Consider the following 72089-nt stretch of genomic DNA (forward strand, 5'->3'; position numbering starts at 1 on the left):
TAAAATTTGTATAGTATATATTTTTTAAATTAACGACCTGCAAAAGATATTTTTAAATAAGTTTGGCCCGCTTTTTAAAAAACTTCCAATTCTAAATCTTTTAGTGAAACTAAATATAAATAATTAAAAGATACTTATAATGTAAAATTCAATAACCAAGTTTTTAATTAATCATAAATGCTAAACACAACAAGATGTATTGATAAAATAATATTAACTTTTAGACAAAGTAAAATTTATTTTCTCAGCTTTTTCGTCATGCTATACGGATTTATTTCACCTAAACGAGAAATCAAATTAAGAAGTTTTTAATATAAACATATTTGAGTTATATACGTTTGTACTCGAAGAACTATAACCAGACACAGAAAACATCTTAACCCTCATTTTCAAGTACATTTATAAATATTGTAATTCTAAGCTATGAAAAATATTATTAGTCTGCTCGAACAGTTATTGAAAAAAAAAACAACTTTCAAAAACCTGAAAAATTAGAAAGACAGTGCCTAGTAACTTTTTTCACAAACAATAAAAAATTCACACTTTTTCTATTAGCCCTACATAATCAAAAATCACTACTAAACTACATAAGAATTAAAAAAAAGACTAGTTTACGTATAAATCAATCAAGGAGAGATTTATTTTTCAGGAACTTGCTGATTAGAAAAGATTTATCTAGATGTTTTCAAACCGAAAATTACCACTACAAAAATCGAAGGTGCTAAAAACTCAACTATTAAAATTTGATGCTCCGTTTTTATTCAATATTCGTTTAATTGTTATTATTTCCATTATTAAAACTTCTAAATTAATTTATCTAAAACATGGGTCGGCTAACTTCGGCCTGCATATATTATTTCAAAAATTTTTTAATTGGTTTATCTATTTTAACATTGAAAACAAACGCGTAAGTACTTTTAGTAGACCATCAAGTTTTAACTAGTAATTTAGTTTGCAGGGTTGCCACTTTTTGAGTCAATCCTGAGTTTTTTCAAATCCGTTAATTTATTTAAAAAACTTTAAAATCGATAAAAAACAAGCTTTTTAACAAAATTGGTAATAATAGAATAAAATATTGAAAATAAATTTTTAAAATAAAGAAAAAAACTGGCATGAGATTTTCAGAAATCTTAAAATATTTTGAGTGTGTGGCAACCCTGAGTTTGAATTATATTTTAGCAGTTAGCAAAGATTAAGCCTACAATACTTAGACCAGGGTTTTCCAAAGTGGGCAATACAGCCTCATTTAAAGGAGATTTTGGCTATCAGGGAACAACAATTAGTAAACCGACGAAAAAGAAAATAGGTAATTAAGTAGTAGATTTCTGATAAATAGAGGATTTTTTTTAAATTTCTGCTAAGGGGGCGTCTATGAAAATGAGTTTAGAAAACCCTGACCTAAGCATATGTCATGTAGCAATGTATAAAAATGCAAATATTGAGGTAAAATTTTCAGTTTAATAATAATATACGTGTAAAATTTTCTAAAAGGAGAATAATGTAGCACAATTAAAAAAAAGTCAAGCTTGAACTTTGCATAAAAAGAAGAAGTAAAATTATCTAAAATAAATTAAAAGTACTTTTAAAGAAAAATGTAATATACGATAGAAAAGAATGCAACAACATTTATATAACCTAATTGTTTTACATAAAAAATATAATTAACTATTAAACAAGAACAAAATTTTATTATTATTGAAGAAATTCACTAAATAATAATTATAATCTAATGCGTTTCTATAGTGGTGTTAAAATTTTATTTTTTTTAAGTAAATTTATTTAATTATTATTGGTTTTAAAAGTTAAATTTACTTATTTACTCAGTAAATTCAATTTAATTTAACTATTTATTAAAATTCAATGATAAGATTGAAAGTACATTTATAAAAGTTACAGATACTAAGATTCATAAAAATACTTTGAAAACTAAAATCTTATTGATTTAATCTAAACACTTGACAATAAATTAGATGTTGTGACAAGTTTGTTATACTATATATGTATATCACTAACCCTAAAAAATGTTTTTGTAAAACAAATTAAAACAAAAAACAAATGCACTGTTAATGGTTAAGACTACTGCTTCATTAGTTTTTCAGAGTCATAAATATATCGTTTGAAAAGCATTTTGACAGTAATAATATCATTACTTTGAGGCGTATCGCTGCTTTGATTTTTTGCATTCTTTTTCTTTCTCGATATTAAAACTTCTTTAGTGTTGGATTTAATACCGTCTGCAAAAAAAACATTAAGTAGTAGAATTTGATTGGCAGATATTAAAACAACATTGTCTCTTTAATTAGTTATATAAAACTACATCGAAATAAGATAAATTACCTGGAATCCTGACTTTGGTTTTACCACTTTGTCCAAATGTTCCATCTATGAATCCATGTTCTCCTGTAGATAAAACAACTTTCATGTTGTTGAATATTTCAAAATTACTTTGCTTTTTCATCAAGTTTTTGCAAATTACAGTATAATCATCATGAATCTGCATAAAGTAAATTTTTTCAAAACGTCTACTTGTATTTTAAAACTTAAAAAAAAGGGTTTTGAACACATATAAGATATTAAATTAAATATTTAAAAAATAATGCATTTTAATTCATTTAAGTTTTGTAATAAAAATTGTTTTTACTAAAATTTAGATTTAAAATAAACTAAATTAAATGAAAAATTTAGCACAGAACAAAAGCTGTTTGTAATTTACATTTTCATTTACTTTTTTATCAATTTACAAACTTAATTTTTCAAGTTAAATAAAAACTTTACAAGGTAGCCTACAAAAAAAAATTACATAGAATTTAAAACTATTAAAGTTTGAAAGTAAACAACTAATTTACCTAACTTTTTTTGTATTATAATTTATCAAAGTTAAATAGTTTAGTTCAACTAATTAATACAATCAAGTTATAAAACTGTTTTAACCATAACTTAAAATTAACAAAGATTTTCTAAAAAAAAAATTGTTTAAAAGTATTAAACTTGAATATCTAACAACGTAACGATTATTTTTATATAATGTAAAAAAAAAAATCGGTCAGATTTGTGATAAAAAAAAAACGGGAATTATTGATTTATCTGTTTCAATTTACGTTGCAATAGAACTGTACTTATAATTTTATTTGTCGGAAAAAAGATTGTTTATGTATTAATAACTTCATTAATTAGATTTTAATTTATTACTGTACGTTAGCTAGCTATAAAACATATGCCTTTCATAAAGAACTTTTAAAACCTCATTTTAAATTAAGTTCTTATTGGATATATTATCAGGGTGGCCACTGGTTTTTGAGAAATTTCTTCCAGGTTTTTTAAATAGACGTTTTTGGGTCTATTTTTAGTTTAAAGTTAAGTTTAAGGTTAAAAAATGTGTTAAGTAGTATAACAACATTGAAAAGATACAGTAAAGCTCTCTCTAGTTTTACATTTGTTTTTTTATGATTTTTTTTTGATGATTAAGATTTCTTATCTATATGATATATTTTTTTAAATCAAAATTTTACTACTTAACATGTAAAAATTGTTTAAAATTCTAGATTTTTAATTTTTGAAAATTTCTTAAATTTTAAGTTTTGTAGCCACCCTGTATTGTATAAACACTATGCTTGTTTGTCGAGAAATTTATAGGCACCTAGAAAAACTATAAATTCTAAATTGGCTTACATATAAATATTTCCTATAACTTATGAAAAATTAGTTACACTTAATTTGTTAAAAAAAGCTTATGGTAAAACTGAAAAAAACATACAAGTAACATGATTGTATTTCTATATTTATGCATTGTATCAATATATTTCTATATTTAATAATCTTTGTAAAAATAACATACGACTAGCTTTAAATTTGTTAGTAAATGTTTTACAACTAAATTTTTGGTATACTTGCTATATAGCATATCATACTTTTAGATTAAAGTTAATTATATATAAACCTTTAAAAAATTAATCTTACCCTTTCAACCAATCCTTCACGACTTTTTTTCTTATAGATTAATAACTTTGTTAAAAAATTAGTTTTATACTCTCGGTCTTTTATTCCAAACAGGGTCTTCGCTTTGAAGGCAAGTCTGAAAAAAAAGTAAATATATTTCAGTACTACTAATTTGAACACTACATTTATCTATAAACTTATATAGTTACAGGGTTGCCAAAGATATTTTGAAAAATTTCCAGGGTTTTTAATGTACAAGTTTTTTAGTCCATTTTTAGTATAAAACTATAATTTAGAGGTATAGTATAATAAATGGTATAGTGTAAAAAATATTGAACAGATACTGTGATGCTATTTTAAATGTGTTTTACAATACAAAAGCTTCTAAATAACACAATATTTTTTGTAAATGACAGTTTTTTGGTATTTTATCAAGATTTCACTATTTACATGTAAATTTTTTTAAATTCCTGGTATATTTTTTAAACTTCCTAAATACCAGATTTTCCAAGTTTTTTTTTTGCCTAAACTGTCAAGTTCTAGGTATTTCCAGGTTTTTTGGCAAGCCTGATAGTTCAAAAAAACTATGTTTTACGAACGTTTGAAGTTTAAAATCAAAATGTTTTTCAGAAACAATTATTTTATTTATTTATTTATTAAGTCAGATATGGCCCGAATGTTTGCTGAGTCTAATCCGGAGATTGTCTTACAGCCATTGTTTTTTTAAAATAAATATAACAAAAAACTGAAATACAGCAAAAAACAGCAAAAGCAAGCTTAAACTTTGTAAGGTTAAGTTTTGGTTTGTAAAATTGATTACTTTTCAGGTTAAATTTAGTTAATTTAAATTCGTCAACATTTTTATAAAAAATCTGTTACACAATCTGATAAACTAAACTTACTTTAAGTAATAATGTCTAATGAGCACTAAATTAATTAAGATAGTGAAAACTCTAGGCGTGTTTGTGAAAAAAACATGCTACATTAATAAAAGTGAAAAAATAAGACTTATTTGCCAGAAATATTTAGTTTAATTCTTTGCCGAATATTTTTAATCCAAGTTTAAAAAAAAAGGCTATAGAAGAATACACAGGAAAAGAATCAGCAAACTATTTCTCATTACTAGGTTTACAATCAGTAAGAATATTTTAGTTTTAAGTGTCTCAAATCTTCCCTTGGTTGTGTGATGTTCTTTGTGATTTTTTTGTCTTTATCGATAGTTTTAAATAAAAAAATTATTTTTATTTAACAAAAAAATCTACAAATTTATTAGTAAACGTTATATTGCCTAAAGTACTTTCAAAATCTTCTTCAGTAGACAATTAGAACTGATTAATTCAAAATTTTTCTTGCATATAAAAGTTTAAAAAAGGATATTATTACGTAACTATAAATCAAGTTTTAAGGTAAACTTTGTTTTAAAAGTCTGTCTTTTAAAAGTTTTTCAAATAGTAAATCTTATTAGTATCTCTAGTTTAAACTCGCAAAAACTAAATGAAATAAAATAAAAAATAAAAAAATATATGAAATAAAATCAAATCAAAGGACTAAAAGAAATTAAATTGTTAAACTTTGATGTGTTTGATTTAATGTTTTATAATACTTTAGAATGTAAAATCATAATAAATAAATAAAAATAGAAATAAAAATAAGTAATTTCTTTTAGTCCTTTGTCTTTGATTTTATTTTATTTCATATATTTTTATACTTTTTATTTTATTTCATTTAGTTTTTGCGAGTTTAAACTAGAGATACTAATAAGATTTACTATTTGAAAAACTTTTAAAAGACAGACTTTTAAAACAAAGTTTACCTTAAAACTTGATTTATAGTTACGTAATAATATCCTTTTTTAAACTTTTATATGCAAGAAAATTTTGAATTAATCAGTTCTAATTGTCTACTGAAGAAGATTTTGAAAGTACTTTAGGCAATATAACGTTTACTAATAAATTTGTAGATTTTTTTGTTAAATAAAAATAACTTTTTTATTTAAAAAAATAGGTTTACAATCTTAAGATTGAATCTTCTAGGGTCGTCTCTGTAAAATAATAAAAATACACTACTGGACCGTCTATTATTAGCAGTCATTTATATCATTTGCTAGATATTTATTCAGCGGAATCTGTTATTTGATATTGTTTAGTAGTGTGATTAGATGATATATTTTTATAACATAAGTAGATGCAAACATAAAAAAAGATTACCAAGACGAGTAATATCATAAATAATTTTTTATTTGTTTGTATTTTAAAATAAATAAATAAATATATTTTAACTCATTAGTTGAGGATGAAAAATCAAATAGTGCTTTTTATTGTGTTAACTGATAGTTGTTAAAAATAAACTATAAAGTATTTAATAAACAAAAAATCAAATCATAATTTTTAAATGTAAAACTTTCACAGCATAAACTTAACTTACCTGCACTTGCTTGTGTTAACATCTGCATCTAGTCTAGAACCTATCATTAGACTTTCTTCCATGCACATAACTCCTTTATCAAATTCTATCAAGGCAAACTGGTTAGTTGCATTTCTGTTTACATAAAAAAAAAAAACAGGTATTAGGAAAAAATTTAAGTATAGTGAAAAGCTTGGTTATTAAAATTTCTTAAAAACTATACAAACTCATTTAATTATAATAACTATTGTAAAACTACATAAAACTATTCAAAAAATTAAACTTATTACGTAAAAAAACAGCCAAGTTCAAACAAATTATTGAAACAATATTAAGGTAAAAAAAAAAAAAAATCATATACTTGAAAACTATTTGTTAAAATTAAAAAAAAAGAATAAGTAATTTACCTATGAAAAATAGTTAATTGGCTAATAATGAAAACAATGGAGTTACTTTTATTAAAACTTTAGAAGGTACGATTTGATCATATTAAAAGTTAAAATAATAAAATATACCCAATTTTAAAAGTAAAAGATCATCAAAAACAGCTTAAACATTATTATTTTACAAATAAACATTTCCAATAATTTCTTAAACTATTTCTAAAAGCAAGTTAAATCTACTACATAGTACTTTATGGAATTTTATGTTTTGGATAAAATAAAAAAAAAAAAATTAGATTTAAGTACTTTTAATAAAATAAAATAAATTATAATAAAAAAAACGTATTATAATCAAGTACACTAATTTAAAATATTTTTTTTTTAACTTTTTTGGTGGAACCACGTTTTTTAGATTTGTAAAACCGGTATAATAAATATATATGGCAATTTTTTCATTAGATGTAATCTTTAATTTAGTACTGTGTTATAGTGACGACTAAACACATAATATTTTCAAGTTTTATAACAACAAGCTTATCTTTTTGGTATTTAGTTTCCTTAAGTTTTGGAATAATTTCTTTTTATTAATTAATTTTTTTTGTTTGTTTGTTTGTCAAATTTATATTCTTGGAAGAATAAGCATATGTTAGTCTGATTTATGCAGACTTAAGTCTGAATCTTTGCATGTTTTTACTTTTTTCAAAAGGTATTTGATCAAACACGTGTAATAAATTGTTGGTTAATGCAGCGTAATTAAAAACTCTTTTTTGTTCAACGACTTGTTTTTATAACTAACTTTTGACTAGATAAGGGCTTCTCAAACTTTTTTCCAAATGGCCCCCTTTAAAGAAATAAAAATAGCTATGGCCAAGATTACTCAAAAAACTACCATTAAAGTACCTAAGACTTTTTTTTTGCTCTTCATCAACAACTCCAGAATATTTGGTGTTCATGGCTCCTTAATTCCAAAATTTATACAGGTTGAAACAACAGTTTTTTAATGAATTCAATCATCAAACTTCCATTAGACCACTTGAACTATCTGTATATGATTGATGTATTTGCAATAAACAGCTCTATCAGCAAAATACTTCTATTTTCTAACTTGATACAGTTCTAGTTTGTATGCATACATATAACCTTTAACTCTTCTTCTGGATGTAATAGTCTCTCATTTCATGCTGCTTTCAAGCAGAGCTTTGTTAACACTAAACCCCAGCTCGACCTCAGCCTGGTCATTATGCAACACAAGTTATGGTTGCAACAACTTTCCGAGAAAAGATTTGGCAGGAAATTTTAATGTTTCAAAACAGAATTGGCCCAAACAATCTTTCTTTTGCTTGAAGCTCTTGAACTTTAATGCATTCATTGGACAACTTACCAAAGTTCTAAATTGTTCAATCCTAGTATCACCTTCAGAGCTCAAGCACATTTTTTACTTTATTAAGGAGTGCACAATGTTAGCCAAACGCTTAATAACAATTGTGACTTCTAATTTTTCAAGGCTATGCGGATTTAGGCATGACATATTTTTTTACGAATGTACTTCCAATAGCAATTCTGCTTCGGATATTTTCAACCGATTTTATAACAAATACTCTACATTCTTTGTTGAAATTTTTGACCTTTTATTCCTAAACTAGGTCTTTTTTCCTCAAATTTGCAAGCAAATTGGTTGCAGCACAACCAAGATCAAGGGCATGTTTTAGGGAAGCTTGATCATTGAATAACTGATTGAGGCTAAGGTTCGTAACTATCACGTCTTTCATAATGATGCATAGCAATTTAATTACCAAGCACGAAATGTCCTCATGCATAAAGGCAACAACAGGCTGGGTACCCTGTTAAAATGTCAAAAAAGGCTGCATAAGAGTTATCACATAACTAAAGAAATGCAAGAAAAATTGTGTGTATATATCATAGTTTAATTATGGATGTGTCCCTGCCACAGATCATCAATACTAAAGAGCATAAAAAAACTGCTTGTTCAAGTAGGGTAGTTGTTCAATATGTTAATAGAAAAATGTTTCAGTTTTATAAAGGATATATTATTTATTTATACCAGATGAAGGCATGGGAAATTAAATAATTTTGTACATTTCTAGGAAAATTTTGCAATTTTATTCTGACTATGAAGAATTTTTAATTAATTTTTTATCATTTGAAGGCTTTGGAAAATAAGGAATTTTGTAAATTTAATCTGGCAAAATCTTACTTTGTTTTTAATTTTGTCAAACTTCATGACTTTTTTTCGAAAACCCTTAACTTTTCCTGACTTTTGTATTTTTTCTTTTAGTTTTTAGCTTTTTTAGTTTAAACTTTTCCTGATTTCCTGACCGTGTGGCAACCCTGTTAAAATTAAATAACTTTAGCCTGAATTAGTCAAGTTTAGAAAGATTTTACCAAAATTTTGAATTAGCCAACCCTGCAAGTAGCACAATATTTTAGTAAACACAAACTTTTAGTGTTAGTCTTTAAAATATCTTGATTTTTCAACTTTTGTCAAACATCCTTATTACATATATAAGTTAATAAGTTTCAAGAAAAAAAACAATGGTTAAAATAAAAAAAAAAGATGTTGAAATAGAATAAAATCAAATAAATTTAAAGTAAAAACAATGTTAGAATAAATATGAATTCTTTTGTTAACTCCATCATGATCAAACTAAAAAAAAAACAACTAACACATCTAATTCATCAACAAACTCATATGAGCGTTCAATATCGAAACCTTCATCACTCGAGTCTGGCCTGAACAAAGTGATTTTTCCCATCACAGTAGAGTGTCCAATAGTCACATGATACTTATTCTTTGTTTTTATTGGCTGCTGGAAGTAAGATATCTTGCTTATACTAACAACTGCGGCATAGATTGTAGATAAAGCACCAGAACTGCATACAAGACCTCTTTCTAGTTTTTTAGGGTCAAACTGAGTTACACACATGCCACCTCGATCACCTTGATGCATCTTTTCGACAGACCTTCCGAATATTTGGATAGATTTGACTTTTTTTGTTGTCTGTTAAAAATAACTTTTGCTACGTAACTTTTAACAATTTTAAAGTTGAGCATTATATTATTTTAGTAACGAAAAATTTCTTAATCATTACTGTAACAACGATTAAAATTTAATACGAGTAAATTAAATGTAGTGTGCTAGTAAAAAAAAATTAAACAAAATCGCTGTTTTGTGACAGCAGCTTTAATCATATGTAAAGTTATGTAGCTATATATATTGTATTCTTAACTAAAATTATCTTTACAGTACGAAAAGGCCATAGGGGGTTAACTTTTTTTTACAAAAATTAACTATGGCTTTTATATGAAAGCTTTAATAACAAACTGTAAGCCAGTTTTTATAGAATTCAAAAATATAATTTAAATTTTGAAATATTTAACTTTTTGTAAAAAGTTTCCGATACAAATGTATGGACCACAAATGTATGGGGTCAATTTTCTCCGAAATTTTAAAAATCACTAAAAATCTATCTCCTCCTTCATTTTTCAAGCAATCTTCTTCAAATTTTCAGGAAATGTTCCTTACATTAAAAGAAAATAACGTTACTTATGAATATATAACAAAAATTAAAAAAAGTCTTTTTTTTCAAAAAAAAAAAAATTTTACTTGAATTTTTTTAAATTCACAAATAACGCATTTTTGTTATTGTATAAAGATTAGACTGTGAAATTTTGAAGAAGATTGCTTGAAAAATGAAGGAGGAGATAGATTTTAAACAAAATAGTCTTTTTTCGATGTTTTAGTTTTTCCTTCCCATAAGGAACCTATTATGCTGCCCGACTTTGATTGGTTATATCTCAAAAAACAATTCAAATTTTTTAAAACCATAAAAAGCATCTTAAAGCTTAGAAAAAATTCTATAAAATAGAATCAACTTGAAGAAAACATGGCTTACCCCCCTATGGCCTTAAATTATCAAAACTAAACAAACTAAATAACGAGTTATTCTTCATCATATATTTAGTAACTTTTTAATTTATTTAGTACTGTTTAACAGAAAAGTAAACTGACAAGCTGTTTAGCTTATATAGCTGTGTAAACTTGTCCTAAAAAATATTAAGATGAACTTATTATATTGATAACAATTTCAGTACATTTTATTATCCCAGTTGTTATTCTTCATTTGAAATTATTTTAACGAAAACAAATATTGAAACAATAAAAACAGGAATAGAAAAATGTCTAGTATAATAAAAGTTACTCTATACCAACACCAAATAATGCTTAAAGTAACTTAAATAAGACAGTTTAAAGTTGTTATTGTACGGTAAAAAAAAAAAAAAAAAATTAACTATTTCCAGTTGACAAAAAACCTGCTACCCATCATAAACAATGTTATAAACAATTTTGCGTGTGCATGTGACAGCTTTAGCACATATATTCGCAAGATCAGAAACATAACACTTAATAGTATCAATCAATATCTACAACAAACTCTTTCAAGTAAGACTGCAATTGCAAATAAAAACTAAATCTTTAACATGACATTATTTGATTGAATATTCTAATTAATGACTAAAATAGTTTTTTATCATATCAAATTGTAAAAACTATTATTGATAAAACATTAAAAGCAGTATAAATTTTAAGCTGAAAACTTGAGTTCAGTAGATAGAAAAAATTCGTTTAAAAGACAATTTTGTTTTCAACACTGAATTTATGAAAATTTATTTTATGAATTATTGTTAATAGTAATTACTTTGTTTTTATTGTTATTAATTCGAGAAGTTATTTTTTTAAATGAAATTCCTATTTATGTCAGTTTGATATTTCTTGTTTATATAACTGTTTGCTTAATTTGTTTATTTTTAATCGTTTTCCATATTTTGTATGTATAGATAACTGTCATATCTTTTTTGGTGTTTTAGTTTATAAACATAAAAATGATTGAGTACCTGTTAGTAAAACAGGGTTTCCATATGTTTTTGAAAGTTTTTTAAATTCATTCAAGGTTTTTGAAAGAACAAGTGTTTTGTCCAATTTTAGCATATAAACAAAATTAAGGTACAAAACTGTCTTAAATATAAAAATATTTAAAAGATACTGTAATGCTACTATAAATGTGCTTTATAAGAAATATACAAAATCAATATATTTGTTAAGTACATAATCTAAGTATATTTTAATCAGTGGTCTACGGAATTAGGTCTTTCTTGTTAAAGTAGTAGTTTAAAAAAAATTATTAAATATTTAATATATCAGTAGAACTTAAATATATACATATTAAAATTAAAAGTCATAAAACTTAATAGTTATTTGCAATAAAAAAAACGATTATAATAAAAAAAGATTCGATTCAAGTGGATTACTTGAATGAATTGAGACCTTGAAATTAGCTAAATAAAATAATCTACACAGAGGAAATACCTTATTATTGTTAAAGTAAAGTAATAGAGTTAATAATTTTTTTTTTGTACAATTAAAAAAGTACAAAACCTAAGTCTAGTTCTTCTGTATGATGCGGTGTAAAACTAAACTGATATATGGTTCTTAAAAAGTAATTTTTAGTACTCTTATAAAAGTCTAACTTAAATTCGTTTTCTGATCAAAGAATTTGTTTGTTACGAACAATTTTTATGATTAGACTTTACAATATATATAAACAATTTGTTTAACAGATTAAAATATTTATAAACCTTTAAATTAGCTATTTCAACAGTATCATTGATACCAACAGAGCCTTGCAAAACTGTACCAGTCAATACTGTACCTTGTCCAGCGATTGGAAAACAATGGTCAACACTGAAAATAAAATTTCCATCGCTGCTTCGTTTCGGTTTGTAAACTTGATCAGATAGTACCTGGATTAAAAATTCTAGAATTAACTAGTTAAAATTCTAAAAAATAACATCTGGATTGATAAAAATTACTTATTTGATGTTTTACCATGCAGTCTTTTAATTTTAATATAAATATAATAACACTTATAGCAAAATACTGAAAAAATATATATTTATTTGGCTTTGATGACTTACACAAACAATAATTACACAAAAAAAACATTTCCATAAAAAACAAATATGATAAATATATCAAGTTTTATTCAAAAAATAAACCTTTTAAAAAAATTTAAATGGATCTATAAATATGGTCAGACATGAAATTGAAATTTTATTAATTTTAGCTATTAAACAATTATTATATTGAACAGCTATTTAATAATAAAAAATAACTTAGTTTAAGTAGTAAAATTACATTAAATATTAAGTAAATAGACTTGTTAATTTAGTAAAATGACAGTAATTTTTTTTCAAATTAAAAGACAAAAACTGATTCCTTAGGTTTACAACTATACATATTTAAAATATCTTAGTTTTTTGTAACAATGTTTTCATAATAAAAGTTAGCAATTAAATGTGTTATAAAACCCCTTTTTTATAAAAATAAAAAATACTTCAAAAAAATCCTTTAAGTTTACAATTATGTAAAAACTTAACAACTAACTACATTAGTAATTTTTAAGATAAAAAAGTGAAAACTGCAAAATAATTTAATATTTAAGTCAAATTAACAAAGCATTAATAGGTGTATTATGTTTGAACTATAAATAATCAGAGTACCAACTCAAACGTAAAAATTTAGCTTTCTAAACACTTTAATTTTTAATAAATTTATCATTTATCTCTATAAATCAGCAAAATTCAATAGAGGTATTTAAATCAAGAAATTCTTTATTTATTTTTTGCTACACTATAATATAAATTCTACTTAAAAGCAACATATACTTATCCACATTTTACCTTAAATTTACGGTTATAATTTCAAGAGACTTAATCAAGCAGATTTCAGTTTTAAACTGTTAAAACGATCTTAAAAAGTAGGTGCTAGCTATAAAAATACCTGAATTAAGTTTTCAATTCCTTCATGTTTGCAAGTTTCATTTTCTAAAGCTGGGTTAGCTGAAACAGCAACGACTTTAACAGAATTCTTGAATTTAGTTTTTTCTAATGTTTTTAATATTTTTTTTGTCATTTTTTCAATAGCTGCCTGTTAGAAAAGTGGTAAAATAAGACCAGCAGGAAACTATAAATTAAATATCAGAAAAATTTTGTATAAAAATTTGTTTTTAAATTTTACAATATTTCAAAAATAACTTAACTTATTTAATAAATAGTTATACATGAGATAGTTTTTACAAAATATAATATTCTATTACACTTGAAATTTATAATACCACAAAACCACTATTTAAAATTTCTTTTTTTTTATATTAAAACATCAGGAAAACTACTAAAAAGATAATTGCTATTTATATGAAAAGTAATACAAATAAAGAAATGAAGCTATAGCATTTTAAATTGAACAAATAAAACAAGTTTCTTTAGAATATTTAGTCATCAAAACTCAAAAAAAAGGGATTACTGATATGACACTATGTTTAAAACATGCTCACTTACATTTGTTTTTGTTTATAACTTTAAGAATACTAAAATTAAAACTTTTCTTGCTCAGTTTTTAAAACTTATATATTTTCTCATAATGGAACAATCGTCCACAAAATAGTATAATGAACGTACTGTCCTTTATAAATTTTGCACAGAAGATTTACATGTATTAAATTTTAACTTTTTTAGCTCATTTTTGGTCTATTGTTTTAATGCAAGGCATCATTTAAAACTGTAATTTAATAACAAAACATACTCAATAAACATAATAAACACAATTTAGTTGTATGTATATAAAGTTCTAAATTCACAGTCTGCAACTGGAAAAAGCTAAAAAAAAAGGAACTTCTTTTTGAAAATTTGTTAATGGAAAGCAAAGACTTTAGCGCATTTAACCCATTAAACTAAACAATTCTATTTATAACAAAAGTTATGCCAGTTGACGCGAAGCGATTTGTAGAGTTTTTGTTTAGTTCAGATTTTGATGTCTTTAAAAACTAAAACTATTATAACATACAAGTATTTTATTGCTTATATAGTCTAATAAACGTATTTTAAAGATTTGATTTGTTTAATATATTAAATTAGTATATTTATCAAAATTTGTTCAATTTTTTGTAAAAAAACAAAAATAAAAATATGTATTTTTTGAATGTTTTTTTATCGACACTCTACTGAATTTTCTAAAATTAAGATACTTTGAGCACGTGGCTTTCAAAAATATGTATATAATTTAATTTTTTGTAAGTTCTCAGATTTTGTACATTTAAAAAAATAACAAAACATTTGCCCCTTTTCATATAATATACTTTTTGAAAACATTGAAGCTAAATTTATTAGAAAGAGTTCTTATTATTATTAAAATTATATATTTATTATATACTAAACATCTATAAGCCATTGCAAAACGAAAATAGTTAAAATATGAGTTTGATTTGCCTTATTTTTAATTTTAAAATAAGCAGGGTTGCTACTGGTTTTTGGCAAATTTTCTCCAGGTTTTCAAAAATTCCTTTAGGCTTTTTAAGTACACGTTTTTGGGTCTATTTTTAATTTAAAATTAAGTTTAAGGTAAAAATGTTATAAATAGTATAACAACATTGAAGAGATACTGTAAAGCTACTTTAAATGTGATTTTAAACAAATAAAAACTTTTGATGATGACAAAAATTTTGATCTATATGATAGATTTTTTGTGTCAAATCAAAACTTTACTACATAACATGTAAAAATTGTTCAAAATTCTAGGTGTTTTGATTTTTTCAAAACTTCTCAAATTCCAGGTTTTTCCTGGATTCCAGGTATTGTGGCCACCCTGTATAATATAAACACTAAGCTTGTTTGTCGAGAATTAAATTACATTAAAGTTAAATAAAAAACACAGTTTAGAAAAATATTAATGCTAAAAGACTTTCAAAATAAAAACTGTTAAATTATAGGCTAGAAACACAAACAATTGAACTACACTATATAGCGAGGTATTGAAATATAATTAATTTAAAAAAGAAAACTTTACAAAGTTATAAATTATAGAGTTGGAAATTTATATTAAACACATTGTTCCTATGCTTAAATTATAATGTAATAATGTTTAAAAGAAAGAAAGGGGAGTAAACACTGAAAAAAAACTTTGAAAGCATTATTGTTGTTCTTACCACAGTCATTTTATAATTAGAAAAAGGGTTGGAATTAGAAGGGTAAATTTAATTTATGTAATTTTTATATATAGAAAAATGAAAAAAAAAATTAGCTAAGATATAACCATATAGAATATAATCCACTAATATTCTAACTTTATTACAAAAAAAAAGAAGAAACTTATAATAACTTAAAACTGAAAATGGGTTCATTATAATGCATGCGAAATTTATTAAACATTTTAATTTATTTATTTTATATAAATATATAATCTATCAAAAGTCTAACTTGATAAAAACATCACAATGATTTAAAACTGCAATGGGTGTTCTAATATGCATGCAAAAACTATATAATTTCTTAAATTTTTTTTTTAGTTATCTAAATTATAACCTATAAATATTATATTCAAGTAATGCAGGCATTGGGTTATCAGTTCGTTTCTCTTGTTTAAGGTTTTTCTTTTGTCTGCTAGGGCTATATGAAGCCAACCCATACAGTTGTTTTTACATTATACCATTAAAATTAAACTAAACCCCAAAATAGCCATGTGAAAATATTTAGTGTGAGATGATTTATGTTGTTAATTGTTTAAATAAGGCTATGCAATTTCATCAATTTTTTTTAGTAAACATAAAATATGATAAACAAGTAAAAACGATTTAAAAACTTTGAAAAGTAGGTACATAGAAAAAATATATAAGTGTACTTTAAACACAAACATAATTATCTTTTTTATAATATTGAAACTCGGAGAATTTTGTCTCAATACCTGTCGAAATTAGTACTAACCAATTATTATTCCTACAAGTGCTTTAAGATAACAACTATTTTGAACAAATGTAAAAAAAAATTTTCTATACTAGTCATGTAAAAACTTTTAGAATACAAAAATATATGACAAATTAATGAAGGAGAGTGGATAGAAATTATATATAAATGTACTAACTTAAAAAAAGACATCCTAAAATTTATGCGTTGCTAAAAATTCATTAATCATTGATAATTAGTTCAAAAAATAGGCTAATTCAGAAAATTCTATAGTCGAAGTAATACTAAATTTCTAAATTCCTTTAACCAATAATTTCAAAGAGCAATAAAGAGGCTAGACAAAAGCAGAGAAAAAAACAACAACAAAACATTTTCTAAATGTAGAAAAAATTAGAATGTTTAGTCTTTCAAATGAGTTTTAATCGTCTATCAGGTAAGTACAAGGTTAAACTACAACAACAATTTTGTGAAAATTTTTAGATAAATAGGCTAACCACTAAAAAGTATATACAATAATGGAAAAAAATAAACACAAATATTTTAAAAACTAAATAAAGCTTATATATTTGTATTTAGAAACATTTATATAAAAAATCCTAGGTACTTAGTCTATTGGTAAACAGTAATAATAATAAAATGCTATTATGAGTTCTAATTTATTAATCTTCCAAAACTTATGAGTAAAAAAAACAAACTTTTAATTTTTTAGTAAACTCATTTTTACAGAACTGTATAAAAAAACATTAAGAAAAAGTTATACTAAGTAATAAGCTTATAATACTATATTCAACTAATTTAAAGTATAAAAAACATGCTAATAAACAATAAAACTTACTAACTTGCTTTTTTTGTTTTGATAATAAGTCAATCTTGTTAATAACCACAAGAATTTTTGGGCAAATTATTTCTCCAATTACTAAACATTCAGCAGTTTGTGTTTGTATGCCTTTCATAACATCAACAACTAGAATCATCAAATCAATTATTTGTGCACCTTTAAAAAATTTGAACTAACTAATTAACATGATTTTAATTAACTTTATGAAATTAATGTATGTTACATTTTATTGTTTAAACATTTAAAGTTTCCAAGATTAATTAAACATTCAGTATTTTTTTGTACATGAAATTAAATTTTTGAATGTGCTTAATAGCACAAAATTAACCTTTTTGTTTTATACTAGCCTTAGGAGTTATTAAAAAAACATTCAATTAATATTAAAAAATTAAAATAAAAGTTTTAAATAGAGTTTGTGGTAAAAATCCTCTTGATATAATTTTGAATACTATAGTATTGCTATTTGAATATTACAATACAAGAGTATAAGAACTATGTACTTTTTTTGCAAAAACATATAATTATTTTTATATGATACCCTAAAGCAGTAGTCTTCAAACTTTTCAAAAGCTGTACCTACTAAATTACTTATAACAATTTATGTGGAATGTATGTTTTGAGTGTCTTAATACATAAATAATGTTTTAAGTACTGTTAAATTATGATATAAATAATTTTATAAATAGAAAAAGAGAAAACATATGTCATTTAATTTTTTTTTTCATTTTAATAAATTTAATGCATATGTGCATACTGTGAAGACCACTAGCTTTAAGTATTAATTATAGATTATTTTTACTGAAGATAAAACTGAGAACTATTATAATCCTTAAATACATGAAAGATATTAAAAAATCTAAAAAAATTCTAATAACTACAGTGAACCGCATTACCATACACATAAGTTTTTGCAACCGATTTCATTTATATTATAACTCATCAGGTAGACATAATAGGCAGAAATTGATGAAATAAATGGATGAAACTGATGCATTAATTTATGGATAAACTTAAAAAATGTTTACAACTATGTTAAATTCTTAAATTAAACTTTGTAGTTTTACCTCCAATAATTGTTTTTATAAGAGATGCATGTCCAGGACAATCAACTAAAGTGTATTGAACTTTTTCATAGCTGCTTAAATGTTTTGGAGCTTTTGCTTCAAACGAAGAAAATCCTAAATCTAATGTAATTCCTCTTTCTCTAATAACAATATAAGGTGTGAGTTGCTTTTAAAAGGTAATTTAAAAAAATAGTTGTACTAAAATTAAAATTATACTCAGATAAACTTTAACATGGATGTTATAAAATCTGTTAAAAAATTGGTAATAAATAAAATAAAAAACATTGTACGATTTTATTTTTAGTTTTTATAACAAACTATTGATTCTTAATTTAATTTTATTTCAAATTTTGTTTTTTTGTTTAAATTGAATTAAAAAAACATTTAAATGTAACATTGAACACATAGATTATAGAAGTTTTTATAAACATTTTTATTGCAGTCTACTTAGGTTCATCAGAATAAAACTGACTGTTCCTAAGTTACTTTAGAATGTTTAAATATTGTACATGCTGTCATTTTCTATACAATTTTTATGCTTTTATCTTGCAGTGATCAGTTTATCTAATATAAAAATTTTTTTTAGAACTTGTATTATTTAACAAAAATAGCTTCAGTAATTAGAATCAGCAGAAGTAAAAAAATTGTCTTACTTAATCTGAGTAAATAAGAAAAAGAATAAATAACAAAAATTTAATTCAAGCAAAACATATTGAAGTTGAACTTTAAATTTATAACTACTAGTACTTATCACTAAACTTAAACATTTTGTGTTTTCATTTCAGTCAACTATAAGTTTTTAAGAGTTAGATAAAAATATTATTTTTGAATAACAAAGAGTTATGACTTTTTTAGAAAAAAAGCACTGATTCATTATTAGTTATTCTGATTTTTTAGACCAAGAAAAGTTTTCTGCTTCAATTTTATTTTGTTTTTACCATTTTTTTAAACTTTTATATTTATAAAACTAATAAGTTTTATGAATTTTAGCATCAACAGGTTAAAAACAAGTTTTATTACTGTATCAAAAAATTTAAGAATAAATACTAAAAATAAAACATTTACAACTGCAACGAGTTTGTACTTTTAATTAACAGCACAAACATTTCAATAGGCTTTTTTAGTTAGTTTACTCAAAAAATGTTAGATAACCTAGATTTCACATCTGTACTAGCCAATTATCATAGATTGTAGATTATATAAACCTGCGTCATCTTAAATTAATACTTAAACTTAATAAAATATTAAAAAAAAAGAATCAATTAGTTTTTAGTTGCCGATCTATATATATATACTTTAAAATATTTCGACTTTAATAATATAACATGAACAAAAGCTTAATAATGGAAGACTGATTAAAAATAAAGTAGTTTTACCACAAACTTTGAAACATTTTAATAAGATTTTTTTTGCTAAAACTTACAAATTTAACTAAGTTTATAAAATATTTCTAAAAGATTAAAAAAAACCTAGAGCTTTCATAATTTGATAGCTAGCTATAGAAAATGGGAACCATGGTAATACTATTTACTATAAAACACATGTTTAATAAGGTTATTTTTTACTTGACTGATACTTTGAATAACGTTTGTAATCTATTACTTTACTAATAATAATAATACATTTAAAGTTGTTTTAGTAAACATAAATTTGTTTTAGTTATTTGCAATACCAATTTTAAACTATTGTTCTTATAACTCATTGTAGTAAAAAAAATATTTTTATAATAAATTAGAAATGAAACTTATTTTTTCAGTTTTAACCAAAAAAATTTGGTAAATCAAGCTTGTTTGTGTATAAGCTTAGTTTTTTATGACTCTAATATATTGCCTTGTTTGAAAGAGCCTAAATCTTATACTAATTTAATAAGCAACATAAATTAAGTTTAGGAAGTATTTTATTAAGTATCTAAAGCAGGGTTTCCCAAACTCATTTTCTAAATCGCCCCCTTTTCAGAAATTCGAAAAATAATCGCCCCCCCACGATTTTACAAAGTAGTTTTTCTCTTGAGTAGAAACTTAGAAACTTTTGAGCCGAAAAAGTTGTGTTCGAAATGTAATTTAGTCTGGTACTTCTTATGCACGCACTTTTGGGCTGTGTTCAAAGTAATTTACAGGGCTTGAGAAAATATGTGACATTTGTTTTCTTATAAACCAAGTTAAGTGTTTTAAAATACTTAATTACTAAAAAGCCTTGTGTAATCTGTAATTAATCTTGTTTAGATATGAACTGTTTTGAAACTAATGAAACTTTTAGGGTAGTGGTGGACAACTTTTGTAGTCAGCAATTCATATATACTAAAAAATCTTTTCTAGTTTCAATTCGTTTACAAAATGTAATTGCGGGCTACATAATTTGAAAAATAACATATAAGAAAATTACAAAACTCGAGCAAAATTGTAATGAAATGATTTAGTATTATTCTGATCTAGGAAATACTATTGTGAACTGAAAACCAAATTGAAAGTGTATTTCAAAATATTAAGTATCAAAAAACTAAATTTTGATTCTTTTGCACAGTTAGTTTCCAAGTTACTTAGCATGTCGATATTTGACTGAATCTTAACCGTACGTTACCCATCTGAAATCTTAATTTAAACCTGACATTATAATAATCTCTCATATAACGAATTTCGGACATTTAGAAGTTAATACTAAGTAACTTGTTTAAGCCTCACAAAGTACTAAAATTATTTTATAAATAGGCATATTCTAAAATTACTATACCAGAGATTAGGAAACTATAAAAAATGAACAGTTTATATTAAACATAATAAAATAAATAATAAAACATAATTTATGATCTAGTTTGAGAAAGTTTGACCGACTGGATGATTATCTCACATGAAAAGTGGTTTCATCAACAGCTTCAGTTAATGGAGTAAAGTTATTAATTTTAATGCTAAGATATATTATAAGCAAGTTACTTGTAAAGTAAAAAACTTAATTTTAAACTTTTTAAACTACATGTTTTGTAATAGAATACCATTAAATAGTATTTGACTTGGAATAACCTTTAGGAAACTAAACCTTAATTTTAACATTTTACTTTTTTTTTGTATATATTCAAAAATAAAATCAAAAGTTTTACAGTTAATTCTGCGAACAGAAAGCAATCGATTAAAAAATTATTTTAATTAGCTTAAAGTCTTGTTTTGTAACTGCAGCAGTCTTTTTAATGGCTTATTTAATACTGTTTTAAATTTTTTTTAGTCATTAGCCTATGATAATTTACCAGAAGAAAATAGTGAAAAACTAAAAGCTAGTGTTGAACTATTAAAATAAACAACACATTCTAATTGCTAATATATTAAAAATTAAGATAAAACAAAAAACATTTGTACTATTAATTTAAAATTCCTTAATGTATGGGTATTTTAACAATAATAAATCAAGTTAGAAAATAAAATTTAGTTTAAGAATCTTTTAAATGAAAAATTTGAAGTAATTTCAAATAGAGACCTAAAATCTATACTCTTTTAAAACCAAAAAAAAAATTAAAATAAAAACTTTAATGGTCATCAATAATTATTTATTTATACAGATTAAACAAGTAATAACAAAAAAAATTCAAACAAACACTTTAATCACTATGCTATAAAAACTTTTAATGTAATGTAAAACGACAAATATAAACTACAAAATTAACCAGGTCAAAATAAAACTAATATCAAATTCAAAACATAAATGATTTAATAAATACAGTAGAATTCCGCTTGAGTTGGCACTTTGAACGAAATCAAAATGTGCAAACTCAAAAATTATTACCTTTTTTTTACAAAATGACAAATTTAAATATATTATATGCAATAACGTTATGCATAAACATAAAATCAACTAAAACTTAAAACAAACATTCATTAAAAAATAGATCTATATAAGAAATTAAATATTATGTATTTTTTGTTTTATTAATACTTAGTTAGTAATAGACTTTATTTAAGTAAAATTTTAGAAAATATAAATTTGCACTTTTTTTTTTGGGTAAAAAGTGCGAACTCAAGAGGAAGTCTACCGTAATTAATATTTATTAGGCATTATGCAAATCTGTTGTAGAATAAATGACTTCATAAAATTTTATTATAAAAAGACTACTAAAATACAATACAAACCAGGTTAAATAAAAAGTATTTTGAAAGATTAAATAAAACAAAAAAAAATTCATAAAATAATGTCTGCTACTGAAGTCTAATATAATTTGAAGGATGAGGTTCATGACTCTTGCAAGTTTTTCTTATCTGATTCTTAATCAGTAATAAAAAGCCTCCTTTACTAATATCTAGATTAGATCTCTTGCTCAAGATGTTGATAACTGATCTGAAAGCTTTCTCGACAACATAGCTAGAAGGAAAAACTATAAACAACAATCTATATTCCTCTCAAATAATTGGATACTCTTGCTTTAGTTTTTGTTGAGTCCAAAAGCTTTTATTTCGTTCTTTGGAAAAATTCACTTTCAGTTCAAGGTCATTCACTTTTCAAAATACAATTGGAAATATCATAAGGTAATTTAACTATCACCGCATGATATTTCCAATTGTTTTTTGAAAAGTCACTAATTTAGAATAAGAAATAAAGTTATACAGGGTTGCCAATTTACCTAGAAACTTATTAATATATAACATAGATTTTTGTGAACGATTTATGATCCCAAATAACATATATGTCAGGTTATAAAATGGTGAGAGGGATTCCAATCGTCTCTGATCTATGTAATTGTTAAATAAGAAAATATATGAATGAAAATATGTAATTTACTTGAAAGTAGGAGTCATAAGCACTTGATTTTTGTCTCTATATTTTACATAAATAAAATAAAGTTTTTTTGTTTAAGTTTTACCTCAGGGTCAAATATTTAATAGCAAGCTAAAATTAGTAAAATAGCAATTTAAAAATTAAAAATTTTATGACAGCCCAATATTTCAAAATCGCCCCCTTTTCGTCCCCCTACTAGTTATCGCCCACCCTTTCACCCCCTTACTAATTATCGCCCCCCGACTTACTAAAATCGCCCACTTTGGGAAACCCTGATCTAAAGGGTAAGGTATTGAAATTGTTGTTGAAAAATGTTTTCAGGTATAGGAAAAGTATACTTTCACTTATAAAATACAATATTTCAAGAGTTTATATTAGCTGGAAAAACTTCATAAAAGTTAATAAAGGCTGAGAATATCAAAATTGTTTTATATTTAACTCACTTGCTTTGAGGATTTTTATCAAATGCTGCAGTTGAAGCTGTAGAACTTAAAGCCCTTGCTAATGATGTTTTTCCACTGTCAACATGGCCTAACATTCCAATGTTGAAATTTAGAGTTCCTTCCATTTTAAATTCTTTATGGTTTTTAGTGTTTTATATGTTAAATAATGTTTGTTTGTACACTATTTTGAAAAATTCTAAAAAAATTATAAGCTTTTATTATAATATTTTCACAGTAATATTCATTTTAAATACTATAGGTGCAGAAATTAAAATTTATCTTATATTGAAGTAAAATTAATTGAGAATTTATTTTAATGTAAAACAACCAATATTGTGCTTAAATTTCAACTAAAAACTTAACTTTTTATATATTATACTAATTCAAATTAACTTAAGTTTTGCAAAATAACTTAAAGCAAGCAAGAGTTTTATAAAAAAACATTAATTAATTTTAAACTAGCTTGAGTTTTTCTGAAGTTAAAAACTAACCTGAGTAGCTGAGTGAGTGGCAACCAGAGTTGTCTGAAACAAATATTTTTGATAGGTTTGGGCAGTTCTCTTAGATATTGGAAAAATTATGAGCTTAAACTTTAAAAACCACACCACAATTTATTGAACATCCTATATTATTTTAATAGTTGCCAGAAGAACTCTAGAGAAAAGAATTATGCATGGTGAATGAACTTATGTTTGTTAAACTTAAATGTAATGCTTAAATAATTCTGTAGAGGATTTTATCACATACCTGGCATGGCAAGTATGGCTGCAGCTGTTCTTTTAACTATTCAAAATTTATAACAATGAGTAGTAATAAGAAAAGAGATTATAAAAAGGTTAGAAAAAATTTAGGCTGCAATCTAATATGAACAATATGATTTTGAACTCTTAATCTCAACAGAAGATGACAAATTGAAGTTACTAATTACTAAAATAAATCCTTTAAAAACACTTTTAAAATTTAAATAAAACAAAACATGGTAATTACTTATATAAAGATAAACTCTGAAACCTTTATATTTTACAAAGATAAGGTAAGTTTATTTTTAAAATGTGAAAAAATGTATGGTCAGTGGACTGGTGTGGAAAAAGACTTTTTAGTATAGACTTCCTATCAAAGTGTATTTACATTGTAGTTTCAAATAACAATTTTTGTTGTTACATCATTATAATCTTTTTTATAATTATATGTGTACTAACTTCAGAAATTGTTAGGTATTTAGCTATAAACAATTGCATTTATGATGTCATAGTTGTCATTATTTACTAGTAATTAAACTTCAAATTTAGAAAATGTGAAATAAAAATATTTGAAAGTACATACATGAATTTCTGGAGTTGTAAGAGCAGTACTTTTGTAAAAAAAAAAATTAACTAGAACTCTCCTACCATCATAAGTTCATACATACCTTTTCAACATTGACCTACACATTATCATTTTTAAAACACTGTTTTGAGCTACTTGAATTTCTATACTTTTGAAAATAACTTAAGAAGCTTAAATATAATTAGATAACATAAGTATGCATTTTACACAAACAGAGTTCCTACTAGAAATTTTACAAAAAAAGTCAATGATTGGAAAACAAAATCCAAATTACCTTTTTGAAATAAACTTTACATTCAAGAAAACCCTGATTTTTTTCAGAACATTTTTATTACATTTTGTTGAAAGATTTGAAAATTTTATTGAACTAGTAAAGTTATCATTACAAATATTATTTGAAAAAGATTTACTTGTCAAAACCTGACAGGTAAAATAATTTTTGTAGTTATTTACTATGCACATGTACTTAAAAGTTAAAGAACCACTATATTACAAGTTTTTTTTTGCTTAAGTATCTCAATTTTTAAATAAAAAGAATCAGATCTGGGTGTAAAATCAAAGTTAGATCTCTCTAACTAAAACCAAGAGGACTTTTTAAATTCAAAATCCAGTTGGAACCAGATCCAAATCTTTTATAAAAATTAAATTCTGGTAGGATGTGGATATTGGCAAGCTGGGTAAGTGTCAAATATGCACGAAGGAAAACTTTTGAACAAAGGGTCAAATGTGCACAAAGACACTTTTGCTCAAGTTGAAACTTTTTATTTATTTTTTTTTAAGTATCACCCTAACCCTTGACGGTAACTTTTTTTTAATATGGATTTTTTTTAATAATAATAGTATTTTTTTTACAATCACTGCTACCCTAACCCTTGGTCAGTTACTCTTTTTTATCTTTATTTTACTATCACTGTTATATCTAACTCTTACTTTTGGTCAGTTTTTTATTTTCTTATTAGTATTTTTAGTTTGTATGGTTTTATTTTTATCCATTTGATTTAACTTTTTTTTTACTGTCACTGTTACCCCTAATCCTTGGTAGGTTATTTTATTATTATTGTATTATTATTTTTTAACTTTTGTGCAAGAGTGACCCTTAGTGCAAAAGTGACTGTTCATGCAAACGTTTTTTTGTGCAAAATCATCTCTTTGTGCATACTTGACCACTTGTTCAAAAATGTCTTCTTGCATATTTGACCTGTCCCCTGGCAAGCTATGGCATTTGGATCTGGTAGACCAGTGCTTCTGAAATGGGGTTCCGCAGAACCCTAGGGTTCCGCGACGCCTCTCAGGGGTTCCGCGAAGCCTTTCTTAAGTTTAAAAATTTATGTAAAAATTATTTACATTTTATGTAAAATTAAAATTAGGGGTTCCGCGGAAAAGTTGAACTTTGGAAAAGGGTTCCGCCACTAGAAAAAGGTTCAGAAGCACTGTGGTAGACCATTACTAAACGTTCTTAGCTATAAATAATTCGTATAACATTTGATTAATGATAGTTTATTTAACTTTTTGTTAACAGATAATACAGAAGTTTAAAGTGCACTACACCTTTTTTAAAAGCCTTATTCCTTAGGGGTAAAGCCAGCTATGACTTATGAAGTTCTAAATTTCTTTAATCAAAAAATCTGAAAATGTGCTTATTTAAAATTTCCCCTAATTTAGTACATGCTAAACTATGGTTTTATAGTATACAATGTAGCATTTATTGTTGTATCCATCAAGTGTTTACGGAATATTCGATAAGTATTAATTTTTTTGTTCAATATAAAATTATTCTGGTTGAGAGCTACTAAAGACAACAATTACTAGAAAGTACTGCCTGGTTTTTTAAAGTTTGAAATTAATAAAAATATTTTTTTGACTTTAAATAGAACTAATTAAATTACATCCTTAATTTTATTTACAAGTATATTATTCTAAATCTAAAAATAGGGAACGAAATTTAAAATTATTTTAAACTTAAGTTTTTTTGAAACTTTTTTTCAAATTTTGTCACCCTTTTAAACTTATTGATCTTATTTAAAAAATATAAAGATATGGGTAAAAAGTCTTTAAAGCTTGTTAAACTATTGATATTTTCATTAAATTTATATAATTAGAAATACAATACTTTTTATAAATATTTTCTCACTAACACTTTCTTCTTATTTATATCTTAAGATTAACTTTTTTATTAATCTAAATTTCATTTTGTAGAAGTGCCACTTAAATTTATTATTTTTGGAATTCAGTCTTTGATTCTTGTTTTTTTTTGAACGGAACAAAAATATCAATTTCGTTTTAAAAATTTTTATCGGAGAGCTCTCTTATAAAAAGTTAAAGTTGGTTTTATAAAATAGTATAGGACTATACTCTATAGGCGTCTTCTTAATGTCTTAAATATCGTAGTTCATTCTTTGGTTTTTATAGTTTTGTTTTAAATAAAGTCACAAAAGTAGTTTTTGTCTTTAAATTCATTGCTAGAGGACTAAGTTATAAAAAGTCAACATTGATCTCAAAAAATGGTTTGGTTAGAGTCTTTTTCAAGGTCTGTAGTTTTGCAACTCAGTCTTTGTTTATTTTGATGAAAATTACATCACAAAAAAGGTTAAATTTCTTCTTAAAATTTTTTGTAAGACAATTCTCTTGTCAGGAGCAACAAATTGACAATAACTTTAAAAAATTCTTCCTCAACTTTTTTAATTTCGAAATACATTCTATGACGTTTCTTAATGACGCAACAAAATAACGATAATTTTTTTGAAAACTTTTATTCGAGAATTCTTCTATATAATTATTCGTCTTAACAAGAGGCGTGTCTAGACTTTTTTCAGGGGGGTTGAAACTTTTTTTGTTCAACTCAGAGTTTTTTGTGTCGTAGTCTGTATTAATAATTAAAAAAAAACCTTCATAACTGTCCACAACGTATCTGTCTAACATTTCTTAGGTACACAAAAATGTTTAAACTTTAAACAATTTGAAAATACCAGTAAAAATGAATACAAAATCTTAACAGGTAATCCAGTTCTTTAATTTATAGTAGAATAATTTAAATATAAACAAAAGTCCTCTTTTAAAGATACTGTAAAAATTAGTATACAAAGCAAGCTAAAAACAAAACACTAATCAAAATTACTAATTTACTTTCATAATAATAGAAAAACACATTCAATGTTATGTAAATAAAATACTTATTAAAACAGTTCCAATTAAAAAAAACTAAATAAAAATTTATACGCAAACGATTACTTGACATTTTGATGATAAAAAAAAGTTAAACAACGGTTTTTATAATGTTGTAAAAATAAAAACAATATGCGATTTGGTCAAAACTTTCTTAAGTTCAAAATGAAACCCTTGAGTTGTAAAACCATTAAAAAGTAGTTTTTTAAAACACTTTTCATTGGCTAGTTTTGAATGAAAAGTTTCGTTTTTCAAATAAGAAACTTTCATAATTATACAACTTTTTTATATTTTTTACAACTTTTCTACAAAAATCTTATAAAACTAGTCATTTTTGACGTAGTTCTTTCAAAGATATGAACTTAGTTTTACTTGATATCAAATAATTAATATATAGATAAGAATTGTTAGTAGATTATTTTAAAATAAGATCACGTTCAATCGCTTTTGTGTTATATTTATTCCAGTTTTTTTTTTCCGGGGTCGCACTGGCAACCAGTCAAAACACGCCCCTGGTCTCAACTAAAAATATTGCAAAATTTACTGTAATGTAAAGAGCTTATTTAAATAAAAAAATTAGTGGAAATTAAAAACTTTAAACACTACGAGTTTTCGATGGTAAAAAATTACGACGTTGTCAAGCATAATAGTCAAATTTATAAATAACATTTTAGTTTTGATTATTTTGTCATTTATGAATAAGTTTTTAAATAACTTTATAGATAAGCAACATTGTTCAGTGCAATTGCAGTTTACTATTTTATTTTACTTGACCAGGCCAATTTTTTTTTTACCACCAAAGCCCGGTAGTGAATAAAATATTCAATTTGCACTAATATTATTATTTAAAAAATTCTTCTATAGAACTAAAAATTTGTCTTGAATGAGGTATTATTGTTTTCCTTTAAATCTGTAGTTTTGAAAAATATTCTTCTGTTTAGTTTTTGTATTTTTATTAGTAATAAGTAAAAAAAAAAAAAAAACTTCTACAAATAAAATATTTCACCAAAGTTGGAAGTTAAGTTTTGTGGAAACCGGTCAAATATGCACGAAGACATTTTTGCACCAAGGGTCAAATAAATAGGAAGGGACAATTTTGCACTAAGGGATCTTTGCACGAAGACATTTTTGCAAGAGCTGTCGCTTTTGCACGAAGGGTCACTTTTGCAGGAGAGTAAAAAAATAAACATAATTAAAAATAAACAAAAAAAAAATTAATAAATAAGAAGAAAAAATAAGTTACCAACCGAGGGTTAAGGGTAACAGTGACAGTAAAAAAAAATACTAATAAAAGTTATTAAAAAAAAAAGTATAAAAACAATACTAATAAAAAGTAAATTAAAAAATAAACAAAAAGAAAAAAAAAAGACAGTTACCGACCGAGGGTAAGGATTAGGGGTAACAGTTATAATAAAAACAAAGAAGAAAAAAACAAACAAAATTTATTCATAAAAAAAACTTCAAAATAAAAAAACAATAAGAAATAGACTAATAAAAAACGAACACGTAGAAAAAGAAATTTACTGACCTAGGGTAAGGGTAAAAGTGATAGAAAGCCAAACTAAATTATAAAAAAAAAAAAAATTCAACCCATGCAAAAGTATCTTTGTGCAACAAAGACCCTTCGTGAAAAAGTGACCCTTCGTGTAAAATTGACGCCGTGCAAAAATGTCCCTTCGTGCTTATTTGACACCTATTTTGTGGGTAGGAGTCTAATATGCACGAAGGGACATTTTTGCACGAAGGGTCAAATATGCAAGAAGACGCTTTTGCACGAAGACACTTTTTCACGGCGTCAATATTGTACAAGGGGTCACTTTTGCACGAAGTGTCGTTTTTGCACGGGTTGAAATTTATTTATTTTAATTTCTTTTTTATATTTGATTTTTTTAAACAATATACAAAAGACACTCGGTGCATAATCCAAATATATTTTACGGTATTATCATCTTGTTTTCATCTTATGAATGCAATAAAAAGATCTGCTTTTGCGAAAAAATTGGTGAAAAATCAGAGTTGTGTTGAAAATTTCAATTTGGAGAGATTTAAGATAATTAAAAGTTTTTATAATGTGTTTGACTTACTTAAAATGGAAGCTATATGTATTTCTTATAGAAAAATTTTGTAGGCAAAAATAATTTGACTGTAGTGTTGCTTTATTTACTTAATGCTCTTTTTGATATTTATATGTTTGTATTTAATCAGCTTTTATAATAAGTATTTTAGTTATTTTTGTGTAATTGACTTTATATTTACTTATTGTTTGTTTATAATGATTACTTCTGTTACTGTGATGTACGACTCGATAACCGAAAGGTTCCTTTGTACACCAGGTCCTTTGACCAAACTTTGTGAGTGCTTTTTTTTTATCGTTTAATAAACTTCAACTACTATATAAATTAAATTGATCTTTTATTTATTGCTATGAATCTACTGATGAAAATAGCTCGATATATTTTGATTTTGCACTGAGTGTCTTTTGTATATTGTTTAAAGTTAATTTTGACTTCAAATGTTTTTTCAATAATTTTTTTTTTGATTAATAAATGTTATTAGGTATGTATACATATAAATACTTTTTCTATCACTGTTACCCCTAACCCTTACCTTCGGTCGGTAATTTTTTATTTTATCATTTTGTATTTATTATTATTTCTTTTTTTTCTTTAGTTCTTTTTTGTTATTTTTATTTTTTATTTATACTATTACTTTTACCCCTAACCTTTACTTTTTTTTTTGTTGTTTTTTTAATAATTGATTTTTTTTTTTTTTAATTTAAACTTTTATTTATTGCTTTTTTATTTTTTTACTCTCGTGTAAAAGTGACACCTCGTGCAAAAGTGACCTTTCGTGCAATAGTGTCTTCGTGCTAAAATGTCCCTTAGTGCAAAAAAAGTCTTCGTGCATATTAGACCCGTTGACAAGTTTTTTAGCTTAATAATAAGTCTATCTCATTAAATTTTATAAACTACAATACTGGTTAAGATTAACAAATTAATACTTTTTTAAGTTACTTAAACATTTATGTTTTAAACTATTTAATATTATATTATATTTATTTTTTAGATAGATTTTTCAACTATATTAAAACTTAACAACAAATAAGTGCTAAGGTTTTAAAATGAAACTATATTTTATCAAAGTTGAAATAGTTATATATATACCATTGTGTACTCATATTTTACAAGGCTGCTAAATGTAAGTATATTTATTTATTTGTTTTAAGATTATAATACTATTGAGTAGCTTACATTTTCAAAAATTAACATAAACTAACCTGGTAACATTATGATTTTCCTATATTGTTAGCTTTAAACTATAAGTTTTATTTAGTTTTTGCTTTTTATTTTAAGTTTAGCCCAATGTCTTCTTGCATGTTATTGTAAAAACTTTTACAGATTTTATTCAAGTGATGATCTCGTTTGATTTGGTTCAAGCGAGTGAAACATTGTTTTGTTAATAAAATTTAAAATTTTGAATTGATATATGTACACCAAGACTAAAAGTAAAATTAATTTGAACAGTTAAAAAAAATACTAATTTAATTTATTAAATTTAACATTATCTCTAAAAATTTGAATCAAATACATTTTAACTGTAAAAAAAAACTTTTACAGGTAGTCGTTTGAAACTAAATTTGAAACTTGCAATAACTTTTAAACTTAGTCGTAGTATAAAAGCTTTATTATGAAATTTTAAGCATTTAAAAAGATTTTAACCATCATTTTTTGCTAGGTTAGTTTTTTTATGCTACATCAAAGTAAAATAGACTTAATTTTTTTTCTATAGTTTACTAAAAGGAAATTAGACACAAGTTTTTTGTTCCAACTGTTTTATTTGTTTATTTTCGTGTAAGTATTGCCTAACAGTATTTGTAGTTTTGTGTTAATTTTTAAATAAGTTATTTTTTCAGCTTTATCATTCCTTTAAATCGTTGTCAATAAAACTTTTACACACCAGAAAAATACTTATACATGAAACATCTTAGCGAAACAAATTAAAGATGCCTGTGACTAAATGCCAATTGGAAAGTTAGTACAATGATACATCAGATGTTCATGCTTCTTTGCTAATAGTGCATAAAAATGTCTTTACTAATGCAGGTTATTTAAAACCGAAGCCTCCAAAAATGGAACATCCTTGAACAGGGAGAAGCTGAAGTGAATAGGTAGGGGACACATGTTTGCAAAAATGGACAATATTTAAAGACAGCAAAGAGATGTCGGAGCCAAAAACATCGTCAATTGTATATGTGCTGTATAAAAATACAATTTCTGAGTTTAAAAATATTTTTTATATATAAAGACTTTAAGTTTACTTTTATTTTTTCAAATTACAGCAATTTAATCTTTTTTTAATTGGTACTTTTTATCTTTCTTTTAGACATAATATGAGGAACATGTATAAGTATTGCTAAGTTTAATTACAGTTTAGTATAAACAAGGAAATTCCACACAATAAAAATAAAGATTTTGATTTACTTTAAATTCCTCGAATATTAATATTTTTAAAATCTGCTACTAAAAAAATATTAATTTTTTATTTAAGCTTCTAGACATCTGCAAATAACAAAATTCTCTGCGACCACCCAAGAGTAAATTATCATGTCTTATCAATGGAATAATTTTATATACTTTTAACATATGATATGAAAACACTTACATTTTAAAAAACTAAAGAGGACAAGAACAATCTGAAAGGCTATGTCGTTTACCTTAAATAAAATTAAACTTGTGTAACACTATTATCCAAAAAAATTGTTAGTTTTTCACAGGGTCAATGATAAACTTGAAAGAAAAAGTCATTTAAATCAAATAGCATATCATTAAAAATGAAGAAACTAATGAATGAAAAAAAAAACAGCTATTAAGTTTTACTCATCAGTTACTATGTAACTTGAAAAATAAAATCTAACTATTTTCTATGATTTTCGAGATTAAGTCTGTTTTTAGCTTTTATAATATAGCTTGTGAGTCACTGAAAAGGAACTGTGAAATGTAGTATTTTTTTTGGTGTATAAAATTTAAGACTCACTATGAGCTCGCAACTGGGAATAGCAAAAAATAATTAAAAATTTTATATTTAAAACTTTATTAGTAAATAACATAGATTCTACTAGCACGTTTAGTGCTTTAAACTTAACTAAAAAACTCTATCTATAACAAAAGTTATGTCAATTGGCGTGAGGCGATTTGAAGGATTTTTGCTTAGTTAAAACTTTAATGTCTTAAAAAATAAAAAGTCAACGATTAGATACAAAATTAACTTTATTTTAATGTAATTTATTACCTTTTTTAGAGTTTAAAAGTCCTTCTAAGAATTGTTAAAAAATATTCTTATCCAAAATATTTTCCTTTTTTCACTAAATGTACATTTATCGACATTTTAGTAAACTTTTAAAAACTAACAAGTTTTTGGCACACTAACACAACTTATATGTATATAGCTTTTAAATTCTCAGATTAAAAAAAACATACAAAACATGGTACGAACCGGTCAGCTTTTAGTGAGAAGGAAGCATACTAGAAAAAAATAGCCGACGTATTTTTTCGAAAACACCCTATAGAGTATAGATAGAACCTATTTAAAAATTTTAGTATTAAAACTTTATATTTAGTATCTACAAGCTGTTAAAAACTAAATAAAAAAAAAGATGAGTTTAGTTTGCTTTATTTTTAAAACTAAGATACTTATAGTACAAAAATATAGAGCATAAACATTTTATAAGAGCATCTACTAAAATTCCAATACCTTATGCTCTTTTAGGATTTTTTTTGTCTATATTTAAAAACTCAAACGATACGACCTTAGACTGCATTATAATTAAATACTTGTAAAGATTTACAAATATATTTTTCGTAAGAAAATTCCCTATCATCAGTGAAACGCGATTTTGGCCCACTGTGAGATTATCATTTTTCCACTAAAAGTTTGAGTAATTCTTTACTTTGACTTAAGTTTAATAAATGTTTTTAAATGAAGTTACTTTTAAAGTATACTTTTTTGTACGATTTTATCGTAAACTTTTTTGTTTGTATTTTTGATTCATTTTACAACAAAGCTATAGAAGTGACTATAGGAGATGAGTTTACGAATTAAGGGTTACCAAAGATTTATAGAAAAATTTTACTAGGATTTTGAAAGTAGAAGTTTTTTGTTTATTTTAAGTATAAAATTATATTTAAAGTTTTCTTTTAAATGTTACAAAAATAAAGAAAAAATACTATAATTCTACTTTAAATTTGTTTTATAATAAATAAAATTCTAAATGATACAATCAAAATTTTTGATAGTTTATTTGTAACTTATCAAATTTATATTATTTTACACACAAAATTTTTTCAAATCTCATATTGTTCAGTAACTTATGTTCAAAATTTCTCAAATTCTAGGTTTTTTTAACCTAAATTTTCAAGTGCCAGGCTTTTAGCACCCCTGTTAATTGTGTTAAATAGTTTTTTTTATAATCAGTTTATTTATAAGCTTTGTTTGTATTAGCAATAAACACTTTTTTATCTATTCCTTATTATTTTTATTTAGAGAGGTTGCACTAAACGACTACAACTTGTATTCAGGATTTTCAATTGGGAAAATAAGAATAATAACCATAAATTTTTGATAAGTAGTGGTGGTTATGTAAATGAAATAAAAGTTTTGAGACAGCCGATTAGTTGTAGTGAAAATTGTGTGAAATTTCTGGAAAAATTTGCATTTAAGCATCAAATTACTACAGGGGCATCACAAAAAAAAAATCCAAGTTTTCTGCAAGAAATAAAATTGAAAACAGATAAAATAGAGTCAAACAAAATAGATTCAGTGTAACTGCAAGATGAAAAATAACACTTTAGAACATTATCTTTTAATTTTTTTGAAATTTTATTCTGAAAGCTTATTGAAACAACTATTATTAATTAACTATATCTATTAAATATCAAAAAACTAAACAAATACTTTACAGTTTATGAAAAACCAACTTGATTTGAATGCAACCACACTGCTCCACTTAGAAAAAGTAAATAAATTAGGTTGAGAGTTAAAAATATTGGTATTAATTCAGTTGGAACTAATTTGGATGAGAAATAATTTAATCCGAATTGATATGATAGGAAATAACTTAATTTTGAATTAAACGAATAGTAGTTAATCCCAATGGGAAATGAATGGTTACCGTTTTAGATATGTTAAAAAAAACTAATGAAAAAAAAAAAACTTTTTATATTCATTTAACTAGAGATCTTTTTTATAATTACTTGGTTGCCGAATTTTTTTCATAAATTTCTTCCAAGTTTTTGGTTTATTTTTAGTATAAAATTAAACTTATTGTAAAAAACATTATTTGAAAAGTATAACAACATTGAAGCCACTTTAGATATATTTTTTATCTTTTTTATAGATGTTTCGTACCTATTCGAATTTTTGTTGGTTAAAATGTAAAATAGTTTAAAATTCTAGGTTTTTGTTCGAAAATCCAGATTTCTAAAAACCCAGGTTTTTATGCCTAGTTTTTCAAATTCAAGGTTTTTCCAGTATTTCAGGTTTTTTTTGCAACCTTGTATTAATATCTGCTTTTTTAAGGAAAAAAAAACATCGGAAAAAGTCTAACAGAGCCTTTACGTATGACGTGAGACAAGCATAGGTTTTTGATTATATCACTGAGACGTCTACCGAAAGATCGTGGTTTGATGATCAAAGTGATATGGTAAAGCCTTTATGTTAACTTGCTATGAGAAACTATGTAGTATATTCATTACATCTTTTCTTACTGTAAATGCTTATATCCTAATTACTTAAAAAACTACCCTATTTTGATAAATAAAACTTAATTATTACTTTACTTAGTTTAGGTAAAAAAAAAATTAACAATCAAACTTTAGCACAAATATTAATAAAAAACATTTTTTTAGTACAAAACTAATAAAAAAACTGCTATAATGAATCACTCTTAAAACAAGTTCAAATATTAAACTTATTTAAAATAGTTTATACAAGCTATTACAAAATTATTGGCTAAAAACTGACAAAAATGAAATAACTGAGATTTTTATTGTAGATTACAACAAGTAAAGAAGACTTCTAAATTTATTTACAATATATTAAATTTTAAAACAAGTTAAAATATCAAGTAAAGCAAACAAAATTTTTAACAAACAACAGCAAGTTTTATTCTAATGTTATTAGTTAAAAAAATGATACTTGGAAACTAGACAAATAACAAAAAAAAAGTGCTATAATAAATGGGGTTGTATTAAAATAAAAATAAATAGAATATTTCAAGTTTTTAATTAAAAACACTGTGTTGCTAAAATAGGCACGATATATCTCTGCAGAATAATAAGACTCTAAAGTATAGTATTGCTAGTTAATAAATTATAAAAACTATATTTTTAGACTATAAAAACAATTACAACTAAAATTTATTATTAAACTTATAGTAAAACTTTATCACACATTAAATTCAAACAAGAACCTAGAACATACAAACAATTTCTTAAAAATAAAATATTAAATTGTTAAAATAATTAAATAAATATTTTTCAGGTAAAATAAAATAAAAAGTAATGCTATAAAAAGTTCTTAAAACATATTAAGTTTCAAATAATTAATGAACAAAATGATAGCTAACTTCTACTTAAATACCTTTAAAATTAAAAAACATTTAGTGCTTAAATTGTACAGTTAAAATGAACGCAGCTTTTGAAACAATTACATCTTATAAAGTAGTCAGTATCAAACACAATAAAAAATAATGAAAATACAAACAGTCAATTTAAATTAATCAAAACAGTTCATTGTGCATTTTTTACGAATTAATTATGACAAATGTTAAAAAAAAGTTGAATTAAAGACAAATCAAACTTACTTAAGAGCTAAAACCTGGATTAAAAATTAGCTAAAACTGTATTAATGTACTTTTAGCAATCTTGAGCAATACTTTGTTAAAATTTAGTTACTTTAATTTTGATTAAGCCTATTATTTATAAAAAGCTGTCAAAAGCTATGAGACAGAAATATAAAACAGTATGAAAAACATTTTTTTAACACTTAAAATATTCAAACACAAACGTACTATACTTACAAACTAGACATAAATTCGAATATCTATTTATGACACAAACATTTATTTCAGCTTTAAAGATAATATGCTATGTCATCTATGTGCTGAAGTCCTATGAAAATTCTTTTTTTTGTCAAAATTTCAAGCTTTTTGCGAATACTTAGTTATTTTGCTGCTTTAGAAACCTTTTTAAAGAGGTTTGGGATATATTGTACCTCTTTAAAATTTCTGTTTCACACTTTAAGTCTTTCAGAAGGAGAACTGCTTTTTTTGGTTTTAATAAGCTTGCATCAACAGTTAAAATAATATTTTTTACGTTCTTTTCAACACTTGTGTTGCTAAAAGCTTGTTCTTCGGTTGCTTTACTAGGTGATATTTTTTTAGAATTTGCAATTGCAACTTTTTGAGAAAACTCTGCTTGTGAGCTCTTCCCGTTTTTGTCAGTTAATTCAAGGTCTGTTTTAGGCAAGGGTTCTTGTTTAACTACTACTTTGTCAAATTTTTTGACTGCATCATCAATGTTTTCTAACGATGGAATTTTTTTCTTACTGATTTCAGCAATTTTTGTAGCTAAAGTGACTCTGGTCTTTTTCTTCTTTTTTGGGACTACTTTGATTAAACGTCTACTCTTCTTCGCCTTTTTAGCAACCATATCAGCTGGTGAGAGAGAAAATCTTCTTTTTAGCTCACTCTGTAGAGCTTCACTTAGTTTTGGAGCTTTGTCTTGATGATCTGTTACTTTTGGAATAGATTTACTTTGACTTAGAGATTTTTTCTCGCATTTTTTGCTACTTTTTGGAATCTGAAGACTTTCCTTCATCACTTTTATTGTAACCTTTTTAAATGGAGAAGATGTTTTCTCTGTTGGGAAAAAATCATTGGAACTCGATGCTTTGTTTTTACTGCTACCAGCTAACTGTGTGCTTTCGAACTTTCCTGCTTGGTCAACCCAATAAATTTTAGGGTGTGATTCATTTGAATTGTTATTTACTCTGCTATCACTAATTTCCGTTTGTTTAGAAGGGTCTTGGTAATTAAAAGTAAAAAAATTGTTGTTTTCACAGCTTACTTTTGAATTTTCATCAGCCTTTTGAACTTTAGGCTTTCCGCACTGAACCATCATCGAGGGATTGGCTTTATTGTTAGATAAGACAGAACCAGTGATGGAATTGTTTTCAACGGTGGTAGAAATGACTGTGTTATCAGCTTCTTTTTTGTAAATAGGAGATTTAGATGTTGCGCTGCTAAGTTCATCACTTGGTAGGTTGTTATCTACACAGACACCAGAGTCAGAATTCCTAGTACACTCGTTAGAATCTTCTATGGGACCTTTGTTCATAAATTTTTCTGAAACACATACACCACTGTCTTGTGACTGAGGAGTATTAGTAATGCAACTACTTTCTATACTGTGATTCTCTTGCCCATTATATGAACTTTTAGGAGATAGCATTTTGTTCATCAAAAGTTTAAGTTGTGATTTTAAGTTTTCATTTTCGTTTTTCAAACTATCAACTGATGTTTTAAGATTACTGATTTCATCTTTATTAAAATTGATAGACCTTATCTTGCACAGCATATCATTCTTTTCTTTCTCAATTTGTTTTTGCTTTGTTTTAAGTGACCTGCAAAAAAAATAATAGCGTTTGAAATTTTTAAACTAATTTTTTTTTACAACTTAAAATTTTTTGTTTTTAATATTGTTGGGAATCTTATAATTTTTTTTCTTAAAACTCTGCTTTATTTGTTATACCAAAACAGCAAATCTTCAAAGCAAAATACAATAATTTGCCTGAGAAAAAAAAAAGTTCTCGCCAGATTTTCGGACTATTTTTTGTGCATAATTCACTTATACTTTCACCTCTGGGCTCTAAAAACTTAAGTATGTTATTGCATTTAAAAGCACCTAAAAATTTTTTAAGAGTATAACAAACTGATCACATCTTTAAATGAAAATCTTAATTTAAATAAATAAAATACTTTAATTGTTTTAGGAGTATCAGGGTGGCCACTGGTTTTTGAGAAATTTCTTTCAGGGTTTTGAAAATACAATGTTTTGGGTGTATTTTTAGTATAAAGTTAAGTTTAAGCTTAAAAAACTGTGTTAAGTAGTATAATAACATAGAAAAAATACTGTAATGCTAATTTATATCTGTAAAAAAAAAAACGAATGAATACAAAAAAACTTTTAAATGATAGATTTTTTTGTGTCAAATCAAAATTTTACTAATTACACGTAAAAATTGTTTAAAATTCTAGTTTTTTTTAGTGACTTTTGTTCAAATTTCCATTAAATTTTTTTTCTCTAATTCCAGGTTTTTCCAGGTTTTGTGGCCACCCTGGAGTACGTTATTTTCAAGTTTTTTACTCAAACTAAGTTACTTTCTTGAAATGTTATAAATTGTGTTTTAAAGCTCACAAAAAATGGTTGAGTTGACTCATCTCTTTAACTTGCTGCTCAGACTCTTGATCTATTAGATCAACAAAATTAAGATTAAGCCAAAACGTGATCCATGTATATTTTTAAATTTAAGATCTGGCTGGAATGGAATCCATTTTTAAAGTTAGGATCCAGATATTAGTGTAAAAAAGCAGTATCCAGTCGGATCTGTATCTTATTTTCAATCAATAAAAAATAGTTAAAGTTTACGAAAAAATAAAAATTTAAGATTAAGTTTTTATTCAAATTATACTATAAGTTAAAGAGTTTTATCTAGTGTGTTTCATATAGACATTTATTTTGAAAACTTTACTAAATTCTTAAAACAGTGTGTTTTCTGATAAACTGTTAAATTAAATTTGAATTTATTTATCTTTTAGGTCCTATTAGCAGATTTTTTAGTGGGTATAACTTACTAATTAAGTAACTAGTTTAACAAAAGTAAAGCGTCCTGTAACAATCTATATCAAATAAATCAGGCTTGTTATGTATAAAACGCTGCTATATCAGATCAACCAACTAAAGAAGTAGCCCAACCTTATTATAGAACATTGAAGAAGAGTACTAAAACTGATTTATTTAAGAACAAATAAATTATTTTAACTTAAGACACTACCTATAAAAAATGTTTGTTTGTCATATAAGGAAGAAAAAAATTTATGAATTTATCAATCAACATGCTTTTATTGATACAGCTATAGTGTGGTATGCCAATGAAGAGCAGTTACTAAATTTACCATTGTTTTTGTCATCAAACATTTTAGTTTGGTTCAGGGCTACCACTCGTTTGTTCTAAATTTTTTCAAGGTTTTCTAAATTTCTTCAAGTTTTTTCAGATTTTCTTCCAGGTTTTTAAAAGCACATCTTTTTTTGAAAATTTTTTAGTAGTAAGTTATTATTTAGTTAAAAAAACTGCTGTAAAAAATATATAAATTACTTTAGAGTTACTGTAAGTATTGCAATTTATTTTATTATGTTGTAACCTGTATTAAATTCTTTTAAGATGGTTGTTCAAAAGCCGTTGTGTTGTTTTAATACAAATAGCTAAAAGTATACCTAAATTTTTTCTTAGTTTGAACGTGTTATATTTTATTAGTTATTGTTAAACTATTTTATTAAATGATTATTCGATATTTTGAAAGTTGCAATAATTAGTTAAAATTTCATATTTTTTTAAAACAATAACTAAATCCTAGAAGTAAGTGCTATAACTGAAATAAAATTTAACAAATATGCTGAACTATTCAGATTGTAACTAATTATATAATACTTTTCAAGTTTTATAAAACTTTTTTTTTAATTTGAAGAGTTTTGTGTTCACTTCATATTTTGCTGTAAAAAATTTGTAATACTTTTGTTACATTTACAAAGTAATGTTTTTATTTCTTTCTTAATGACTTGCACTCACTAACAATATCAACAAAAAGTTAATGTTAAAATATTATTGTTTCCATAACAACAAAGTTAGCTAGAACTACAGATTTATAAGTCATAACAACTATGAGTACCTTAATTTTATCTATTTTATAAAAATTAACAAAAGCTCAAAATTAAAAAATTCAAGGTTTTTCCAGATTTTTAGTTCAAAATTCTAGGTTTTTTTAAAACTTCTCAAATTCCAGGTTTTCTTTGCTTAAATTGTGAATTTCTAGGTTTCCAGGTAAAGTGGCAACCCTGTTGGTAGCAACAAGAAAGCACAAAGAGATAAAGTACATCCTTGCTTATTCAGTCTCTGCTAATCAGCCAGTTTCAATCAAGAAGTTTATTAGTTCAGCTATAATTAATGTTTACACTTAAAAACTTAAAACACTTAATGAAAACAATGTGCTATTTATAAATACGTTTTGATTTGTTTTTACTGAATTAATTTTAGACTTAATTAAAGTTTTGTTTCGTATATAGTTTGTCTGTTTTAATTGTGTGGTTGTGTTTAAGAAATTAAAATAAGTTAAGCTAATGGAAACCTAATTAAGCGTTTTTTTTTTGGATATTATAAAAGAGGTAGATTTTCAAAAAAAAAGTGTTTTTTTTTTATCCGACTAAATGTTAATTCGGCAACAATGAAAAAAAAGCTTGCCAAACATGGCCAGATTAGCGAGGATGCACTGAGTTGGTAAATCTACAATATACATCAACTATAATTTTCAAAAGTATTGATACTGTGAATTTGTTTACGCTCAATAGTCTACTTGTATCTATTTAAAGAACATTTTGTTTAAAATTTACTGTGGTTAGGTTAAGGCTAAATCCGGTAGATCACTAGCCAAGACCCTTTTGGCGGGAAAAGTTGTATGAAAATTTTGCATAAGAAATCATTTCAATAATCCAATGTTATATCAGTTTACATGTCTAATTAATTTCCAAGAACAAAATTTTGAATGAAATTTATAGTTATAATAGAAAAACAAATCAACTATTATTTTGTAACAATATTCAGATACACACACAATAAAGTGAAAAATAGTAGTAATATTCAAGTGCTTAAACTAAGTAAGTTCCATAAGTATAGTATTATTCAGACTTAACTTTCCTTAGTTTAAAATTAAAACAGCTTCCCTACTGATAAATGATTTGATTTATAGGAAAGTTTAAAACATAAATGCTTCTACTAATATTCTGACAGGTGTCAGTTTAGGAAGCTCAAGTACTACATGTCATGCCCAAATCTCATCTTATTTGCTCAGATCAATCTTTTAAAATATGAAAGTAGAACATTGTCATTGTTGCGAGTTTCTATTACGCTAGCCATGACCCATTCATGCATGTCATTATCAATAATCAAAAAAGTAGTAAATAACTTGACCTCAAGCAACAAGATTCAACAATTGTTTATTGTTTAAAAACTATTTCTTGATTGTAAACTAGTATAAAGTAAGTGTTAGTGGTGTCTATAAATGGAAATAGTCTAAGTAAGTGATTAGATTTATTGAAACTAACCAGGTTTTAAGTTTTTTCTTACCCTATTTAGCTTGAAGATTGAAAAATTTGGTTTCAACGACAAGCCTGCTTTTTTAATTGATCAGATTCAATAAAAACGGACTTGTTTTTGACAGCATAATTATGATCACTGCCTTAGTATTTATTTATAAATGTTTTTAAAACTGGTTAAAGGGCCTAAATAGCAAGTTTTAGATCCTTTCGATGTATATTTTCTTATATTAAATACATCAGCTATGTATATCAAGCACATCCTTCTCATTGTATACTTTTTCTATTCATATTGCTTCATTTTCGATTCCATTAAGCTCGGGTAACCTGATATAAGACACAGGTTTCTTCTATATCTAGTATGAGTAAAAGGTTCAGGAACTTTCCAACTTATATTTTGTCCAATTGAAGATATTTATTTATAAACTTTAGTATAACAGCATTAAATACCCTATTTGATGCAAATGTAACAACACAACTAAATGTAAAGTCTGTAAAAAGTTGTAGGATGATCACATCATTAAACAGTTTGGAAACGGATATAATGGTAAGCCAATTTAACTGGATATTTTTGTGAGCTTTAAATACAGTCTGAACATATTATAGGGGGTACTCATGGTTTTTCTCATACCTCCTTACTAATAAACTTAGCACATTTTTATAAATCAAGAAAGCCAACAAAACAGTTAATTAAATTTAGAAATATACATTATAAAAATTTGTTTGTTTTAACTATTTATTTTGGTTTTCTTTTTATTGAAATTTATTTCACAAACCTGATGTTCTTCTGCAATTTCTTGTTTTCTAAGTTTGCTTCTTTTAACTCATTCTTGAGCTTTTGAGATTTTTCACTAAGATAGTTTATATCTTTGTCAAGCTTCGGGTTGTCCTTAGCAAACTTTGACTTTTGCTCTTCACACCTCAAGCTTAGATTTTGGCACTCACGTTCTGTCTCTCTTGTATCACTATAAAGTTTTGTGTTTGCTTCCATCAGGTATTTTATACTACCTAGTAAATAAAAGTATATATATTTAAAAACCTACTGACCCTGTGTAGTTAAAAGAATACTAAATAAAAAATTTTCTTTATAACTATATATATATATATATATAATACTTAAAAAATCTTGTAAACATGCTTGAAAACAAAACAACTTTTTTATCTAAAAATGATTTATTTTAATTAAGTATTTTTCAGCTTATACACACATTAATAGAAGAAAGTCTGAACTATTTTTTGTATTAAAACTGTTTTGAACAAAAAAAAACATAGGTTGAATAGTAGATATAAGCTTAGTAATTTTTACTTTAAAATAATTTTACACAAAGCATTTTTTCGAATGTTTGATATATTTGACTCTTAAACTTTTAAATCTTAAAAAAAATTTAGTTTTTACTAGATAATTTTATAAATGCTTTTTTTATAAGTACTATAATTGCATTGAATTTGTAGTCATTGTTTCAACAAAATAAACCAAATAACGTTTGAAAATAAAATATACATTTACTTACAAAAAAAAATATGTTAAGAAAAGTTCGGACATCAAACTAATTTGTATGCACAATCATGTACACAATTATACTTTAACAAACATAGGTTTAGTATGTCATTATTAGGTCTATCACAAAAATTAAACAAAAAGAATAATTTATGAAATCTTTTTATTATTAAGATAGATATTTTTTTTCACTTTTGCTTGCTCTAATAACATTAGGGTTGCCACGCAAAATTTTAATCGGTTTAGCCTGACTTTTAAATTCCTCTTAGGTACGCGTTTTGAGTACGCACTTTCAGTTAAATACGCATTCCGAGTAAACATATTTTGACTAGTACACATTTTAATATGTACTTTTTATTCAGTACACATTTTTTAACTAAAATAAAAACTTTCTATCAGGTTTTTTTAGACTAGTAATTCTTAGCTACAAACTTTCTATTGAGTCACTGCTGTGTTCAGAATGTGTACTTCAGCGAAAGATAACTGTAATAATAATTTATTGGTATGTGAAATTAAGTAATATAAAAATAATTATAAAACATTTTGCACTGAACTAGGTATACTTTTTTCTCACTGCTTACCTCTTTGCAAATAATCTTTAAGTATCAGAAACGTGAAGTAAACTACTGGCAAAGAATTTTTAATTAAAATACTCAAACTAAATTATAATTAAATCTGCAAAACGAAAAATAGTAGTAAAATTTAAACATTTGCAATTAACTCTGTTAAAACTTTTGCATTTTATTTTAACATTTGAAGGCTTTGAAAATTAAGAAATTTTGTAAATTAGAACTGACAAATTCTGACATTTTGAATTTAAAAAACTGACTTTTGGACATTTTGACCCATAAAAAACTGATTTAGCCTTACTTTTTTCAAAAAAAAAAAGACTTAGCCTGACCCATAGCAACCCTGTTACATTTTTAATATTTTTTCTTGTGCACAATAACAGACTAACTTTTTTTTTTGTAAAATACTACTTAAAATGTATATGGGTTTATTTAAATATAACCCAAACTTATTCAAGAATGTGTATTTCTTTAATGAATTTTGTCTAAAACATAACTTTCAACCTAATTTTTTTTTATGAAAAAAGTAAGGCTAAATCAGTTTTTTAGGGGTCAAAATGTCCAAAAGTCAGTTTTTTAAATTCAAAATGTCAGAATTTGTCAGTTCTAATTTACAAAATTTCTTAATTTTCAAAGCCTTCAAATGTTAAAATAAAATGCAAAAGTTTTAACAGAGTTAATTGAAAATGTTTAAATTTTACTACTATTTTTTGTTTTGCAGATTTAATTATAATTTAGTTTGAGTATTTTAATTAAAAATTCTTTGCCAGTAGTTTACTTCACGTTTCTGATACTTAAAGATTATTTGCAAAGAGGTAAGCAGTGAGAAAAAAGTATACCTAGTTCAGTGCAAAATGTTTTATAATTAATTTTATATTACTTAATTTCACATACCTAAAACTACCACTTAAAACTTTTCATTTTTATTTTTCATTATAAATGCTTTATACAATCAATTATTTATCATTTTGACTTTTCACCAACTTATTCACGTATATTTACATATTTTGCTAATTTAGACAGTAGAGTTGTTTTCTCATCAGTACCAGATAAAAAACAGGAGCTTAAAAATAAAAAATTTGTAAGTTTCTTTACAAGTTTTGAAAAATAAATTATCATAAAAATGCTTTTTAAATTTATATCATTATTATAAAATATTAAATTTGTTGATACTTAAACTATTATGAGTTGTACTTGCAAATAAAATATTATCTTTAATTCAGCTTTTTCTATGTTACCTTTCATTTCTTTATTTTCTGCTTCCAGACAACTAATTTCAGAAGATCGGTCTTTTTGATTTTTTTCTAGCATTGAAAGCTTCAACAAGAGCTCAGTGTTGTCGTTTTTAAGATCTTTAGTTTGAATTTTTTGCTGATGAATTTCTTCCAAAGCTTTAGCATGCATCTAAGTCAATATATAAATACAAATTTAGGCCAAAATGAATTATTTTTGTAGATATATTTAGCACTTTAAAACAAGATAACAAAAATAAATATATTACACAGGGTTGCTAAAGGTTTTTGTAAACTTCTTTTAGGTTTTTTAAATAACAAGTTTTTCGGTCCTTTTTTGTTAAAAAATTTAAGTGTAATTAAAAAAAAAAAAGGATTGTATAATAACAATAAAAAGATACTGTAAAGCTACTTTCAACGTGTTTTTAATGAACAAAACTTTAATAATATATATTTTTAAATCTTTTTGATAGAAATTTTTGTATCTAATTGAAATTTTGCTACTTAACATGTAAAAATAGTTAAAAATTCTAGCTTTTTTCTGCTAGTGATCTTGTTCCAACCTTCAGATTTTTTTTAAATTAATCAATTTTCAGGTTTTTTATGCCTAAACTGTCAAATTCCAGGTTTTTTGGCATCTCAGATTACAGTACTCACTTTTGTTTAGCTAGGTGTTTTAGAATTCTCAAAAAACCTAAAAAAAATAAAAATTACTTATATTGTATTTTTTTTAAAACGAGCGTACCAGATGTCTTGCCTAGTGGACAATGTTTTAAACGTTGCACGGCAAACGACAATGCTGACGCCACTGATCATTTCTAGCAGATGGTTGCTTCATGTGAAACCATGATAAACCGTTTGTAGATTGACAACTGCAAGTTATTTGGTTGTGACTGACTGATGAGTCCTAATAAGGACAAAACCGGTCTCAGTCTACCAAAACTTGTGGTCTGATGATCGAATTGGCGTGATCAACCCTTTTGTTAAACTTGAGCTTGTCTCACGGCAAACAAAAGTCCGGGCTTCTGCTTTGCTGACTTTCGCTGATGTTTTTTGTTGTTATATTGTACAAACTAATTTATTGTATGTATTAAATTAAAAACATATTTTACTTTTCTAAAATTTCAATAAATGATCCTTTTTTTTAGAAAATTTCTATTGTAAGTACTTAGAATTTAAATCAGTATCTTATTACATATTTCAAAATTTATTTACTTATTACAGGGTTGCCACTTGTTTTTTCAAATTTTTTTCCAGTTTTTTTTTTAAGTATATACAATTTTGGGTCTATTTTTAGTTTAAAGTTAAGCAAAAGGTAAGAAACTGTATTAAATAGTATAAAAACATTTAAAGATACTGTAAAGCGACTTTAAAGACGTTTTTTAATAAAAATTTTCTTAATGATGACAAATTTTTTTAATTTATATGATAGATTTATTGAGTCAAATCGAAATTTTACTACTAAACATGTGAAAACTGTTAAAATTCCAGCTTTTTTTACTGATATTTGTTCAAAATTCCAGGTTTTTTACAAAATTTCCCAAATTCCAGTTTTTTTTTGTCTAAATTGTCAAATTTCAGGTTTTTCCAGGCAAAGTGGCAACCCTGTTATTAACTTAAAATGAAAAAAAAAAAGTTATGGAATATTGATTTATTTTTGAAAGTTCTTACAATAAGAATTTTCTAAAATTAAAAGGAACATATTGAAATTTTAAAGTAAATAGTTTTAAAGAAAAAAGGAGGAGATAGATTTTAATAAAATTGAGAAATTTGAATTTTTAGTTTGTGCCTTCCATAAGGAACCTATTGAAATCTATGGCTTTGCCCTTTATATCTTAGGTGTTTTAATCCCTCTTTAAACTAAATATGGTACAATACTAAATTCTTCACAATATTTATTGCAAAAAAAATCGTTTGAACCAAATAAATTTAACAATAATCCTCTAAAACCATGAAAAAATGTTTAATCTTGTGTGGGCAAGGAACATATAAAAAAATATCACACTTTGTATACAGATAAAAAAAAGAATTTAAATTTTTTTCTTATATTTCCTCATTGTCTACAAAAGAATATAACCATTACAGCACTAAACTACATACATATGTACAACTTCAATGTACAAGTCTCCTGTTTCTAATCAAATACATATCAGAAAACAGTCAATATAGTAGTCAACAATGTGTGTAGATTCACATGAGGTTACTGCAGTGGTTTTTACTATTAATTAATTAATAGTAACTAAAATAAATTAAAAACTTTTACTTTATTTATTAAAATAGTAATTATATAAACCTTGCTAAGACTTGTGAGCTTGTAGTTAGTTGTACGCAAGCTATCTTTATAGAGCTTATTGTCTGCTTCCAGCTGAGTATTTTTTGCAACTAATTGCTGATTTTCTCGACTTTGTTTAATGTATGCTTCCATTTTAGCATCTTCAACGGAGGGTGTTGTCTTGTAAACTTTAAACTGAAGATAATCGTCCAAAATTTGGTTTACTTGTGTTTTCAGGTTGTTTATTTTTTCACATTCATTTTCTACACTATTGTTTGATGTTCCCTCCATACCATAAAGTTTTAGGTGAAAGCTGTAAAAAGAAAACTATCATACTTTTATTGTTGTAATTTACATTTTTTAAATCATACTTCTTTATAAAAGATAATATCTAAGCCATACTTAATAAATATCTAAAATTTTATTAAAAATTATTTGTTTTGGTTTTCATTAAGCTTAAAAGAAATAAACCAGCTTGATTGACTAAAAGCTAGCCTGAGTTTTTGAATATATTAAAAAATAGAGGAGTATGAGTCAAAAACGGAAAATAATTAATGTAATGGCAATTGAAGAGTAAATGACCTTTGTTAAACTCAGTCTTACTTATATTTTAAAAACTAGATTGCCACTGGTTTTTGAAAAATTTTCTCCAGGTTTTTAAAAGTAAACTTTTTTTGGGTCTATTTTTAGTTTAAAATTAAGTTTAAGGTAAAGAAATGTGTTAAATACTATAACAACATTGAAAAGATACTGAAAACCTACTTTTAATAAGTTTTTGAATAAATAAAAATTTGATGTTACAAAAAAATATTCTATATGATAGATTTTTGTATCAAATTGAAATTTTACTACTTAACATACAAAAATTGTATTCTATTTGAATAAGAATTTTTATATTAGCACTGACAAGGTCTTTGACCAAAACTGAGTTTGCATTAAAAAGTCTAAAGAATTAAATAAATACATTATTTCTCCTCTAGAAGTTGAGATCTTTATATTTGTTTTCAAAAAATCAAAACATACAATTGAAAAACTGTTTAAAATTCTAGGTTTTTTTTTTTAAATTTCTCAAATTCCAGGTTTTTTAGCCCAAATTGTCAAATTCCATGTTTTTCCAGGATTCCAAGTTTATGCAGCAACCCTGTAAAAACTAAGCTATTACTTGTTTTTTTACTGATATTTAACATTATATTCTACATTACTACTACTTTTTATAATACTATTTAAATACTATCAATTTAGTTCATTCACATTCTTTTTCATACTGCCATTAAGTTTATTAACAATAAGCAAATCTGACTACAAAAAAATAAAGACAATAGCTAATAAATTTTAATCCTTAGTGATTGGTATTTAAAACTAATATTTAAACTATAGGTTCGCATTATTATCTATATATTCCTTATAAAAACAAATTTACATAGTTTCACATTTTACCTTAATAAAAAAACTACATACAGATTATCTTCAGACTGTCTTTTTTTTTTTTTAACTGAGGGTTGCCACTATTTCAGTCAAAAAAACTGTCCTTAGTGATCTTAAACCAGGGTTTCCCAAAGTGGGCCATAAGTAGCAAATGAGGAGTGGGGGGAATGAAAGAGACCATGATGCCATAATTTGAAACTTAACTAGATATTCTAGAGTTGATGGTGAAGAGCAAAAAAAAAGGTCTTAAGTGTATTGAAGGGTAATTTTGGAACTTAACTACATATTACGGCAACATTTCAGAAGTTTAGGGGGAGCCATGAGGGAGTACCAAAAGGGGAGTACCACTCTTTAAGGCAAAAAAGCAAGCCTTAATGGGCCTAAATTTATAAGAAAGTTGAAAAAAAGCTTTTGGTGTGCAAAAATTTGAAAAAAGAATTAACAATAAGTTAGCAGCATTTCTGATATCTCATATTGGTAGAACAGTTCATCAAACCATTTTGGTACTTTATAATTACTTTTAAGCTTAAAACTTTACATGTAAGTGTTTCAGAGTTTTAACAAAAGTAAAATTACAGTTTTGTAACACTCCAATGATTATTTTTTCTGAAAAATACTATTAATAAAAAGACAAGAAGACCTACTGATTTACGTAGAAAAACTAAATGAGTTTTTATTTTTCTAGTTTCAACAGACTGTTTTAATACTTTTTATTCATTTTTAACAGGGTTGCCACTTTACCTGGAATTTGAAAATTTCAGCAAAAATAACCTGGAAATTGAGAAATTTTGAAAAAAACCTAAAGTTTTTATCAAAAAACCCTGAATTTTTAATAATTTTAACATTTTCAGTAGTAAAATTTTGATTTGACACAATAATCTATCATATAAATAAGATTTTTTTGTCATCATCAAAATTTTTTTATTTAAAAACACATATAAAGTAACTTCATAGTATCTTTTCAATGTTTTTATACTATTCAACACAGTTTCCTATATAGAAATTAACTTAAAACTAAAAATAGACCCAAAAATGTGTACTTTTAAAAACCTGGAAGAAATTTGGAAAACCTGGAAAAAATTTGGAAAAAACAAGTAGCAACCCTGTTTTAAGCTTTAAAATTTTGCATATTTGTTATTCAGAGCAAAAACAAAAGTAAAGTTATGGTTTTGTAACTATCCGATGATTTTTTTTCCAGAAAATACTATTAAGGGCATAAGGGGGTCCACCTTGATTTTTACAAGTTGATCTTATTTTATAGAGTTTTATTTGAGCTATCAGACATTTTTAACCACTTGTAAAAATATCTCAACTTTGTTGATGATGGCCAAAGTAGATATTGGTTAAAACTGATCAAACAAGCACAGACTATAATCTCACAATAAGCTGACAATGTCTGAGACATTGGGCTGTGAATGATTTAGCTGTGTCAATTTTTTCAACTTGACTCACAAATGGTCACTTTAATACTTTGTACTTAAGCCCGCTTTGTAAGATCACAACAGTGGTTTCTTGCAAATATGCCTGCCTGATGAGTCCTAATAAAGACAAACCAGTCGTAGGTTGTCTTGGATGCTGTTGGTTGTTTGAAGTTGAGTATTTATAGTACATATAAGAATTTTCAGATTTATGAATAGTAATAGGGTTGCTAAACGTTTTTTGAAAATGTTTTCTGGGTTTTTTTAGATATTCTTCCAGGTTTTTGAAAGTACTAGTATTTTGTTGGGTAGCTGTCTAATTTGCACGAGCGTACAAAATTGAACAAAGTTACTTTTGCACAAAGATTTATCTGTACGAGGGCTAAAAGAGTCACTTTTGCAGGAGCAGACAAAATAGCACAGAGAAATTTTTGCACTGGTTGTTTTTTTTAGTTTTAAATTTCTGTATTAATTAATTTTTTAATTCAGTTTTTTTTCCTATCACTGTTACCCCTAACCCTCAGGCGGTGAGTTATTAATTTTTTTAGTTCTTCTTAATATTTTTTTATTTATTTTTAGATTTTAACTTTTTACTATCACTGTTACCCCTAACCCTTGATCGGTAGCTTTTTTATTTTATCATAGTTTTTTTTTTTTATAAATTTTTTTAAAGTTATTTCTTATTTTTACTATCACTGTTACCCCTAACCCTTACCCTCGGTCAGTAACTTTTTTAAAGTCTTTTTTTCTTGTTTTTATTTTTTCTGTATTTTTTTACTTGTGCAAAATTGACCCTTGGTGCAAAATTGTCTTTGTGCAATTTTGTGCCCTTGTACAAATTTGGCTTCATGCAATTTTATGCACTTGTGCAAATTAGTCCCCTTGTGCAATTTAGTAACCTCGTGCAATTTAGACCCGTTCCCATTTTTGTTATATTCAGTATAAAGTTAAGTTAAAGGTAAAAAACTGTCTTAAACAGTATAAAAAATTTGAAAAGATACCGAAATCTAAGTGACACAAAAAAGAATTTTGTTTTTGAAAGATTTTTTGTACTTAATCAAAATTTTATTAATTTACATGTAAAAATTTCAGATTGTTTAAAATTGCAGGATTTACTTTTTTTTTTTCAAAATTTCTCAAATTCCAAGTTTATTTGCCTAAGATGTCAAATTCCAGGTTTTTCTAAGATTTTAGCCTATATTAATATCAAATTTGTTAAAATAACAATTTTTCTTTGATTAGAACTCTACTTCCATCAGAAGATTCCAATTTTGTGTGCAACGTTACTACTTGTTATAATAAAGTTTAATTGTTTTAAATTCAAGTACATAGCTATTAAAAAAAATCATGTATGAAGTATGTGATTGCTCACAAATATGGTCAATGGATTGGTGTGGAGAAAGGTCTTTTGGTTATCAAGTCTCATACTATAGAAAATTACTAGAGAAAAATATAGACACTATTTGAAAATACATGGTGCTCTAACAGTATTATGATTATAGTAAATATTTTATGTATTGAAATTATCAATTCTCCACTTTTATTTAATTTTGAGATATTTGTTGCATTTTTTTTGGTTACTATTGTAGAGGGGCAACAGAAAAATTTGAATGTAAATGATCATAAAAATCAAAATCTAGGGGAGGAGACCGTGTGGAGCCTATGGTTTCCATGGTCAATCTTGGTAGTAACGAGTTAAAAAAGAGTGCTTACCATTTTTAAATTAAAAAACAAAATTAACTTTTTTATTTATGTATAGGGGTAGGGAGTACTTGGGTGATGTTTGCTGGACTTTTGAGTCCATATGATTTGGATGTGTTTTTGCTTCATTAAGAAGAATCTGAAAAAAAAAATCAAAAAAAAAGTATGCTTGTTTGCAGCCCAAAAAACTAAATTCAACCCCAAAAATCACATACTTACCAATTTTTTCACTTAAACAGTAATAAAATCACTTATACATGTCCTAGACCAGGGGTTGGCAAACTGCGACCGGTGGGCCACATTATAATTTTTATTCAACTAGTTTAATATATTAGTATTCTTGAAAACACTAAAATAAAATTTTAGTGTTATCTTTAAAGAGTAATATATCGCCTAAATTTTTTTTATTTAAAAAATTGTCTTTAAGTATGTTTTTTTAAAGCACATAAAAAATGTTCCTTTTTGACCTGCCAACCCCTGTCCTAGACTTATAATTTATGTCTTAAATGAAAGCTTATACTTATTGACATGTATTTAAATACATATTAACTGCCTTTGATGTATTATAACTCCATAATCACCCTAAATGTGCAAAATTTGTCTGTAAAATGTAGGGTAGGGAGTACAGCACATTTTTTGGTCATATTGTAAAATTCAAACAAGTAAATATGATTTGGATGCGTTTTTGCTTAGTTAAAAAGAATCTAAAAAAAAAAAAGTTGCAAAAATAAAAGTCACTGCCCAAAAATCAAAAAATATGCAATTTTTGAGGTTGAAATCAGTTTTTTGGGCAGTGACTTTTTATTGCAAAATTATAAATTTTTTTTAGATTCTTTTCAACTAACTTTTTATTTTTTAACTATTGTTCTAAAGTTAGCTCAAAACATTAGTTACAAGCAAATGGTGCACAGCTGATAACCAAAAGGTCTTTCTCCACACCAATCCATTGACCATTAACAATCAAAAAAAAGTAGCTGATATTATGAAAAGCAAGTATATATATGCTTATTTAAGGTAAAGTTTAAATATTTGTTAATTCAAAAAAAAAAAAACAGTTTCACTATGATACTACATTGAACAACATGTATGTATAAAAGTTTTAGCTGCTTAATTAAATAACTATCTAATTACAGGGTTGCCACTCTTTGAGCCAAAAAATCTTCCCTGAGTGACCAAAAATTTCCCTGAGTAACCTTAAATTTCCCTGAGTTTCCCTGAGTATTTTTCAAATCTTAAAAAAAAAATTTCTTTTCTAACACAAATTATTAATACCTCATTCTCATTTTTCTTCTTTAATAATAAAAGGAAGGTTGTATGTGTATGCTTCTGCATTAAATTTATGAAAAAAACTGTTTTCAAAAACTCAATCTTAAAAGGTTTAAACCAATTAAAAATTAAAAACTAAATTTTTGCACAACTTTGTGTAAACTTGTTAGTTATCTTTCTACATAAAAGAATTAAGTTTAATTTGTTTGACATTTTAATTGACAAAATTTAATTATACTATAATAATAATTTCACATGAAGAAGTCACTTAAATGCATACATAATAACTTCATTATGACTTGTATGTCTTTTCTAGCAACTGTTCTGAATGCAGTAAATAAAACTTAAAAGCTTAACATTATTGTAAAAAAACCTGCAAAAAGAAATATCTCATGTCAAAGTACAACTTAATACCTAACAACTGATACAAAATAATCTAAAATAAAAATTTTTTTATGTCTTTTAGATGTTCATACACAATCTATTTTAAATAACTGAAAACATAGTTTTGATTTTAAAACAATTTCACATTACCTAATAAAAAAATCTTAATACTGTTTTTTTAAGTATGCAATTTCTAAATCAATAGTTTTAATTTTATTTTCAAGTTTATTTGCGTTGTCCTTAGCAGCTATTCCTCTTGCTAATAATTCTTTCATTGCTTCTAAATCAGACTGTTTGTTGGCATCTGCAGTATATTTGTCATAGTCTTCATTCAAACATTTGATTTGCTTTGTAAGTTTACTTTTTTGTTCTCCTAACTTGCTCAAAGCATCACCTTTATTTGGAACATTTTTAGCAAAGCGCTGTTGCTCAAGATATGCCAAATATTGGGCCCTAGAAGATTTTACAAATTTTAACAATTCAGAACTTAGTTCAACTGTGCTTGGTTCTAGACTGTTTGCATATAGATGATCTTTGATCATTCTTCGGGACCTTATTGTCATCTCTCCCATATTAGTTGATATTACTTCCTTATTTAAGCTTAAGCCCCGTTCAACACTTGCCTGGCCATTGTGAAGCACAAAAACAGCCTCAAGGACTGTTGTTAAATCTTTATATTTGCTTGGGATATCGAGTGTGTCAAAATAAAAGGTGTCTAAACTGTGACTTTTTTCAAGAAAATTTTCAAAAAGTATTTGAGTGTTAGAAGAACTTAACAAATCAATGTATTGATTAATGCTGTCATCACCCTCTTTTGCTTTTAGTATCTTCATGCTGACAAGTTGTTGGACCAACCTTGTAAAGTTTCTTACACAACGGTCTTTACCCATTCCAATTAGACATGCCGGATTTAAATTATTATTTATAAACAAAAATTTAACCTCTATTTTCTAACAAAAGTAATACAACACTAATCTGTATTCATTTTAATTTTTTTTTACTGAAAACAAGTAGTTGTAAATAAATAACAAATAACTTTATTATTTAAAAAATAAGAACTTATAGTACAACATAGTGTTTTTTAAACTACATAACTAACTAAAAATAAAAAGTTTATTAGAACTTTTCAATGAATAGTTAACAACAACTTTCATTTCTCTAAACTGTTTGATTTTACTTAAGTAAATACAAATTTAAAACTTAAAAAAACTACAATGTTAATACTAAGAATATTGAAGAACTAGCCACAAGGCTAAAAAATAAACCACTTAAATAATAAAAATTACTACTTTTGAACAAAATATTGAAACTGGATTAACTAAACCTCATTCAAGATCTAGAAAAAAATTTCCCTGAGATTTTCAAAAACTTCCCTGAAATTTAGAGAAAAAATCAAAACTTCCCTGAGTTTCCCTGAGTTAAAAGAAAAATGCCAAAATTCCCTGAGTTTCCCTGAGATTCCCTGAGTTTCCCTGAGATTTTCTACAGTTTGAAAATTCCCTGAGATTCCCTGAGTTCCCTGAGTTCCCTGAGTGTGTGGCAACCCTGTAATTAGAAATAAAATGGTGGTTGTTTATATATAACAAAATCCAACTATAACACTTTAAAGGCCTAGTTTAAGAATTTGTTAATTTAAAAATACAAAACTTGACACTATTATTAAATAACTTTATTTTAACAGTACAATTTAGTTTAGACTGTACAACATTTCTGCAAAGCATTAGTTGTAAATATAAAGAACTACTTGTATTAGAAATCTTCAAATGGTATTAGGCTAATACTATTAGCTTATATATATTTTTTGAGTTTAGCAAAATGGATCCAAAATACTGCAATCAAATCTAAATAATTCACAAATATGTTCAGAAGTAAGGAATATGCAAGAGCTATATAAAATTCAAATTGGCACTAAAGTTTTCACAAGATTATAAGTTTATTAGTGAATTATCGTTAAAATTATTACTTTAACACTCAAAACAGTTGTTGTAATTGTATGAACCTGAGCTCAAACTATTAATAAATAAATAAACACCTCTATTAGCAGTAGCATTGTTTGTTAAACAATAAAGAAAAAGCGCTAAAAATATTTGGTTCTAGGACTTGGTGCACAAAAAAACTTTCGGTTATCGAGTCGCACACCGTTTAGATACCTTTTAACGTCTTGTCCAGGACTTTACTGTCGAAGTACTACAGTAAAGCAGGGTTGCAAGAATTCTAGATAAAAGGTTTCTTGAAATGAAATGTTTGTTTTTTTTATTTAAAATAAAACTTTTATAATATAGGGCGATTTTTTCATAGAAGTCGGGCAATTACAAAACTTTAAAAAATTTAAAGGAACAAAAAAATCAGTAAAGTACTAATATATTTGAACTGTTTAAATAATTAACTTTTTAAACTTAGTTAAACATTAAACTCATATAAAATTGTAATTCTTATAAAAAAGTTCTAATAATACTTTTCCTTTCGCCTTTTGTACTAACAATATTATTGAGTAAATAAATACTGTATGTTTACAGTTTACACCAAAGTAAAACAGTAGCAATTAGCTTAAACTAAAACACTTACCGTTTTCAATATATTTAATAATGTTAATATTTTAACAAAAATTAAAAATCTTTGCAAAGTATAAAAAAAATTATAGTAACCAGGTTGCTATTAATGAGTTTGTTTAAATCTAATTATTTAAAATAATATATTATTCGTCTTGAAGAACTGATCGATCTCTAACTAAACTATGTGGGTTATGAAACAAAGAAAAAAAAAATCAAAATTTTATGGGATGATATAAAATTTAAAGCGTTTTGAACTAGATTTTTTTACGGTAGGCTTATTACTGTATAAATTTACTGCACGACTATTACCGTAAAATACAGGGGCAGCTCTAGATCTGATATTTATAGTCTAAAAATTAATTATAAAATGATAGATCTGTCTGTTTTGCTAATGTTTTTTTTACAAAAACTATTCTTTTTTATTCAATAGTTTATAAGTTTTACTATAAGCTTAGTTTTCAGTAAACACCTTCTGAGAATACTTTTTTATTAAATCTCTTTAAATAAATTAAGCTTGTCCTGGAAAAGACGTTAAAAGATATGCGTTGCGTGGTGTGCGACTCGATAACTAAAAAGTTCTTTGTGCACGAAGTCCTGGGACCAAATATCTTTAGCGTCTTTTTTTTCGTTCAATAAATTATAAGCTATAATCGCAGTTGTTTAAATTCATAATTATTGAAAAAAATTATTTACGAAATGTTTTTACAAAACATCATTTCTCAAAAAATTTTTTTTTATTTTATCACAAGTTTTAAGATTTTATAGTAAAAAACTATTTTAGCAAAATATATATATTTATTTTTTGGTTTGATATCTGTAAACGTACTAAAAAACTTTGTATTAAACTTTAATTTTTTGTATATTCTTAAATGAAGTGAAACAGTTAGGTTCCTTCTAATTTTTTGTATCCTTTTAGTTTTTAGATAAGTTACTTCCGTAAAATGTTATTTTTATAAATGACGGTTTTAAAGCTATAGTTTTATATTAGTTTAATATGTTATAAGAATAACTTCATCGGAACTTTTAAAGTTAACAATGTCTTCAAACAGTTGAATTAAAAAATATACGTATAACTTTTAAACAAGAAAAAAAATTAATAACAGCTTCATTTTAGTGATTTAGCACTTTTATTTTTTGTTCTAGGTTTACACATGTTCAGTGTTTTTTAAACGTTTACGCAAAATATTTTGTTGTATTTAACTTGTTCGGCTGCTAAATATTTAAATTACCGAAAAACAAGACTCAACTGTCTAAATACGATTCAGTGCTTTCGCAGATTAATATAGCAAGTTTTATTTTGCCGCAAAGGCCGGTAAGTTTAAAACAATATTATTGTGAATAAGTGATTTTATTCTGTGATTTTTCAAGCATTTATATGAATTTATCTTCGATGGATATTTTTTGTAAAGTGTGAGCTTTATACAATAGGAAATAATTAGTTGAAATAATAGTTTAAAACTATTGTTTTATTTGTTTGTGAAAAATAATAGATTGAAGTATGTAGTTTTTGGTTTCTTTGTTTTTTATTTTACTTAAATGTTTTTAGGTATTAAAACACAGCTGCTGTAGTTGATTTAAGAGCTATTTAGTAGTATTATTTTTATTTATAATGTCAAATAACGTTGTTAGTTGATAGCAGGGTCGTGTCTAGACTTTTTTCAGCGGGGTTGCACAATTTTTTGATCAATAATATAGTATTTTGTGTAGCAGCTTTTATTAATACACTTTCAAAAAATATATTGTTTTCTACTACATAACTGTTTAAAATTTCTCATGTTCATAAAAATGTTTAAACTTAAAACAATGTAAGTGAAATAGAATGAAAAATCTTAATAAGTTATCCAGTTCTTTAATATTATGTTAAATAATTTAAATATAAGCCTAAGTCATGTTTTTATTGATAATGTGAAAATTTTGTCTTACAACATGAATAATGAAACATTTTAAATACTAATTTAAAATAACAACTTTAAACTAAAAACTGAAAACAAAGTACTAATAAAAATTAGAAATTAACTTGTCTTAATAAGAGAAAAGCATATTCAATGGCATGTTCAAAATTACTTAATCAAACAGTTCCAATTAAAATAATTTAGTTAAAAACCTAATTTGTATCAGAAACAAATTATAATCTTAAAAACACACTAATAGTAGACGTGAACAATTGTTTTACAGTTTGAGGATGAGATAAATTGTAAAACTAAGTTTTTTGTAATGTTGTAAAAATAAAAACCTTGTATGATTTGAGTTAAAAGTTTCTCGTATAAATTAAATCCTAGAGTAGTAAAATATGATCAAAATTTTAATTAATATTAAAGATTTAGCAATTAGATATGATTTTTCAGTAGAATATTGTAAAATAAAATCATATTCAATCGCTTTTTATTACGTTTATTCCAGTTTTTTTAGGATTCGCACAGGAACCAGGAAACCAGACAAAACACACCCCTGTTCAACAGTTTGTTTAATATCAATAATTAGACTTAATAGTTTATTTTTCTTTTATACAAAAAATTAACTAACTCTTTGGTCTTTATTTTTCGTTCGTAGAATAATTATAAGCATATGGTCATCGGTTAAATTAAAGCTAATTGTTTAAAAAAAACACAATCTTTATAAGTAAAGATGATCATAGTCTATTATAAACTTAAAACTAATTATACATTCCTTAATACTTTTTTATGGCATTCTGTTAAAATGTTAAACTATAGAGTAGTTATGACTAACTTTAAATCCTACGAATGCAGCTATTATATTTTATAATAATTAATAGGCTTAATTAGGTCTGTACTTACAAAAATTTATTTTCAACTCACTTGTAAAAAGTCTTTTAGAAATAATATATTTTTAAATTTCTTAGCTTTTACGCTCGGAATAGTGGGTACATTTATAAAGAATCTGTATGCAGCATATTAAATTGGAATATATATGATTGTAAAATATTTTTTTTGCTGAATAGAAAATAAAAAAACTTTTTTTTTTGAAAACTTTGCTGTTATTAAATGCTTAAACTTCTATTAAATTTTTTCGTTTAAAACTTAAACATTTTTTTGTGCATAAAGTAAAAACAAAAAAAAAATTGTGTATACTGGATTTAAATTTTAGAAATTAATTATACTATACAATTAATAAAAATTTATTTACTGAATAATATTTTTTTAAAAAGTATTAGCAATTTGTTTTGAAAACTGTTTAAAATTGTAAAAAACGTATAACTAAAGCTACAATATAGTATAATATAATATTATAGCTCAAAATAGAATATTTAAAAGTATAAAAAACATTAAAAAAAAATTTGATTAGGTATTTATATAACAATTTAACTAAGAACGTTATTAATAAAACAATTTTTAAACTATAATTATTACCTTAACAAGAGGTCAAAATTAAGCAATATTTTGTTTAACTTAATTGTTTTTAATAATTTTAATTCGTAAATCTTTATTTCAAGCTTACATACTTTGCTAATTTGCATACTTTGGAAAATTGAGAGAAAATCTAAGAACATTAAAAATTCATTATACCTTTAAAACAAAATAGTTTTTTTTATATAGTATTTCAGAAAAATCATTTTAATTTCAAAGAAATAAAATTCATAACACTGTTTGATAATCTAAGCTGAAATCTAATCTGTTGTAGTTTGTGTTAAACATCTAAGGAAATTGTTTCTACTAGATCAGTCAAAACACTGTAGTTTTTCGAATTAAGTTTGTATATTTTCAATAAGCATTCTGTGTTGAATGCAACTAGTAAGTATAAGTGTCCGTAATGAAATTTAAAAATTGATTTTACATAAGTGTTTTTCAAATTAAATTTTATTATATTTGTTGAAGTTTTTTGGCGTATGAGGTCATTAATACTACTGGGAAGTATATTTCCAGCTAAACTATAGGCTAAATAAGTGGTTGTTTCGGAAATAAAATTGTTGTTGAATTTTTCTTTAAGAGAAAATAACTTTATTCCATCACATGTAACAACTGCTAGAAAACATACGCACGGTGAAAATGCCATACTTCTTATTTTTTTATAGCGTGTGTAAGTTACTCTAAGCTCAAGTAGTAGAACAAATACATTCTTTTTGATAACTTTATAAATTCTAACTATTGTTCCGACAACAGAACAAGTGGCAACTGCATTCGACTGTTTGTTGAGTTTTAAACATGACAAGCTATTTTTGTGGGCAGTTATACTGACATAATGTTCCATATTTACAATATCGTAGATCTCAACGACACCTTTTTCTCCTTGATATGCTAAAAGTTTTTCTGTAAAATCAAAAGTTTCACTTTTATTTTTGTACACATCTCTGATCATATGTTCAACATAAAAATTTTGTAGATTAACTATTAAAATATTCTCGGATGTTAAAACAGCCATTTTTTTCTGTACAACTTTTATTGCTTCGATTTCTTCATTTACGCTAGAAAATAAATATAGTAGATTTTGAAAAGCTAGTTAGTTTTCTGCATATTTTATATAAGTTTTTCTTAAACTGTTTTTTTAGTAGTCAACAATTTAAAATTTAACGTTGTTGTAAACAAAATTTTGTACATTATACAGTTTTAACTTTTCAAACTTGTGAACTTTAGTTTTAGTTATTTGAATTTTACAATGAAAAACTCTAGAGTTTCAGCAAAAAGTTTAAAAAATTACAACTAACTAAATATTTGCTAAGATCATTAGTTTTTTAATAATTTTTGCACAGTTTTAAAGATATTACGAGTTTCAATACTTTTAGTTTTTTTTAAAGAAAACAATTTTGTTAAAAATATACTGATAGTAAATTAGTTTTATTCTCAAGGACTTATTAAGGTATAAGAAAATATAAGTATATAGAAAAAATACCTTACCTAAATTTTTGTAAATTTTCACAACGTTCAATACAAGTAATATGTATTTGTTTCGGGTCGTAAATGCTGTTAAGCACCAGCAGACTTTTGCAGAACTTTTCAATACATTTTAATCCGCTTGGTACAATAATACGAGATCTGTAACTTTTATTCTGCTAAAAATATTCATTTAAAAGAATAAAACTTTTATTAGTTTTATTAAATTATAAATAAAAATATTGAATTAAATAAAGTAATATAAATTATTTTACTAATGAACTAAAAAGTTATATTCATTTACTAATTAACTTATCATAATAACTTAGTACAAACTTTGTATTACTTACCAATATTAAAAAAAAAACTATACACTTCATTAGTTTTAGGTGGTACAGCGTTTTAATAAAAAGCTGTATAAGTAGTTTAGTTATAAGCATATCTAAAAATTTAAGGTACAAAGTTGTTTTATAGCATTTAATCTAAGATTCTTTATACATTGAGGTTATTTATTTTCTTATCATGCTAAGCGTATGTTAAAAAAAAGGTCAAAACTATTTTTGTAGCAATAAAATAGTCCTCCAATAATAAATTGAGTAGAAAACTTTCAATTTAAGACAAAGTTAAAAATATATTTTTTTATACAAACAACTTTTGAATTTATCTATGGTTGCTTAAGTACTATAGGTGATTTTTCTAAATTAAAAAATCATATTTTGTTTAACCATTCCCCATATTTAAAAAAATTAATGAAAACTAATTTAATCAATAGAAAACCACAGTCAGAAAGTTTAAGAATCAATAATAGAAAAGTAGAAAAAATGGTTTATTATGTTGTCAGAACAGTTTTACTTGACTCTTTGAAAACAGTCGAAAATAACATTTAGAGACACCTTAAATATACGTGGAAAAAGTTTTCTAATTATTTTAATCTCCATTTTTTTTTATAAAGACTGAACGCTAGAGAAAAACCTATTAGGTCTAGCAAAAAAAATATAATTTTCAAATATTAATTTTTACAAATATTTTCAAACTGGTGTTAATTTTATATTTTTGACATAAATTAGCTAAAAAAACTAAGATAATGTACAACAACATTGAATGAATTTTGAATGATTTACTAATAAAAAAAGTTTACTTTGTTTCATTTGTATTGCTTTCTCAACATTGGTTTTATATATTTCTTTGATCCCTATAATAGAACAGTATTTCATACTATATATTTTTTGAAATCATAAACAAAATTACTTAAACGTTATACAATAAACAATATAATAAAAAAAAAAAAAAAAAAAAAAGATTTTAGTGTGAACTGTTTTGAATAGCCTTAATAAATTTACTGTGAAGATAATTAAGATAAATCAGTTATGGTTAGAAATAAATCTTAATTATATAAAATTTATTAAAAAAATATTAATTAATTTTATACACTGAAATATTTGAGTTGAATCTAAAAGATTAATTTTCCGAATAATATCATTAGAAGTTTTAAGTTCTAATATCTTTACACTTACATTTAATGGAGCTTTTAAGCTGCTGTTAAACTCTTTTAGATCGAAAATAGCACAACTATCATCGTTGAAACCAACACACAATGCAGTGCAGTTGTAATTGAAACTGACATGTTCAACTTTGAAATTGTTTTTAAGTATTTCTAATTCCATACAAGCTCTGAAAAAAAGGTTTAAAAAATTAGTCAAACTAGGTACCTTAAAGCTTTAGTAAAATATAAACTTATCTAATACCTTGATAATGTTTTCTCAAGGCGTCTAAGAATATTAAAGTATGTACTTACTACTTACGATCCAGAATAAATTTAAAATAATAATTAAAAATAAAATTTGTTAATTTGCAAACTAGTTTGAGAGAAAATGTATATAATTCAATCTTTAATTAAACAAAACAAAGCCTGTTTTAAGTTTCTAGCCAACTATATTGCTGCAGAACTAAGTTCGATTTTGTCAAGAACTTAAAATATAAATTTAATATTAAGTGAATAAGTTTGAACTTAAAATATAAATGAAGATGTAATTCTAAACTAACATTAGTACATTTTTTTGATGTAAAATTCATAAACTAAGCTTTAAACATTCCATTTGCTTTTTAACTTTTATTTTATTAACTTGGATTTTAGTTCTATAATAAGTTTATACATTTTCTAGCAACTACTTAGAATTGAAACTTAATAGATATTATTCTTCAAAAATATATCAACAAACAGCTTTGAAAGAAGCTTTTTTATTTTAGTTGTTTTAGTACTTTGAAAAATATTTACAAAAAATAAGAATATCACATAAAACTCTTCTATTGAGGTTGCTAATTTTTATCTACTTGATTACTTCTTCGTTTAAAGAATATTTTTGTTTATAAACAAACTGTAGTTAAAATATTGTTTTTAAGACCTATAAAGTCATAATTTTTTGTTAACGAACTTTCTTTCAATCTAGGCCAGGGTTTCCTAAACTTTTTTTTCCTTTAGAGAAATTGAAAAAGCTATAGCTCTCTCCAACAAATTTCTCAAAAAACTACCTTCAAAACCGCCTAAGACTTTTTTTTTGCTCTTCGTTATCAACTCCAGAATATCAGGTGTAAGTTTCAAATTATGGCCTTGTGGCTCCCTCTTTTACGGCTTGTGACCCCCTAGATTTATCTAGACTTATTTTATTCCATAATATCTAGTATAAGTTTCAAAACTACAATTAAATACACGTAAGGCCTTTTTTTTGTTCTTCATCATTAACTCCAGAACATTTTGTGTAAGTTTCAAGTTCAAATTTCAAACTTCATTGCCTCCTAAATTTTTATAATGGAACCCAAGGGGGCACTTGGAACAGTTTGGGAAACCTTGATCTAGGCCTTAAGTTTTTTTTCTTAACAATAAAAATATATATTTTTAGATTGTTCTTGTAAATTATTTTAAGGTATTTAAAATTAACTTGTATTATTAACAAAAAGTTAAATAAAACCGTGTTATGTGTTTGTTTAAATAAAACAACATATGAAATCGAAGGTCTTATGTTTTTTAGAATATTGTGGGTAGTATCAATTAAATTTTGCTATAAAAAGCTTTAACTAACAAAGAATTGAAAAAATAACTTATTTTTGTCGTTATAAACAAACCACGTTCAGGTATCACCCTAATAGTGAGACTGTATTTTAGTATTTTTAAACTTTATTTTGCTACTTGAAATAGTTTGAATAAATATTATAATCGCTACAAGACAAATGAGTTTATAAATTAGTGTGGACGACATTTAAACAACATTAAAAAAAATATAATACTTAAATACTAAAAGAAATAATTTCAGTGTTTATGCATGTGAGAACTCCTAATTTATTGTAATATTGTTTATTGAACGACAAAAAAAGCTCTCAAAATATTTTGTCATAAGACTTGGTGCACAAAAAAACATTTCGAGCGTTAACTTGGCTTGAACGGAATTTTTTGTAATTTATTTTGTTAACCAAACTTTAAAAATAAATATTTTCACATTCTTTAATGCTAACTTGGAATTTTTTTTTTATTCTAAAGAACGTTCCTTTGCTTAGCTTTTCACAATAATTTTCATCGAATTGGGGTTTTAGTTTTGTAGTGGGGTCCCTTTAAAAATTTAATGTTTTTTTGCATTATTTCACTTTGCAACGTTTTTCTCCAAGAATAGTTTTTTTTGCGAGTTTTTTTATTATCAACATACTTATTCAATTGAGTTTCAGGACGTTATTAATTTTTTTTTTCAAAAAAAAAAAACTCATAACATATGATTAAATAAATATTTCAGAAAAGTTCCAAATTTGCACGGTTTTGGTTCTTTTTTTACATGGTTTTATAGCAAAATTTAATTATATTTTTTATAAGTTTTATTTTTAACAGACTTATATAACTAAGTTTTATGACGTTATTATATTTTTCCCAACTTATCTTTATTTTTCAAATATATTACGCATGTAAGTTTTACCTAAATTCTTAATATGTGATAAAGAAATCCCTCCAATTACGTAAAAAAAAAATTTAGGTAGAACTTGTACGGGTCATATATTTGCAAAATAATAATAAGTTGGGAAAAAATGTAATAACGTTATAAAACTTAATTATATAAGTCTGTTAAAAATAAAACTTATAAAAAATATAAATAATTTTTGCTATAAAACCATGTAAAAAAAGAACGAAAACCGTGCAAATTTGGAACTTTTCTGAAATATTTATTTAAGCATATGTTATAAAAAAATTTGTTTTTGAAAAAAAAAAGATAATAACGTTTTAAAACTCAATTAAATAAATATGTTGATAATAAAAAAAATTAGCAAAAAAAAATATTTTTGGAGGTTTCACGTTGCAAAGTGAAATAATGCAAAAAAACATTAAATTTTTGAAGGGGCCCAACTACAAAACTAAAACTTCAATTTGATGAAAATTATTGTTAAAAGCTAAGCAAAAGAAAGTTCTTTAGAATAAAAAAAAAGTTCCAATTTAGCATTAAAGAAATTGAAAATATTTGGTTTTAAAGCTTGGTTAAAAAAATAAATTACAAAAAATTTCAATCAAGCCAAGTTAACGCTCGTAAAAACCTTTAGGTTATCGAGTCGCACACCACGGATACCTTTTTATGTCTTGTCCAAGACTTGTCCAGGTAATTCTGTTCGTCAGTAAGAAAAAAAAAAAAGAAAGAATTTAAAGTTTACAATGAACACATGTAAATGAGTTAAGTAAACGTAGTACTAATAATACTAAAACTTAAATAATTTTATATACTGTAAGCAGAACAAATGTAAGGTTTTTATACTATTGGAAAAATACTTCACGCTGTATACTGAAAACAGACAATAGCTTATATTACAATTTTGCTATATTTCAATATTAGACTTCTTAAAATGTTTTTATTTTCATTAAGGTTGTATTTTTATCAACCACCGTTTGTTTATTTTTTTTTTCTGGTTACAAGTATACACTGAATGTATAAAATTGTTTTACATTTTCAAATTTTTTGAAATTTATGCTATTTTTTTTTAAGTTTTATTTTTATTGTTTTAATTCATTTCCATTTGTAATGCTAGTATTTAACTAGTATTTACCGATTTTATTACGACTAACAACAATTTAAGAAAGTAAGTTTTTATTTTTCTAAAAATGTTAAAACACACTTTGACTGAACATCGAGTCTACTAAAAATGTTTATATTAATTAAAACTTTGTAGACAGTTTAGGTAGTTAAAATCATTAACTTTAATAATTAAAAAACCAGAATAGTTGTTTAAGTCTAAACTAGCTTTTTAACATATATCATTTTAAAAATCACATAGTTCTTAAAAAAAAAAATTGTTAGGTTATTCTTAAGTACCTTAAAAAAGTCATGTATAAAATGAAAAATTTTATAAAGATCTTTTTATTTTTGTATTTTCTATTTATTAAGTTGTTAATATCTAAAACATAAAGTCAAACAAAATTATCCATCTTATTTTGGAGACATTAGATATCATATTTAATGTATATTTTTTTAATGAGATTTAGCCCTACATATCAACCCATATGAAATTAATAAAATTTTAACAGTATATAAAACTGAACTTGTATGTTATTTATTAAATACATTTTGCATAACAAAACAATATGAAGAGTTCAAGTAAAACAATTAAACTAATACTGAAATTGTATATTTTTGAAGATACTTAATAGTCGTGTTTAGAAATATTTTTGTGTATACATCATCTATTTTTGAATAAAGTATCCACTGGTAGAGTCAAATTTTTTTTAAATTTATAGTTTTCATCTAAAATAATTAAATTATTTTATGTCGCTGACATGACGTTAAAATGTATCGTAGCGGTGTTTGACAGGATAACCGAAAGGTTTTTCGTACACCAGGTACTAGGACCAACTATTTTGAGCTTTTTTATTTTCGTTCAATAAACATAAAATATTTTATATAAAGTAATCTTCCTGTCGAATTAAATTTGTTTTTATCACAGCTTTAAAGTGCGTACTTAAGAGATAGTGTACCAGTCTAAATGAAAAATTGAATTTTGAAGTTTTTGGTTCGAAAGAGCAAATATAGCAAGAAATGCGTACTCATAAAATAATTTATTGTCTTTTTATACCTTTTATTTAGACATAACATGTTCTTAGTTCCGCAATAAAACTTTTTGAACATGAACCCAAAAAAAAATCAAAGCTATATAAATGTCTTGTCTATCTTTGTTTTTAAAAAATGGCAAAAAGGTAGGCTAAACTTATAATGCTTTAAAAAAGATTAATTTATTTAACTTTACATTTTTATCATCTGCATTTGTTTATTATTTCAAATTGGAATTTTATAAAGCCTTTTTGTATAAAGCAATTGATTCTTTTGATGTACTACTTCTTAGTAATATTTAAAATTGCTTATCTGATAAATATAATAATAAAAGAAGAAATAAATTGCTATACAACTAAAGAAATCATGTAATATATCGTTGAGATATTGATGTTTTAAAAAAATCTGTTCTTTAAAAAAATGAAAAAAACATTCAAGTTTCTCTACAAACTTACAACTTTGTATATTTTTTAATGTAAAAAATGTGTTTTATCTTTAATATGGTCTATTACAAGCTTTATTAAAAGTTTACAAATAATAAATAAACGTAGAAATTTCACGTAATTCTAATTTAAAGCCTATTATGTGCATTAGCTTCTACCGAATAAATAAATTTTGTAACTCAACAAAGCTAGAGCTATTTTTTTTCTCACAGTAGACTTTGAAAAACTTTGATGTATCTTTATCTGTAATCAAAAGTGTAGTATCTCTACGTATAATGTTGTTAGTGTATTATATAGGCAAAGTAGAAAATAGAAAGTTAAATCGTATAAGAAGTTCATTATATTTTTTAATGAAAAATAATCTTTTACTTTTGTCTTTGTTAATAAACTAGTAATCATATCTGTAGTACTTATAAAAAATTATAGTAATAATGATCTATCATAGTTAAAACTTTACATAAAAGTACTTTAATCTTCTGGTCATATCTACTTTATATAAAACAGCTGTTGCTATATAATAAGAAAATTACTAAAAAAGTTTGCTTAGTAATCATTTAATTAAGTTGTTTATTAACCACTAATAGTTTTTTGTAAAAAAGTATTAGTCTTATGCTATTTAAAAAAACATTATTTTAATTAAAAACGTTTTAAAGTAATAAACTGATTAATTAAAAACCATAAATTCTAGATTATTTTAGACTGCAACTAATCATTGTTATAAGATGCTATCGCTACAATAATTTTATGCTGAAGTAGAAAAGTGGAGTGTTTGACGTCGACCATTGTATGTATTAAATAAGAAAATTGTAGCCTCTTAGGAAATTAAATTTTTTTTAAGGATGGGCTAAAATTCCTCGGATTAGCTTAGAAATATATTATTTAAAAATATATAAACTACCACTAAAAATTATAACTAAGGAATTCAAGAACGATTTTATATTAAGAAACTTTTATATGATGCCCCTTCTTGCCGATTATAACTTTTTTTTTGAAATTTTTAACAGACTTCTTTATTCACGCAGTTTTTCTGAGTTGTTTTGGCCCTCAGAAGAAAAGACTTTAAAGTATCAATACTAAAATGAGCAACGTAACAGACGTTACATTTCAACATAGACCACGCCAAAAAATCTATTGGATTTTAATCCGGCGATGAGGAGGCCACATATCCTTACTTTAAAATTTAAAAAATAATGTGGTTATTTATCATTGGTTTTTCTAGTTCTGTTAGTGATTATTTTAAGCTATAAAGCTCACATTGAGCACACTTCTTTACGATAAATTTGTTGAATAAATCTTGATATACAATGTTTATCGAGCCAAATTAAACAAAATCGCCCTTAAAAAACTTTGGTCAATAAAGCTGGTGTAGAGGTCACTTTAGTGAGATGAACTTTGGTCAATGAACCTTTCGGTCATAGAGCTACCCACGACTTATTTACTTTATCCATAGTTTCAAGTTAAAAACAAAGGTAACTTTAAACGGAAAGACTTTACTAAAAATTTACCGACTTTATTTCATCTTAATTTTGTATGTATAACTTTTCTATAACCTTCTATAAACCTGGTATGAAGCTTGATTCGATAAAACTAAGCTTTACGGTTTTATAACTCTCATTCAGTTTAAAAATATTCAGTGTTCCAAGAAAAAGCATTATTTAGGGTATACATTGAAAAAATAAGATTTTAGCTCAAAAAACATATAAGATTTCGTAGATTTTATTTTGGGATAAAGCTACACCCTTATTAATTATTATACAATACAGTAACAAAATTAAATTAGTTTTCAAAACTAATAACATGAATTTAATTAATTTTATTTTAACTATTTTGAAATGTTAGAGGAACAAACAGTACAAAATATTTTTGTCATTGTGGAATAACTACTAAAATTGTAAAAAATAGTTCACCAAAACTATAAAAATCAGAAAAGTTGATTTTAAGAAAACAACAAGTTTGTCGGTAAATATATTTAAATTCTAACTTACACTTAACCAACTAAATTTCTTTATGCAGTCGAAAATTTAAACGCGTTATACTTTTATTGTATAGTATGAAGCAGGGACGTAGCTAATTCGAAAAAAACACGAATCTGCAAAATACAAAAAAAAAAAACAAAGACGACGCATCATGACGTCATAGTGGGTACAGGGAAATTTTTACTACCTCTAGTGTTATTGCGTTTTATATTGAAGTATGCAGTTATGTTAAACTTCAAAATTAAATGGAATTTTGGTGTATGAGAAATAACTGTATACAAGGCAGTTTATGTTGCTACACACCAGTGGCATCGCGTGGTATTTTTGTTAAGAGGTGGGGAAAATTATAAAAAAACCTTAACACTTTTATTTTGAATTAATTTAAAACTTTTTTACATTACAACTACATCAATTTTTCAATTAGACAAACTTGTTTTTTTTTCTAAGAAAATCAAAGTAATTAAAAAAAAACTTGATATTAAAAAAAACGTTTTCTTAATAGTTATAACAATTTTTTTCAAAAAAAATACTATGCAGGTCCTGCTGAGTTTCACCTGCTCGAGTTTCCTCTGCTCGAGTTGCTCCTTCTCGAATTGGTCCTGCTCGAGTTGTTTTTTCTCGAGTTGTCCCTGCTCGGGATGTTTCTCTTCGAGTTTACCTTTCTCGAGTTGCTTCTGCTCGAGTTGTCCTTGTTCAAGTTTTCCCTGCTCGAGTTGTCTATGTTCGAGTTAAGCTTTTCACTACCTGTTTTATTGTTCTCGCGTTGTAGTGAATTTTTCATTCGGGATTTTTAATTTACATTCTTTTACATTTAAAAAATCTGTAGCTTTAAAAAGATCTTTAGCATTGCTTTTTGATAAAGAGAATCTTAGCTATATGTTAACTGTATATATTTTAAGTGTATTTGATTTGTTAAACACTAAAAGTGCTAAAGAATATTTATATTCTAAAATTATCTATTAGAAGGGCAAAACCAAGTATAAAAAAATACTAAAAACTAAGAAAGCAGGGTCTTTTTAAGCTAAAGAATAAACCAAAAGCTTGTTTTATTTTTTTGCAAAATTATATTCGTTTCTGCAGATTTGAAGAAACATTCCAACCTACGTGCCCGGTATGAAGTATTTATTACGGTTATGAAAAAAATATGTGTGTTAAAATATAATTTAAAGATTAAACAAAAAACGTTTACGAAAAATAAGCAAAGATGTATAAGTAAAACTTCCGGAATAAGTAAGTGAAAATAGTTTTCAGCTCGCATTAAAGTCGAAAAATCCTCATCCTTAGAATTACTGACACAATATGGTTAAAATCTTGAACGATTGTAGAAAAGTAGTTGTTTGAAAAATTTTCAGATATAACTTTCGAGGATTTTCGGTACATGCTGAATAATCCGTAAGTAGAGTCTTTGAGACATCTTTTTCACGTAATCATTCGCTACCATAGTGACAACTAAACTTTACAAATGACGTTACTTATCTTAATAGAAGAAAAGTTTTTGTACATTTCAATTTAGGGTCGATATGTGTATAATTACAAATACTTATAATAATAAATACAGTGCACACAAAAACGAAAATGTTCAAAAAATTTTTACTGACCTGGTATACAAAAAGAACTCTTGCATTGAGTAATACCCCACTTGTTTACATTAACTTTTTTGACCAAAAAGTAAATTAAACAGTCAAAACATAAAGTTTAAAAATAGGAAAAGTCACAATAAAGAAATGAAAAAAAAATTAACCATAAAAAGCTAAATGTGACATTTTATTTAGTAATAAATTTACACCAGTAAAACAATACTAACTAAAAACTAATCGAAAAATAGAAACTCGTTCATGTTAACTTTTAATAGTTAATAAAAAGTCAAATTATAGATTGCAATAGTTTGTAGAATTTTTTAAAAACTGACTAA

The 72089-nt window shown here is 24.9% G+C and overlaps 2 protein-coding genes across 2 annotated transcripts; both read right to left on the reverse strand.

Annotated features, from left to right (window-relative positions):
* Positions 1–1960: 1960 nt before the first annotated feature.
* On the reverse strand, positions 1961–24190 carry LOC145849600 (selenocysteine-specific elongation factor-like). The gene is made up of 11 exons (XM_082954567.1): positions 24128–24190; positions 23637–23832; positions 18439–18578; positions 17376–17530; positions 13583–13729; positions 12379–12543; positions 9408–9742; positions 6361–6474; positions 3958–4072; positions 2338–2494; positions 1961–2234 (listed from the first exon to the last, which is right to left on the reverse strand). The coding sequence occupies exons 2-11, from the start codon at positions 23759–23761 to the stop codon at positions 2077–2079; spliced, it is 1611 nt and encodes a 536-aa protein (XP_082810693.1). The 5' UTR covers positions 23762–23832; positions 24128–24190; the 3' UTR covers positions 1961–2076.
* Positions 24191–36751: 12561 nt separating this feature from the next.
* LOC145829333 (uncharacterized) lies at positions 36752–56184 on the reverse strand. Its single transcript, XM_082937098.1, has 5 exons — positions 56057–56184; positions 48140–48431; positions 45853–46018; positions 43324–43555; positions 36752–38804 (listed from the first exon to the last, which is right to left on the reverse strand). The coding sequence occupies exons 2-5, from the start codon at positions 48407–48409 to the stop codon at positions 37340–37342; spliced, it is 2133 nt and encodes a 710-aa protein (XP_082793224.1). The 5' UTR covers positions 48410–48431; positions 56057–56184; the 3' UTR covers positions 36752–37339.
* Between the last annotated feature and the right edge of the window lie 15905 nt (positions 56185–72089).

Source organism: Thalia democratica, chromosome 2 (assembly GCF_965202585.1).
Source record: "Thalia democratica chromosome 2, ktThaDemo2.hap1.1, whole genome shotgun sequence".
Classification (NCBI taxonomy): Eukaryota; Metazoa; Chordata; class Thaliacea; order Salpida; family Salpidae; genus Thalia; species Thalia democratica.

Coding starts and splice junctions, on each gene's coding strand:
- LOC145849600 (XM_082954567.1), bottom strand. CDS start 23,761: ATGGAAGGAACTCTAAATTTCAACATTGGAATGTTAGGCCATGTTGAC. Junction 18,579..23,636: donor GATAAAAATCCTCAAAGCAA/GTGAGTTAAATA, acceptor TATTGTTATTAG/AGAAAGAGGAATTACATTAG. Junction 9,743..12,378: donor TTGAAATAGCTAATTTAAAG/GTTTATAAATAT, acceptor TATTTTTAACAG/ACAACAAAAAAAGTCAAATC.
- LOC145829333 (XM_082937098.1), bottom strand. CDS start 48,409: ATGGAGGGAACATCAAACAATAGTGTAGAAAATGAATGTGAAAAAATA. Junction 46,019..48,139: donor AGCTCACAAGTCTTAGCAAG/GTTTATATAATT, acceptor ATATTGACTTAG/ATGCATGCTAAAGCTTTGGA. Junction 43,556..45,852: donor AGAAAATAAAGAAATGAAAG/GTAACATAGAAA, acceptor TTTATTTACTAG/GTAGTATAAAATACCTGATG.